Source organism: Sciurus carolinensis, chromosome 12 (genome assembly GCF_902686445.1).
Source record: "Sciurus carolinensis chromosome 12, mSciCar1.2, whole genome shotgun sequence".
In the NCBI taxonomy this organism is placed as follows: Eukaryota; Metazoa; Chordata; class Mammalia; order Rodentia; family Sciuridae; genus Sciurus; species Sciurus carolinensis.
Genome location: NC_062224.1, coordinates 111,107,988 through 111,180,076, shown reverse-complemented (window position 1 = coordinate 111,180,076; position 72,089 = coordinate 111,107,988). Strand labels below are relative to the sequence as shown.

Here is a 72,089-nt window from a genome sequence, read left to right as displayed (position 1 = left end):
GAATCGATTCACGTTTTAGGCAGCACATCCTGGAAGCAGTGTGAAGAATGCGCAGGAGTAAGGCAGGGTCTTTAATGAGCCCAGTTATAAAGCCAGTATAACACCCAGGAGAGCTGAGGCCCGAACTAAGGCAATGGTATTGGGCATGAATAAAAAGTTTTAAGAGACAACTGATAAGAAGTATGAGGGGCAGTAGGATTGAGGGAGAATTCTTCCATAGATTTTTTTTTTTAGGTTAAGTGTTTTTTTTTTTTAATTTTTAAATTTTACTTGTTTGAATTAATTGTACATGACAATAGACTGCATTTATACATTTTGGTAGATCATACATAAATGGAGTATAACCTCTCATTTTTCTGATTATACATATTGCAGGATCACATTGGTCATGCAGTCATACATGTACACGAGGTAATAATGTCTATTTCACTCCGCTATCATTCCTTCCCCGCCTTCACTCCCCTCTACCTAATATAAAGTAACTCTATTCTTCCCTATCCCCTGCCTCTTTATTGCAAATGCCAGAAGTGTGAGAGTGTGTGTGTGTGTGTGTGTGTGTGTGTGTGTGTGTGTGTTTTGAATTAGCCAAAAGCGGGAATCAAAGAGAGAACTATTGGGGTGGGAGGTAAGTTCCTTCAGGGAACTTAAAGATTTTTGTGGACCGCATCCATGCTGAGAAGTCCAGGTAGCTGTTAGATTTTTAGTTCTGATGCTTAGGCTGAGATCTGAGAGGATGACACCAGACGCTTTCAGCATGGAAAAGATTACACAGGGAGTGAGAAGACCAGAGCTGAATCTGGGGAATGACAGCCTTTGAGGGGTGGCCTGTGATGGGAAAGGAGACGTGAGAGAGGAGTGAGAGGGATGCTGAAAGACGGTGTCCCAGAAGTCGAGCTAGTGAGCGACTGAAGTGCTCAGTGACATAGCTACTACAGGAGGTCGAGCAGTGTGAAGACTATGAATGCACTTTGTCTGACTATGTCAAAGACTTGGGGACCTGGAACCTGAGCACATTGAAGAGAGTCCTGGAGCCAAGAGGGAAATTTTTAAAACAGTGTAAATAAGAGGAAGTGTGTCCATCCAACTGTACCTTTTAGAACTTTCAGGTACAATGTTGAGACTGAACACTGCAGGTTATATGGCATGGAGGCCATAACAGCATTTCACGATGTTCCGTTCTTTTATTATGAGCTCTGTATTCTAACATGGGAAGTACCTTGTATATGTAGATCTAAGCCATGGGTAATCTCAGAAACTCAGAAGACACATGCTCCAGAATTTTCCAGTTGCCTTATTTGTGTATAACTAGATTGCTCTTCCTGCCTTTCATTCAGGGTCAGTGCTTGAATTCTGGACAGATAACAATTTGCAATCCAGGGAGGTTTGTAAATGCTGATTTTCTAGGCGTGGCTCCACCTGAGTTCATTTGGGCTAGGAGTTAGGATGGGATTTGTTGGGGTGTGACTTGACTTCCCCCTGGAGATCTTGTGTTTGTGGATCACACAGCCCCTGAATTAGACTGCTGGCTAAAAAGATATCGTCCTGAAAGCATTTTCAGCACACTCTAAATAACTCTGGCTATTACAAAATGCATGGAAAGTGAAGAGAAGAGAAAGGATAAGAGAAAAGAATAGAAGAAGTAGAAAAGGAGAGAAGAAAAGGACAAAAAAGTAAAACTCAAAAGTGTGTCCTCACTTCAGAGTGCCTTCTTGGGATCACATATGGAAAAGCCTCTGAAACCAAGGCCTTTACAAGAGAAAATTTGCTTTAATTTGGCCTGATTACATAGCTCCCTGCCCCTCTCGACTTAGCAAAGGAAATAGAGAAGGAAGTAAAGGCCTTACTGTGCTTTGAAGTCACCTAGTGGCCTCATGTCATGGGATCCTAAACTTCCGACCATCCTAAGTACACTGACCACTGTACCATTTGCTTACTGGTTCAACCAACCAGCCATGAGACTTGTATTTATTAAACTGCTTTAGGCCAAGTACTGTACAAGACACTATGGATAAAGGCTTCGATTTCATCCTATAGAAGTTCAGGACCTATCTTTACATTTTACTTACTCGAGCAGACTTTGGAGGTTATAGCTTCCCTGTTTTGCTGAACAAGCTATGTGACTTTAGACAAGTTCCTTACCCACTCTGTGCTTCCATTTACTTGTCTGTAGAATGGGGGATGATCTGCTGGCTTTCTTGAAGAGCCGTTGTGAAGACTAAATGAACTAGATGTGTGAAGCACAAAGGCCAGCACCTAGCACATACTAACCTCTTAACTGCTTGCTATCATTTTTACCATTCTAAGGGACTTTTTCTTGGAATTTTTGCCTGAGACTAGGATTTTATCTAGTCTGACTGAATGAAACTGCTTTCAGCTGCTGTAACAGAAAGCCCCACACCAGGTCACAGGTTCTCGAGAAATCCTCACCCTGACCATGCCTGGGCAAGTATCACCTCTTGTATCTCAACCTTTGCACTCCCTGTGGCTGGTTAGGAAATAAGAACTTTGTAGAGTGTCCCTCCTGCCGTTGCCAGTGATGAGTTTCTTTCTTGTTTCAACAATGTTTTCCCACATGTCACATCCTCAACTTTGATGTGTTTCTCAAGATAGATCACAACAGCAGCTCATATTCTCCAGATGTGAGCTCCTGCTTGGGTGGCATGTTTCTGATCATTGAGGCAAAAGAGTCTCATGATCAAAAACAATATTGTGGGACACTAATGACCCTAAAACCCTCATTTCCTGCCTCAGATGGGTCCAGGGAATTCCAGTAAATTCACAAGTATATTATAAACTTTTAAGCTAGAAAAATGTTCCATTCCTTTGTGAAGGTTACCAGTCTCCATGCAAGTGAAGCACACTGACCTCGTGCTTTCATACAGACTATGATAGATACTAGAACTGGTAAAGGAAAGGATGGAACAGGCCAGCCGAGGACTGGGCAGGGTGGTCCCCGCAGCATGCTTTGATGTCCAGCCGGCCTCTTATTAGGAACCTTGAAGATCATCCTTGTTCATTCATCTGACTCTCCGAGCAGGACTTCTTTCCCTTAGCAATCGCATAAAAATGAGAATTTCAACAGGACATACGTGAGCAAGCTGTGACATGCACTCGTAGTTAGCAAGTGACTCTCTGGGCTTGTACCCCTCATCCTCCCGACCCTGGATAGCTCTGCATCTTTCCGCAGACCTGTGGCTCTACCTCTCCACCGATTCTAGGTGTCTGATGGTGCAGCCGCTACAGAGTCAATCAAGGAAGCAGTTGCAGCCCTAGTATTATGCACCTTATATAATGGACATAAAAGAATTCTGGGACTTAGTCCTTTCTGTGCAGTTTGAAAAACAAAGTAAATATACCCAAAAGAATTTAAGAACTATGAGGATTCTAAAAAAAGTAATGCAAACGTTCCTGGTGGGAGTCTGAAATAAAGGAGTTCAAGGTGAACCTCAGTGATGTGGTGGAGAGGATACAGAGAAGAACTGCAGCTGAGCTTTGGAAGAGGAACGGTTTTAGAGAAGGGAGGGAGAAGAGGGTGTTCCAAATAGTGGAACTCAAAAGTCAAAGGTGCAGAGTGGCCTGTGGGGCTGGGGGAGGGGACAAAGAAAGGAGGGAGGCCTCGTGCTGAGAGTGGAAAGTTTTAGGAAATTAGATTGCCTTCCCTCAGATTCTAGCCATCCTTCACTGTGCATTGGAATCTGTGAACTCCAAGGACCTCTTTTGGAAGAGGCAACTGAGAGTCCTGTTCAGGGGGGTGCATAAAGCCAGACACTATGTCTTCCTCCTTTTTGGGGGGTAGGGAACGCCTCACCTTCTTACGCTCTTCCTCTCACTGCCCCCACCCACCCCCACTACTCATTATCAAGATAGTTGCCCACACCAAGGAGGACAAGGGTAGACTGAGGGTGTGTGGAGCCAGGAACTAGGATCGCGGCTCTCAACTCCCGTGTGTCAGGGCAAGGTCTCTGTCACACACATCCTGCGGGATGAGGTCATTCTGCCAGAGAGAATGGAGGTTGCATGTTGGTTCTAGAGGGAGCCCTTACCCTGCAGGATGTTTCTTAGGAATGTGGACATGAGAGGCTCTATGTGCCGGTGGGACAGGGACAAGCTCAGATTGGGGGCACCAGGCCGAGGAAGGAGATGAAAGAATTCAAAAGGCTAGAGTTCACCACCTGCAGAATTTTGCCACAGTCAAGGAAGAGATGCTGTTTTTATCTTAAGAAAAGCAGTCCTGCTGGGCATGGTGGCGCACACCTGTAATCCCAGCAGCTCGGGAGGCTGAGGCAGGAGGATCACGAGTTCAAAGCCAGCCTCAGCAACAGTGAGGCACTAAGCAACTCAGTGAGACCCTGTCTCTAAATAAAATACAAAATAGGGCTGGGGATGTGGCTCAGTGATTGAGTGCCCCTGAGTTCAATCCCCACCTCCCCCCAAAAAAGAAAAGCACTCCCTCCGTCTGAATATAGAATGTGATGATCTTCCCAGGAGATGAACACAGTGGGGTAAATTCTCTCCCCTGTCCAACAAAATACTTGCTGTGGAAAAGAGAGGAGTGAGCATTCTCAAACCAGATGGGGAACTAGAGGGGAAAAACCGGAGATACTACACAGGTTCATTAAGAAAATACGTGTCCTCAAACAAGTTGTCAAGAAATTGTATAGTCTTAAAGGAAAATTCCAGAACAAATTTGACAAGCCAGTGGCCTTTCCTTCAAGGCTCTGGTAAAAACATCAAGAAAATACCCCAAGGAACTTGGACATCTCTCTGTAACAGGGCCGTAACCGTATTTTTCTTTCTTTTTTACTTTGGACTTTAGTATTTGTATAACCAACTCAGGAGCTTACTCAAATGATTCTACCTTATCCAAACTACTCCAGCGTTTAAGGAGGACACACCACCCTGCAACAATATACTTGGACCAACTGACAATTCTGTCAAGGAAAGAAGAGAGGTGGACTGGTGTAGCCCAGCCGGTGGTAAAGGAGATTCCCGAAGCTGAAGTCCACAGAGGTCTCCTTGACACCACAGGAGAACCCTGAGCCCATTTGCTTCCTAGTGCCCACTCTCCCACCATTCACCCCCAACACACACACGCACACACACACAGAGCACACTTACGCACCCTCTTCTTTGCCCCCTCCCAGAGCTTGTTCTGGCTACCAGCTCTCTCTCTCCTCTCCTCTCCTCTCTGTAAACATCTGTGGATGGAAAAGCCCACTTTGCCTTTTATAAACAGGGGGCTCTAGATGATTCATACAAGTACTTTCTGTCCCTTTAACCAGACTTCAAGTTCTGGACCCTTCTCTTGGAACAGTCACATGGAAGTTGTGTTGTGTTGAGCTTGTCCTAAGCACTTAGCAAGTAATGGTTGAGAAATTGTTCTAGCTGGAGACCCTCATCCTGCAGTTCTATTTTGCATTTCTGTCTTGAGATCTTTTCTAACACAATGGCTTCTGAAATTCCCAAAACAAAAGACAGAGTAGATTTTACCATCAATTTCCCTAATGCAGCCAAGGAAAAAGTGGCAAAACAAATTATTTTCCCTAGTTGTCATCTGGTTTTATTTTCCTTCACGGGAATACATCTCCTGTCTCCTGGAAAGAGTGTGTCATTAAGACTCAAAAGGCCAACAAGACACCCAGAGGCTTCAGAAAGAAAACAGCTATTTCTCACATACTCTAGTGTTGACCCTGGGGGGAGTCTTGGTTCTGCACTGAATGGGGATTCCATTCCTTGGTGGTCACAGACCCTGCCACTGGCAGACCCCCTGAGAATCTTCCTGCCTCCTCGCCATTCCCTCCTAGTGCTTTTGCTGCTTCAGGCCAAATCCCAATTCCCATCCCCTCAATCTCGTGGGTTTTTTGTTTGTTTGTTTGTTTGTTTGTTTTGTTTTTGCTTTTGGTTATAAGGTCAATTTTATCAATGAAAAAATAATTAAATCAATTTAAAAATTGCAAGACCCTTTCATTTTTCCTGTCATTCAACACATATTTATTGTCACTATAAAACACTGATGTTTTTCTGTGTGCTTGGGATATACCTTAAGGGCAGAGTCCCCATGACTCAATCACTTTCATTTAACATCAGAAAAATTTGCAAACAATATGTATTCAGTATATGCTTTTTAAAATATCACATAGTTATCATTTGTTTATGGTGAGAACATTTAAAATCTGTTTTATCCATTTTTGAGTATATATTAAGTGGTAACTAGTTGTCACGTTGTACAGTGGATGTCTTGAACTTACTCCTCATAGCTGGTGTTCTGTATCCTCTGACCCTCGTCTTCCTAACCCTGCCCCATAAGCCCCTCGTAGCCATCATTTAGTCACTACTTCTAGAAGTTCAGCCTTTTGGATTCCACATATAAGTGAAAGCATGCAGTATTTGTTCACACACACATATTTTCTTCTTCCATTCATCTGTTGAAGGACATTTAGGTTAATTCCATATTTTCTCTACTGTGAATAGTGCTGCAATGAATGCGAAGTTCAGATATCTCATAAACACACTGATTTCATTTTCTTTGGCTACACCCCCCATTATTAGGATTGCTTCATCATATGGTAGTCAGATTTTCAGTATTTTGACTAACCTCCATACTGCTTTCCATAATGGCTGTACAAACATATCCCTACCCAGAGCGCGAGAGTTGCCTTTCCTCCACATCCTTGCCCATACTGTTATCACCAATCTTTTAAATAATACCCCTTCTAACAGGAGGCGTGATCAGATGTATGGTTTGCAGATATTTTCTCCAGTGTCAGAGATTCTCTCTTTGTTCTATTGTTTCATTTGCTGTCAGAAATGTCTTAGTTTGATACAGTCCCATTTGCCTCTTTTTGCTGTCATTGCTCATACTTTTGTTGCCAGGATGGTGGTAATAATAATAGTAATAATAATAATTTTTCCTCCCATATTTTCTTGTAGTGGTTTTAGAGCTTCAAGCATTATACTTAAGTCTAATACATTTTGCATTAATTTTCTAATACATTGTAAGATAAGGGTCTACATTCATTCTTCTGAACATAGATGTTCAGTTTCTCCAATGTCATTTATTAAAGAGTCTGATATTTTCCTAATGTGTGTTCTTGGCATCTTTGTTGAAAATCACACAACCATGGATGCATGGATTTATTTCTGGGATGTCTATATTTGTTTCCCTGGTCTATGTGTCTACAGCATGATTATTAGAGCTTTGTAGTGTAATTTGAGATCAGGTAGTTTGGTGCCTCCTTCTTTGTTCTTTTTGCTCAAGATTACTTTGACTATGCTGGGTCTTTTATGCTTACATATAAAATTTAGGATTGTTTTTTCTATTTTTGTGAAAAATGTCATTGGGATTTTCATAGGGAGTGCACTGAATTTATTGAATTTTATATTGGGTAGAATGGACATTTTAACAATATTAATTCTTCCAATCCAAGAATGGAGTATGTCTTTCTATTTAATTGTGTCTCTTTAAATTTCTTTCATCAGTGTTTTATAGTGTTCAGTGTGCGATTTTCATCTCCTTGCTTAAATTTATTACTAAGCATTTATTCTGTTATAAATGGGATTGTTTTTTTGATTTCTGTTTTAGATAGCTCATTGTTCATGTACAGAAAAGTTATTGATTTTTATATCTGGAAATTTTACTGAATTCACCTATTAGTTCTAACAGTTTTAAGTTAGTCTTTAAGGTTTTATACATATACAATCATGTTATGGAAAACAGAGTCAATTTAAGTTCTCCCTTTCTTATTTGAATGTCTTGTGCTGTTTTCTCTTACTAAAGTACTCTGACTACAATTTCTAATACTACGTTGAATAGAAGTGGCAAGAGTGGGTATTCTTTTCTTATTTCTGATCTTAGAGAAAAAGTTTCAACTTTTCACCATTGAGTATGGTGTTAGCCATGGGTTTGCCATATACAGTATTTTTTTATGTTGGGATGCGTTTCTTCTTTAATCTGCTAGGAATATAGTTGATCACATTAATTCTGCAAAGAAATAAAAAAAATAAGAGAACTGAGAATAGGCCACTTGAGATGTCATAGATAAACTTGACATTTTCAGTTTAGTGGTAGAGATTCAACATGAGCTCCATGTGAAATTAAAAGGTAAGTGGAAGCAAAGGGTATATAGAACATGATCGAAAAAGTCCAGCTGCCTATTGTTAGAGTTGGTAGCAGGATTAAATAAAGATTTTTCAAGATAGAAAAATCTAAACATGTTTGAAGGCCCAGGGAAAAGGCTGGGTATAGAGGGAAGTTAAAATGTCACAAAGGTGGAAGGATGGTAGAGTGAAACAGACATGATGACCTCATGTACATGTATGACTGCATGACTGATGTGATCCTGCAATATGTACGTCAGAAAAATGAGAAATTACACTCCATTTATGCATGATCTATTAAAATGTATAAATGCATTCTACTGTCATGTACAGCTAATTAGAACAAACTTTTTTTAATTAAAAAAGATGTCACAAAATTATTGAAGATTAAGGAAATGAGACATCTGGGAAGAGTCAGCACGAATGCTCAGGTAAGCAAGAAGAAGCAGTCCTACTCAGTGTCACCCCCCACCACCAACTATTTAATCTACAAAAACTCTAGGGAAGCTTTGTATTTATATTATGTGGTCTGTCTCTAGTAAGACAGTTTCATGATGGATCAATATTTAGACTTTTAGTCCCTAAGTTTATAAATCAAAGGGCAATATCTAGAGCTATATTTGTTTCCATAACATAACACCTTTTAGGGAAAAACTAATCTAGGCAATTTATCAACCTATCAAACTTCCAAGCATTGAAACCCTCTGTTTTGGGACAAAGAAAATGAAATCATGAAGTGATAGTCTCTTCTTGCCATTGAAATTTTTAGTCTACACACAAAGTTAGATATTAGTCTCCAAGTTGGAGAGATGTGGTTAGTCACTGTTTCATAAGGCAGGATGGGAATAAGTGAAGTGCTGTCTTCTATTATTGGATGTGGAAAGATAACTACTTCAGTCTGGAAGTATCCTCCAATGCAGGTGTTGGGAGGTGGGGCTTTTGGGGATGTTCAGGTCATGAAGACTCTGCTCAAAAGAACCTGTTAGGGTGGGTTCACTCCCATGCCCTTCTGCCTTCTGCCATGAGGATCCAGCAAGGCCCACCACAGGTACCAGCACTTTAATCTTGGTCTTCCCAAACCCAAGACTGTGAGAAAATTCTGGTTTTTTTTAATTACCCACTCTGTGGTATTTAATTATGGCAGTGCAAACAGACCAAGGCAACAATCTAGGAAATAAATTCTGGCAAGTGTAAATGCTCTTCATTCCTGTGAAAAGAGGAAGTGCTCACATGCAATAAATGGGTATGGAAAGGTCTTCAGATTCTGAATTTAAATCAGTTTTTTCCTTTCATCATTTGCAGCAAACAAAATGGAAAGTTCTTAGGCCATCATCTTTCACTAAGTCATTATCAATTTTCCTTCAAGATCTCTCATAAGCATTGGCAAGGAAAGTAAGCCACTTAGTTTGTACTACCTACTGAACATCAACAAAGCCTGCAATAGGACTTTTTCTTTTTAGGCCCTTAAAGAGATTATGGAGAACTAAATACCCTAGAAGATCCCATCCCAAACTTTTTCAGGACCTTCTATAAGTACAGATTCTTCCAGTCATGCAATGGAAAAGTAGAGAACAAACCTATGCCCTATGTAGGTCTTGTAGGTCATAGGCAAAGGAAATTAGAAAGGAAACATATTCGGAGATGCTGGAAAGTAAAACTCACCTTGAAGATTCACTCAATATCCTCAACATACTCACAAATTGAATTAAGACCAACAGTGTGAAATTTAGCATAAAGATACATCCCTTTATCTATAGTAAATATCATGGTTTCATATGAATAAAATAGGGATGGCCTGAGAAAAAGATCTGAATGTTTTAGTTGACCACAAGTTTAAGATGAACTATCACAACTACTAACAACATCAACAGTCACTTTAGGCATACTGAGGAAGAATAGTGTTTTCATCAAAGAATAATTTACCTCCCTGAATGCTTTTTAGATCAACCACATTCTGAAGTGTTTTATTCCAGTTTGAGTATAACCGGACTGTGAACAGGAGCAGGGCAGCCATGATCGCATTTACATACCAAATTTATAGTATGCAATTCTCTTACATTTGATATTGATTCTGATCCCTATAAGCATCTATGATATAAATACTCTTATGCTCTTTTTTATGAATGACAATGTGAAATTGAGAGGCATAAAGTACTTGGAGCAAGTGGCATGATTAATAAGGGCAAAACCAGATCAATGACCCTCCACCTCTGCTCTTTCATTGGTACGTATTGTAACACCTGTTGTGTTCCAGCCGTGAAGAGAACACTTGGTGATTCATGCTAGCACTCGTCAAACACGGAAGGATTGTTACATAAGAAAGGACTTAGACTTACCCTGATTGTGTAGATCACTGTTAAGAGAAGCAAATATCTCAAAGACTGATTGACTATCTTTGAATTAGTAGGAAGATAAAGGAAAGTAAGACAAAATCAAAAGCTTAGAAGTGTTAGTAGACCAAAATGTATTTCCTGATAAATCTTGGATTCTTCTTAAAGCTCCAGAAAAAATTCTTTTTTAAAATTTATTTTTTTAAAGTTTTGATTCATTGTACATAAATGGGGTACAACTTAAATTTCTCTGGTTGTACAAGAAGTAGTCACACCATTTGCATAATTATACATGTACATAGGGCAATGACATCTGTCTCATTCTATTATTTTCCCTCCCCCCAACCCCTCCCACCCATCATTTTTCTCTATACTATCCATCCACTCTTACTTCTCCCCAACCCCCCGTTATATATTATCATTCACTTATCAGAGAAATCATTCGGCCTTTGGTTTTTGGGAATTGGCTTATTTCACTTAGCATGATATTCTCCAACTCCATCCATTTACCTGCAAATGCCATAATTTTATTCTTCTTTATGGCTGAATAATATTCCATTGTGTATATATACCAGAGTTTCTTTATCCATTCATCTGTTGAAGGGCATCTAGGTTGGTTCCACATCTAGCTATTGTGAATTGAGCTACTATGAACATTGATGTGACTGCATCACTGTAGTATGCTGATTTTAAGTCCTTTGGGTATAGACCAAGGAGTGGGATAGCTGGGTCAAATCATGCGTCCATTTCAAGTTTTCTGAGGAATCTCCATACTGCTTTCCAGAGTGGCTGCAACAATTTGTAATCCCACCAGCAATGTATGAGTGTACCTTTTTCCCCACATCCTCGCCAACACGTATTATTGCTTGTATTCTTGATAATAGACATTCTAATGGGGTGAGATGAAATCTTAGGGTAGTTTTGATTTGCATTTCACTTATTACAAGAGATGTTGAACATTTTTTCATATATCTGTTGATTGCTTGTAGATCTTCTATGAAATGCCTGCTCATTTCCTTAGCCCATTTGATTGGGTTCTTTGTATTTTGGTGTAAAGTTTTTTGAGTTCTTTATAGGTTCTGAAGATTAGTGTTCTATCTGAAGTCTGTGTGGCAAAGATTTTCTCCCACTCTGTAGGCTCTCTCTTTACATTGTTGATTGTTTCCTTTGCTGAGAAAATGCTTTTTACTTTGAATCTATCCCAATTATTGATCCCTGCTTTTGTTTCTGGTGCTTTGGGAGTCACGTTAAGGAAGTCTGGTCTTAAGCCGACATGATGAAGATTCGAACTTACTTTTTATTCTATTAGGTGCAGCGTCTCTTGTCTAATTCCGAGGTCCTTGATCCATTTTGAGTTGAGTTTTGTGCAGGTTGAGAGATAGGGGTTCAGTTTCATGTTGCTGCATATGGATTTCCAGTTTTCCCAGCACTATTTGTTGAAGAGCTATCTTTTCTCCACTGTATGTTTTTGGCAACTTTGTCTAGTATGAGAAAACTGTATTTATGTGGGTTTGTCTCTGTGTCCTCTACTCTGTACCATTGGTCTAGTTGTCTCTTTTGGTGCGAACACCATGCCATTTTTTTTACTATTGCTCCTTGAAACTCTAGCCAGAGCAACTAGACAGACCAAAGAAATTAAAGGGATATTAATAGGAAAAGAAGAATTCAAACTATCATTATTTGCCGATGACATTATTTTATATTTAGAAGATCCAAAATATTCCACCAGAAAACTTCTAAAACTCATAAACTCATCAACACCGGTAAATCTAATGCATTTTTATTCATAAGTGATAGTCCTCTGAAAGAGAAATTAGGAAAACTACCCCATTCACAATAGCCTCAAAAAAAAAAATACTTGGGAATCAATCTAACAAAAGAGTTGAAAGACCTCTACAATGAAAACTACAGAACACTAAAGAAAGAAATTAAAGAAACCCTTAGAAGATGGAAAGATCTCCCATGTTCTTGGATAGGCAGAATCAATATTGTCCAATGGCCATACTACCAAAAGTGCTATACAAATTCAATGCAATTCCAATTAAAATCCTAATGACATACCTCATAGAAATGGAGAAATCAATCATGAAATTCATTTGGAAGAATAAGAGACCCAGAATAGTTAAAGCAATCCTGAGCAGGAAGAGTGAAGCAGGTAGTATCAACTACACTACAGAGAAAATTCTTAATAATAATTTGCACAAAGATTTTCCTTTACTCAGTTTTTCTGTAACCCTCTCTATTTTCATTGTGAAAGCAGAAGTGGAAAAATGAGAGGGAGGATGCATGAACTACTGTGGAAGGGAACCGCTGAGAATGCCATCTGCCCAAAAGCTTTAGGACGACCTCATCAAAACCTTTCACAGGACTTACCATTATTCTCACTCCATGCGAAGGAAGGCAGGAAATAAGAGATGAGAGACCAATGTTTTTCTAAGACAATGTTTGGATATGGTGATGCTATATCCCTCCACACTTCTAAAGCTCATTCTGATCCTTCAAAATGTCATATAAAATATGGGGCCAAAGTTTGCTTTCTCAACCCAATCCCAATAGTGGAGAATGTCAAGACACAGAGAAATCACAAACTAGCAATCAGAAACTTTTCTTCTAATTTCAGCTCTACTAAGTACCATGTTGGGCAAACTGGTACTAAGGTTTACCTTGGTCACTGGGGCTCTGGAAGCCTGCTACACCATACATAGAAGTTATAAGCCAGCACTGTAACCCATACTGAATACACGTGTTTTAGCACCAGAGAGATATAGTTTTGCGCAATTCCCTGCCACTTGGAAGATATCTTACCTCGAGTACTTTTTAAATTCCTCTAACTTCAGTTTCTTCATGTGCTAGCTAAAGTTGTGGATTTGAAGATGCACATAAGATTATTACATAAATTACTAATAAAACAAGTCACTGGTCACAATACCTGTATTTTGGAGAAGGCAGATTTCAGAAACTTCGGAGTCGGATGGAGTTCAATATATTACAATTGGAAGAGTGAGAGGGAGTGGGCCAGAGGTGAGCAACTATCAAGAAGAAATCCTGACGCTGCAAGTGGCCAGGTAGGTGAACACAGCAGGCGTGAGAAGGATGCCTGTGGCTGGACAAGTAGCTTTCCCGATGGGCCCCGACCCAGAGCACATAAAGAGAGAAACTGTGCACATAACCACGCCAACCTTAAAACAGGGCACAAACCTCCTAAAACAGAGCCAGAAAAGCTGGAGGCCAGAGTGAATCAAAGTTTCTAAGAGAAGAAACTATCTGAAGCAAAAGAAGGAACTGCTTATTTGTGTTTGTGTCTTTTGTTACTGGTTCTCTTTAGTTATACATGACAGTACAATCTGTTTTGATATGATTATATAAGCATGCAATATATCTTACTCTAATTTAGACCTCCATTCTTATGGATACACACGATGGTGGGATTCACTGTGGTGTCTATATATATATATATATATATATATATATATATATATATATATATATATGTAGGAAAGTTACATCAGATTCATTCCGCTGTCTTTCCTTTCCCCTATCCTTCCCTCCATTCCCCTTTGTCTGATCTACTGAACTTCTGTTCTTGCCCCCACAACCCTTTATTGTGGGTTATCTTCCACATATCATTGTAAACATTTGAACTTTGGTATTCTTGGGATTGTTCTATTTCACTTAGCATAATAGTCTCCAGATTCATCCATTTTTTTTTTACTGGCAAAAGTCATAATGTCGCTCATCCTAACGGCCGAGAAATACTCTATTGTATATATATATATATATATATATATGCATCACATTTTCTTTATCCATTCATCTGTTGAAGGGCACCTAGGTTGCCTCTGTAGATTAGCTACTGTGAATTGAGCTGCTATAAACATTGATGTAGCTGCATCTCTGTAGTATGCTGATTTAAAATCCTTTGGATATATACCAACTAGTGGGATAGCTGGGTCAAATGGTGGTTCCATTCCTAGTTTTTTGAGGAATCTCCATACTACTTTCCAGAGTGGTTATATCAGTTTGCAGTCCCACCAACAAAGTATAAATGTACCATTTCCCCACATCCTCACCAAAAATTTATTGTAACTTGTCTTCTTTTTAAAAATAACTTTATTTTATTTATTTATTTTTTAATGTAGTGCTGAGGATCAAACCCAGTGCCTCACACATGCTAGGCAAGTGCTCTACCACTGAGCCATAACACCAACCGGTTACTTGTATTCTTTGTACTGTTTATAGCAACTTTATTTGAAATAACTCCAAATTAGAACACCAGATTTCTCAAAAGCTAAGTGTTTTTGTTTTTTGCTGATTTATTTAAAGAAGACTAAGTTGGAAAGAACAAGAATCTGATTTCTTGGGGATAATAAGTCAAGTCAACTTTTATAATAGAGAAAACCTAAATTCCTCAGTACATTATTGCTTTCCTACAATTTATATCAATAATATTTATTTGACTCCTGTTCTGTGTCAAATGTTGTACAAGAACAGATACTAATAATGAGAAGGAATCATCTCTTCTACTGAGAAATTTATAGTCAAATAAGAATATAGGCATGCAAATAAACAGAGTATATAATAAAACATAAAAATAATTACAGTAATAGAAGTAAGTACAAAACCCAGGGGAAACATAACTACCTAGAGATCTGGAGAAGAATTCATAGAAAGAAAGGTATTTGAATTCAGACATCTGAGTTCATGAAATGCTAAAGACTGGAAAGCGTAGCTTAGATAAGAGATAAGCGTCCACTCGGCTCCCTGCGACGTGTATGGACGTTGCTCTTTTCACCTGGCTGAACTCTTTTTCAGTTTGCTGAAAATTTCACCAAGATTTCATAATGCCTAGCAAATGTTAGAGACAAAAGAGAGTCAGACAAATTCCAGAAGATTCACGGTTGATAAATACCGTTTATATTTTCAATTTTAAGGGAAAGAATTCAATGAAATAAAATTTTCTGCACCAGTCATAATTTAACTTTGCTATTTGTATTCCTTTCTTTCTTTCTCTTACCTAATTGTCTGGCTAAATTTTCAAGTATTATATTAAATAGGAGTGGGGAGAGTGGATATTCCTGATTTTAGATGCAATGCTTTCAGTTTTTAACTATGATGTTGGCTATGGCTGGTCATATAGTCTTTATAGTCTTTAGGATGTTGAGATAAGATCCTTGAATACCTAGTTTTCTCATTGTTTTATCATGAATGGAGCTGAATTCTGTTAGTTTTTCTGCATCTTTTGGGATGTTTATGATTTTTGTCCTTGATTCTATTTATTGATTTGCATGTATTAAATCATCCTTGCATACCTGTAATGAAACTAACTTTATCATGGTATATCATCTTTGTAGTATGTTGTAGAATTTTGTTTTCAATAATTTTATTAAGGATTTTTGCATCTATTGCAAAAGGATATTGGTCTGTAATTTTCTCTTTTTTGTTTGTGTAGCCTTATCTGGTTTTGGTCTCAGAATGATACTGGCTTCAGAGAATGAATTTGAAGGTGTTACTTTCCTTTATACTTCATGGATTACTTTGAGAAGCATTGGTATTGCTTCTTTCAAAGTCTGGTAAATTTAGCAGTGAATCCATGTGGTCCTGGGTTTTTCTTTGTGGAGGGAGGGACCTTTTATTATGTCTTTAATCTCAATGCTTATTATTGATCTGTTTAGGTTTCTTATTCTCTTGGTTCAATTTTGGTAGGTCATCTGTGTCTAGAAGTTAATTCATTTCTTCTAGATTTTCCAACTATTTGGAATATAAATTTTCAAAATAGTTGCTAATGATCCTTTGGAATTCATGGGTATCTGTTGTAATATTCCCTTTTCATGTTAAATTTTATTATTTGGATCTTCTCCTTCTTTTGGTGAGTTTATCTAAGGGATTTTCAATCTTGTTTATCTTTTCAAAGAATCAAATCTTTGTTTCATTAATTCTTTCTATTTTTATATATTCTATTTCATTAATTTCAGTTCTGATTATCATTATTTCTTCGTTTCTACTAGTTTTAGTATTTGTTCTGTTTCTCGAAGACTTTGAGATGCATCATTTGATTATTTGAGATCTATCTCTTTCTTTTTTAATGTTATCACTTACAGCTATTGACTTCCCCCTTAGAACTTCCTTCATTGTATCCCACAGATTCTGATGTGTTGTGTTTTCATTTTAATTTTTTATTGTCTGTTCTATTTAGTTATACATGACAGCAGAATGCATTTTGCTTCATTGCACACAAATGGGGTACGACTTCTCATTTCTATGGTTGTATGCAATGTAGAGACACACCGTTTGTGTAATCATACATGTACATAGGGTAGTGATGTCTGACTCATTCCACTCTCTTTCCTTCTCCCCGCCCCCTCCCCTCACTTCCCTCTACACAATCCAGTGTTCCTCCGTTCTTCCCTTACTCCCTCCCCTTCCCCTGGTTATGTATCATCATCTACTTATCAGAGAAATCATTTGGCCTTTGGTTTTTTGGGATTGACTTATTTCACTTAGCATGATATTCTCCAACTCCATTCATTTACCTGCAAATGCCATAATTTTATTTTTTCTTTATGGCTGAGTAATATTCCATTGCATATATTTACCAGAGTTTCTTTATCCATTCATCTGTTGAAGGGCATCTAGGTTGGTTCCACAATCTAGCTATTGTGGATTGAGCTGCTATGAACATTGATATGGCTGCTTTACTGTAATATGCTGATTTTAGGCCAAGGAGTAAGATAACTGGGTCAAATGGTGGGTCCATTCCAAGTTCTCTGAGGAATCTCCATACTGCTTTCCAGAGTGGCTGCACCAGTTTGCAACTCCACCAGCAATGTATGCAGGCACCTTTTCCCCACATCCTTGCCAACATTTATTGTTGCTTGTATTCTTGATTATAGCCATTCTAATTGGAGTGAGATGAAATCTTAGTTTTGATTTGCATTTCTCTAATTACTAGAATTGTTAAACATTTTTAAACATGTCTGTTGATCACTTGTAGATTTTGTTGTATGATAGCCCCTACCAACATGCTGGCAGTATGTTGATATTTACAGGGTGCCATGAAACACCCACCACCCCTACTTTGACATCCACTGTTACAGTGGACAAGCTGGTGGTTCTTCCATGACCATACTGGTTCCTCTTCCTTGCCAACTCTTCCTGACATTGCCATGTTGAACTGTCCTGGGCCTATAGACTTGATTGCTCCAGTGCTCTCAGCTGCCCCTGCTACTGCCCCTTTAGCAGGCCCGTATATTCTGTGACTACATTAAAAATATGCTTGAGTTGGATTCAGTGAACCATTCACAAAGAGTATGTGTGACAGGTACATTGGATTCTCTCTCCTATAGCATATTCAGAGGAGTTGGCTCAGATAGCTCAGGGAATGCTGAGTTGTCAACTCACCTGAATGCTGACCATATCCTGATGTTCTCCAGAGAGCTCCTATGCTGAGAGAGAGAGAAGTGAGAGATAGAAGGTGAGAACAAAAGGATCTGCTCCTTTCTCTTGCTATAAATGAGCAAACCAGGGGTAATCAATAGACAAACTTTTGGAGGTCATCAGGTTCTCATTTGATGCAGGAATTCCTTCTGCAGAGGCCCCTCCAGATGGTCTGATCAGTTTTGTTTGAACCATTTCATAGCTAGGGAGAGCACTATTGCAATGGCCTAGTGTACATCTTCCCATATCTTTTTTTTTTTATTAAAATCTTTTTTTATTTTTACAGACTGCATTTTGACTCATTGTACACAAATGAGGCACAACTTCTCGTTTCTATGGTTGTACACAGTGTAGAGTCACACCTTTCATGTAATCATAAATATACATAAGGTAATACTGTTTCATTCTACTATCTTTCTGTCCTCCACCCCTTCCCACCCCTATTGAGTTTTAATTTGGTTTATTATTTCTTTCATTTCAAGTATTTCTATTTGTTTTTTTTTTCAGAATCTATTTGGTTTTTTTTCAGAATATATCTTTATTGAAATGTTCTTTTGCTTCCTGCATTTGCTCTTTTAACTGTTTATTGGAGTGATCATGCATTGCCTGCATTTGCTCTCTTATCTTTTGCTTCATGGATCATTTTAATTATGCAGATTCTAAACTCTTTTTCTGTCATTTCTACTGCCATGCTGTCATTGGGTTCTATCAAAGTAGTATCTTGGTTTGTTAGGGATACTTTGTTCCCATTTTTTAATATTGTTTCTATATATCCCCCTCTAGCAGTGAAGATCAGAGATACTGAAGTTCCCCCCTTGCAGGCTTATTATGACCCTGCAGTTTTCCACTACCTCTCCTTTGAAGGGCAGATCAATACCAGTAGCACCCAATACAGAGAAAATGCATCCCTGAATTAGATAGCCCCTATAAAGACTATAACATTTTAAAAATCAACAGGATCAGTTCAATTACTATTTACAATATTCCTAGTTGTGAACAAGAGGATGGGGAAGGGTGTAGGATGTAAGTAAGTAAGTAGAGGTACCTGTCAAAGGGCCTCCAGTCTCCTGTAGGGTCTCAGGAAGGGAGCTACCCTTCTAATGATGGTGGTCACGCCCTCAGGAATAATTCAAAATGTCTGCACCAGCCTCCAAAGAAGCTGGGGAACCCCAGTGGGGGTGCACCAAGTCAGCCCAGGGTGGGGACAAGCAGGTGCTGTGTCCTTAGTCCGTCTGCAGTGGTGAGGCAGGCGGGCTCAGTGTTTGGCATCCTTCTGCGCTGGAGCAGGCGGGTTCAGAGTCTGGCTTCCAGCTCCCTTTAATTTCTTTGGTCTGTCTAATTGTTCTGGCTAGAGTTTCAAGGATGAAGTTGAATAGAAGTGTTGAGAGAGGGCAACCCTGTCTTGTTCCAGTTTTTAGAGGGCATGCTTTCAGTTTTTTCTCCATTTAGAATGATGTTGGCCTGGGGCTTAGCATAGATAGCCTACTATTCCTAGTTTTTCCAGTGTTTTGAACATGAAGAGGTACTGTTTTTTAACAAATGCTTTCTCTGCACCCATTGAGATAATCATATGATCAATATTAGCAGCCCACAATACAAACAATACGTAGCCTTAAACCAAATAGCCCCATTAAGGCATTAACAGTATTGTCATAATCAACAGAGATGATGAGTTCCATTATTATCTACAGCATAAACAATAGGTTTGCAATAAGGTCTACAAGAGAACAGGGAAGGGTGTAGAATGTAATGTTAATGAGAAAAGATGGCAGCACTGGTGTTGGGGATAATCCATGATGGCGGCAGAGGCATCCAAATGCGTTGGTAGATGAGGAGCCACAGGTGGCTCATGGGCACAGCACTGAGTTCACATGGGGCGGGCAGGTACTAGAGATCCACAGAGGGCTGGGCCTGGGCAGGCCGGCCTCATTTTAATTTGATTCTAGGACTTTTTAATTTCCCCTGACTTATTCAATGACCCACTTATCATTCAAAAGCATATTGTCTAATCTCCATATGCTTATATAGTTTCTTTTGCTGTTGATTTCTAGTTTCATTCCATTATGATCTGATAAGGTGCAGGAAATTATTTCTGTGTGTGTGTGTGTGTGTGTGTGTGTGTGTGTGTGTGTGGATTAAGACTTGCCCTAAAATATGATCTATTTTGGAGAAAAGTCCATGGGCTATTGAAATGAATGTGTGTTCTGCTGTTATTAGGTGGAATACTCTGTAGAAATCTGTTAAATCTATTTGATGTATTGTGTAGTTTAACTCTGATGTTTCTTTGATAATATTTTGTCGGAAATACCTATTTATTTGTAAGAGTTAGGTGTTGAAATCACTATTCTTGTATGGGGCCTCTGTCCCTTTATTTTGAGTAGTGTTTGTTTTATGAAATTCAGCAACATTCAGTGCATATATATTTGCAATCATTGTATCTTCTTGATAGATTGTTCCCTTTCCCAATTTATAGTGACCTTTGTCTCTTCTGACAAATTTTATCTTGAAGTCTGCTTTGCTGGATGTGAATACAGTTATTCCTGTTTGCTTTGGATTCCATTTGCATGGAATAGTCATCCTTTCACTTTCAGTGTGTGAATGTCTTTGCTGGTGAGGAGTATTTTTGGCATGCAATAAATATTTGGATCTCATAGCTTAATACAACTTGCCAGTCTATATCTTTTTATTGGAAAAAATGAATATGTACTTGGTTTTTGGAAGTATTCACTGAAGCTAAAAGTGGAGATAGAAATTTCAAATAAATAGAGAAGAAAACTACCTGACATGCCTAGTTATAAACTGATAATAATACAAATAAATAATTGGCACCTATTGGGTTCTATGTGCTAGACATGGAGATGAGCATTTTTAATGCCTATTTTTACTTTAATCTTTATTATATGTGGTAGAAATAATCATCCTCACTTTGTAGGTGGAACCAGAGAATATACAGAAGTTACTCAAAGTCACATAAAGCATAAATAGCAGAATCAAGATTCAAATTCAGACCTACCTAGCTCTAAATCCATCCTCCTAACCACAATAGTTAATTGCCTCCTCAGAGGTGGTATTGCCTAGAAAATAAATTTTAAACATCTGAAAAGACATCTTAGAGAATCAAAAATAGTTGTTTTAGTGGAACAATTTAGTAGAAAATATACGGATCCCAATACTAAGTCAAGAAAAAGCATAGTATGGTAAAAGAATTTACAAGGCCTGGAACAGAAACTGAAATTGTGTCAGAAACTGAAACAACTCTTGGTGCTGATGTCTTCAGTCTTTTTTTCTTTAAAACAAGCTTGATGGACTCTCCCTTCCTCCTGCTCTCATGGCAGCCCTTGCTTTCTCTCCTTGCATCAACTCTCTTTCCCACCTACCAACAACTCCGGAATGTCATCGAACTTTTTATCTAAGGGTGAATGGTATTTTCCAATCCTAGGGAAGATTAGAGTGCTGAGATCAACCCCACAGGTGAAGAATTTCAATGAGGAAACCATTTGGAGCTTGGAAGAAACCCCAGTGATATCTACTTTGGTCATTTAGCTCTGATGATTCTTTGTCATGAATTTCCCTCTCAAATGTCCCTTCCCTCCATCACCAATCACACTATCTTTGTTCAGCTTTTCCATCTTTTCCTGGACTAATTCGTTTCTATTAGAAGAGTATATTAACCGTCCTCTTTTCATTTGTTTACATGCAACAGGTATCTCTGCTAACCTCTAAAATTCTGCGTGACAACATCATACCTTTACATTTTTGTATCTCCTCTGGTACCTACCATATCTAGAATACAATTGGTCCCAGAAAATATTTTAATTAATAAAAGAAGCTTTTGGTATCTTAGATCTTTTTCAGGTCCTCTACCTAACCACCCTGACTTGGACTTTCTGCCTGCCCAAAAACCTTTTGGTTATAATTTGAGTTCTCATATAATGCTCCTTCAGGAAGAATATGCACTAACCCATGAACTTCCACCTTAGTTTATATCTCACTATTCAGTTCCTAGTGATTTATAAACTCTGTGGCTGGCAAAATTCAGTTTCTGGACCTATAAAACTGAAGACTGCCTCTCAGACATAGCATCCTAAAAAGCCTTACTAAAGAAAAAATCCATCCCTAAGGCAGCATTTCAGCATCAGTGCTCAAAACCACAGTGTGCTTCCAAAAGGCTCGCTGGGAGTGAGTTTGTCAAGACTTACAATGCCTTTGCAGAGGGAAAATGCAACCAAATCCCACATCTTATTGACCTCATGAGTACAGCGTACAACTGTGTGACAAAAAATTCCCAAAGAGATATGGTTTCAAGTTCACGAGACTCCAGGTTTTCCGAATGTGTTTTCCTTAAAGAATGAAAAGTAACATTGAAAACCATGCTCCAAGAGCCATTTTCCCAAAGATACACATGACTTTTCCTCATGTAAATATTTAAGAAAAGTCAAAGGCAAAGTTTAACTTAAAATCTGGTGAAAGCATTTCTGTGACAGAGCAAGGAGACGTGTGCCAGGACACCCCCTCCTGGGGAAGCAGAGATAATGACATGCTGACCACCTTGATGACGAGGGGGTGTCCGTGCACCATGAGAGCGGCCAGCGGTTAGGGGAGCCTGTGATGCCTGAGCTTAGGGTTTTCAGTGCAGTGTCTTCCTTAGGGTTTAAAATCTCTGTGGGAAGGGCAGTAAGCACACCATTTTGAGAAGCTGTTTGCGACCCGGATGTCTTATGGCTTACTCTTCATTCTAACCAACAACCAGGCGCCATCATTTTCTTCCTTTATTCCCATATTCTTTGAGCTCCTCCAATATTCCAGGCTCTGCTCCAGGTGTTGGTGATACAGCATTGAATAAATAAAATGCTTTTATTTTGAGATTTATTTTTTCCTGGGAAAGGCAGGGAATGAGAGGTAGATGTTACATAAATATTTCTTAAGTTAAAATGACAAAGCTCAAAAACTTGAAAATGAACCCAAGTCTTTAGTAAACTTAAAAAGAATGGCAGTCATCTACTTAGTGTCTACCATGTTTCAGGAACTTTACACATATTAGCCGGTATTTTTAGCACATTTTAAACATACTCTTCAATTCAATGTAGATTTATTTAACCCCAACTTATCCAGTGTCAGACACTGGGTAAACAACAGTCAACAAAACAAACCTGAGAATGAATATCAGAAAGGGAAAAATGTTTGTCCAAGATCCAACACCCAACGTCCACGATCCATCGCAAAACTGGGATTCAAAAGTAAGTTTGCTGAGCTACAAAGATAGAGGCAGAATAACCAGTTATGATGCTATTGAAATAATTTTTGGGACAAGAGCTGTAGCAGAAAGGAGGTCAGATTCTCTTTAAAGGTCAAAACAGTATGATTTCCTAACAGATTAGATAGACATAAGGGGAAACCCAAGAATGAATCCATGATCCAGAGATCTGGGGTGCAAGCAATACAACAGAAATGAGGAGGGCTTCATTTGAGTCACATTAAGAGATCCATTTTGGACATATTAAGCTTGAGGTTAAGTAGTCAGTTGGATTTACCACTCTGAAGCAAAGACAAGCAACTTGGGTTAGAGATCCATATTGGGGAGTTAACAGCATATAGGCAGCTAATGTGGTGTTGATTGTGGTGAGGCTCACATGCTGTAGATTGTCAGTGTTCAAGTGGCCAATTTGCCATTAGGTTATGAAAATCGAAGCACCTGATTTTTACTCAGACTTACAGAGAAGCTAGAAGTCCATTTGCTTCTGTGATAGAAATGGGTAATTGAAGTGTTAGGGCCAGCACCAACTGGGCTTTTCGTTACACTTTGCTTAATTCTTTAGAAGCTCTGACTCTTTAAATACTTGGGAAAATGTTTAGCTAGGGTTCAGTTGAATCCATAAAGCTATGTCTCTTAAATTGTGGTGTTCATAAAAATAATCTATGGGCCAGAGTTGTTAAAAATTTGGTCTCTATGCCTCCCTACTAGAAATACTTATGAAGTAGACTGTGGATGAATCCTAGGAATTGCCTCTGTTTTTTTTTTTTTTTTCCCTCATATATCCTGGGTGAATCTGATGCAGAATCCATGGACTTCACTTTGAAAAAATCTGCCATTGATCATTGAATAAATTGTTTGCCTTAGGATATCATAAAGACAGTTGCTTCTTTTTACACCTGTCCAACAAGCTTAAAACAGATAGGATTTGTCATGTTTTAGTAAGGTAAGACAGGGTAGCCTCTTTCCACTAGTGTAAGGAGCTTACAAGTTTTCTTTAATTAATTACATTAAAAATGTCCTTGGGAACAGGTTTTTGATGAAGAAAGAGGAGATCAATTGAGAATAGTAGGTGATGGGATAGGAAATAGTGAGGAAAGAGTAGCTCAGGGCTTTGCACATTGGATTCTGTTAACCCAAGTGCACAAGATAACACCATTTTAGCACCAACACTCAAATTTATGATTCTTTATTTTTTCACTCAACAAACCATAGGACTCTGGGCCAGGCACTGTTAGACCCTGGATTCTACAATATCAGATTCCTTTTATGATATCTTCATACCAAAGTGAGATTAAGACAATACCCCAGAATATGCAGAATTTATAAGGGGAATCAAAGTAATCTCCCTCCAATTGTCCACTTTCAGACATTCCTTCCACCAGCGTGGAGAAGCAGAGCTTGATGACACATTTGTAGATAACTGTGGTCATGCTGTGAATCATCACAGGAAGGACGGGAGCAAGGAAACTTCCTCAGTTTACACTTCCTAAGAACACCAGGGAGCCTCTAGAGAGCTTTGAAATGTTTCTTAGTTAGGATGTCCAAAGAACTGGTGCCCGACTCCTACCTGAGAAAGCAAAACCTGACAGTGGGCTAGAATCGGACCTTTCCCCAGAAATCTGTTTCTCTGGAGGAGAAAGGCCAGCTGTCAGTAGTGGAGACAGGAGGCTCTTTCTACATGGAGTTGGGCTTCTGCTCTTTGAGTTTGTGTGGGCAGAGCCTGTTTGCCAGCCTCCCATGAGGAGACATGTGACGCACAGGAGACTCCCAGAGTTACAGAACGTGCATCCTTTCAGAGCAGGGAACGGATGTACCAGCCATCATTTACAGCTTCTGCATGAAGAGGGATTCTCAAACTGCTGGCCTATCAGTCATGTTTGCTTCTTTTCTCTAATAAAAACAGAATGTGCTCCCTTTGATTTCCCAAAGGAAATTGCCTTAGTGGGACAGAGCAAGGCAGCAATTTCATTTCCAAGATGCAGATAGACTTCCTTTGTTAGTTTGCTATAACAAATGCACAAGATTATCAGGTTTTAGTCCACCGCCATTCCCAGAAGCAGAGGCTTAGTCCACAGTACTATAACACACCCTGGGCCAGCTTTGATGAGGCAAGGTAGAAAGTGAAAAAGCAATTAGTGTGAGATGGGTCGGCACTGGCTCCCGTGGTAAGGAGGGTGGAGTGGCTGAGGTGGGAGGAAGTCAGAGGATGGAGATACCTGACTAACTCATCAGGAATGGGAGCAAGCTATAACCAAGATCTAATTACACCCAGCTTTCACTTCCTGTCACTTGCCAAGAAGTCTTACATAGGCAAGGATTTCCCTGATGTAACCTTGTGTTCTTTAGATTACTAACTCTAATCTAATTATCCAAGTATCAATCAGCTACAGTACAGCTACTATTATGTATTTCATTATAGTTTTAAAGTGCAGATGAGGAAACAGAGGATATTGAAAACCAAGGCTGAAATTATAACACCAAGAAAATCAAGAAATCATCTGTTAGTAGCCATGCCTCTGCCTGCAGTGAAGAAACCTGTTTTCTGGGAGAAATCACTTTTGTGTTGGGTTTCTGCTGAAGGTGCAACAATTCCACTCTCTCCTTGCCTTCCTGGATTGCTCCAGGGATGAGGCATAGGCAGAGAAGAGTTTTAGGGAAGGGAAATGTTATGAACAGTGGGGTGCTGGTGAACCAGCTGTCCAAATGGAAAGCTCTGATTTTCAATGGTTGCCAATTCCTGCATTGTAAATACTCCCACCATAACCAATTTCAGTAATGGTCATGCTTAGTAACCAGAGTGCAGAATTCCTGAAAATTTAAAAATCAACTCTGATGAGCTGGTGTCAGCCCACTCCAGTACATTACAGGTTATAACACAACAAAAATTGATAATTGACACCAAGTTTATACAAATATATGTGATAAAACTTTAATTTCCTGAGAAAACATGCAAATACAAAGGTCTTTATATCCAAGTCTTTGGTCTCACAGCAACTCAGCAGATATTAATTTAAAATAAGAAGAAATAGCTTAGCCTGCCCCAAGCAAATTTTGTGGCACACAATAACAAATATACTTAAATTAGCTTTACATGTAATAACATTAATTAACATAATTTAGCATTTCACAAATATCCATAAATATCTAAATTGTTTTAAAATGCAATGTTACATATCTTTCAACAAGAAACTATAAGCAGCAAACTTATAATAGAGTCTAAATTTTTAAGTCAAGTGCTATTTATTATTTTTAGAAGTTAGCACATTTGACCAACACAGGCTCTTTGAAGGAAGGAAGTGGACTTGGTGGGAGTGAACCCTGAGCAGTACCATGGAATTCCCTGCTCCAGGCAAGGAAAGAGGAATCAGTTTGCTGGTAAAGGAGAGATCTGTTGCAAACTTCACTATATCCTGTGCTGAAGGGGAAAACATCTTTCAAAAATTGAATTTACTAATTTTTATAGATGTATAATGTGATAGCAGAATTTAGCTTTTCACAAATATCCATAAGTATCTAAATTGTTTTAAAATAGTGTTACATATCTTTCAACAAGCACCTATAAGCAGCAAACTTTATATAGAGTCTAAAAAATTTTTTTAGAAAGTTTTTTTCAGCTTTATAAGTGAAACAGTGTGATACAGTAGAAATCCCAAATAATTCATAACTAGTTGAGTTGAGGCAAGATACCTACACTGCATCTGCTTCCATATTCTCACTGTTAAAATTTTCCCCAAAATATCTGCTCTATTAACTTCACAGAGTTACCATATGATACATGAAAGCTTTTTGCAGGCTGAGGAAAACCAGCTCAAAATATGAAATCATCAGAGGAAGGAGAAGTTGTACTCCATTTGTGTACAATGTATCAAAATGCATTCTACTGTCAGGTGTGACCAATTAGAACAAATTTAAAAATTGATAAAAAATGTGAAATCACTACATAACATAATACAGCAACACTAATACCAATTTCTGGTATTAAGTCTACTGATTATTAGTGGTGAGTCTTAATTTACAATTGACATTGTTTAGACGCACACACAAACAATGAAGCTTTAGCTGAAGGTTCATAAAGACTCCCTTGACCGGTTGGTTTTGTAAAACACCCTGTATGCTGAGTATGATGAAACCAAGGGAAATTCCCACATAGAGTACTTTCCGTTTTATGCCTCCTGCAGTCCCAGGAGTCTCAGTGAGCTCTCTCTTCTTGAACACTGTATCTAAAGTAGACTGTTTGGGGCATCCCTGTTGCCATCCCACCCGCCTGCCTACTTTTTATTGGGAGACTCTCAGAGATAGAATTAGGGAAAGAATGATAAAGCAACTCAAGAAAATGAGAACAGGCCGTGGCCCTAAGCCCTTTCAGCAAGCCAGCTAAGACTCCCATGGAAACAGGACCTCATTTTTCTACCCAGGGATTCATGGATTGAAAAAAAAAGTCTCTTTCAGGGTTTCTGTCCTATACCACCTGCATTCATTGTGTCATGGATTATTGAAGTATCTTTGAAGACCCAAACATCAGGCATAACCAAAAACCTATGGCCCTGTCTTTGAGTCACTTTCAGATGAGCATGAGAGAGAAAATCTCACATGCAGAGGAATTCATATTGATTTGTATACCCTGACAAACCACAGGCACTGAAGATCTGTCCCCTCTACCCACTCAGCATCTCTGCATATGGCGGACCGGATGAGGAAACCAAATCAGATTTCTAGGAGGTGAACTGAAGATTGGCCACTAAAACTATCCCCCAATAGGTGTTATTTTTTAGAATCTGGTCTTCACTGTTAAATATCAAACCCATTGTGTCTCCAGCGTGCAGTTCATAAGTCCCTCCTATAGTCTGGATTTTAAAGTTGTTTTTTAGAGTCTGTATGGCATCCTTGTTTTTACGTAGCTGCACCTCCAAAGGAGCAACTCCGTTGTAAGTTGTATCAAAAACCACTTGGCCATAAATTAAATACAAGCCATTCTGAAGAACTGTCAGCTTCCAGTCAGATGTCTTATTCATGCAAGAAGGTTCAGGAGGTACCGTTTGCCATTTTGAGGGTAATGGTCCTGTAAGAAGGGAGAAAAAAAAATGGAAGTATATTTATTTTATTATGTTTTCCTTGTCTTGATTAAATTATTTAACACCCACAGTTGTTTCTTTATCCTCTATCTTCCAACACTATTTTAATATTTTAAATTTCCAACTACTCCTTGTTTTAAATAAGTTGCAATCCTAGATGTATCTCTTGCTCAGAGAGCTCTAAGGAAATATATTTGGCATAGGAAAAAAGTTAAGAAACTCTGCCTCTCTTGTCAATTAATATTCATGGAAAGAAAGGTGGAAGGAGGGAGGAAGAGAGAACTACACACCAGGACCGGGGCAACTTGAGTTAGCAATTCATGCTTTCCCATGATTTTTCCATATAAATACTGTTTACTGTGCATCTCTCTACCAGTGACACCTTCCTTAAGTAATTCATATAAAATAATGCTCTCCTGCCACTCTCTACCTTTACCCTACTTTGACTTCTTCATAGAAGCTGTTGGCATGTTGCATATTGAAAATTAAGTTAATTGGTGTATTTTCTGTCTCATATACTTGAATATACCATCTTTGAGAACAAGTACTTCTCTATTTTGCTCATTGCTGTATTCTTAACACCCAATTTTTTTTTTTTTTTTTTTTTTTTTTTTTTTTTAGTCAGGGTCTTACCATCTTGCCTAGGTTGGGCTCAGACTCTTGAACTCAAGTGATTAATATTATGGCTTTTCTCATCAGTGTGTAGGGATATGGCATTCAAGACCTACTTGGGCTATCATTGTCTAAGCGCCCACACCCCCAGCTACTGGTAAATCCATGAGTTTGTAGAAATTACTTAACTGTTTAAATAAAGGTATTCCTGTTTGATACTATCACCAAGGGACAAAAAGGGGATCCAGACCTGTCATTCATTTTCATAGGTACATATGAAATTTAAACATTCCCTGTATTAATTGGTTTTGAACAGTCATGTGATTTCAGGGTCCTAAGAGGCTCCTTTTCAACCCCAAATGCTTACCTGACCTGTCCTCTCAGTCTCTATGATTTTGGTTGTAGAGGACAAAGCCCTGGAAGAGGTAACATTCTACTTACACTCTCATACATAAATGACTAACAAGACATGGAGGCAGGCTCTGGAGGAGAGGAAGGAGAGGCGATTGGAGCAAGAACAGCCTCCCTGAGGCTCCAACAAGCTCTTGCTCCTTGACCTCTAACGGCGGAAGTGGTGTCGCTGTTTCTCCTGTTCATTCAGTGATGCAGTCACTGAAGAACACCCTTAGCATCGCTAGAGTCCTCAACCTTTACCACACGGAGGAGGAATTCCATACCTTTAAGTGGCAAAACAAAACAAGACAGGCAGGGACAAAGAAAAAGAAGTTTTCTCCAGGCCAAAGAAACCTGGAGATTTGAGTGGTTTGGGAATAAGGGGGTTACAGAGTTAGTAGTTAATTCTCACGTTCTGCTCGCAGAGGAAATGGTGTTTGTTTGATCTGAAACCTGTAAACAACCAAAAATGTATTTACTTGAAGTTTTGTATGTATTCTAAGAAATATTCTAATGATCTATGTAATCGTTAATTTTAATGTGTTTTCTAACAAAAATCAGGTGACTGTAAGGGAGAGTGACTGAGAAACTAAATGAAGAAGGGAAAAGATCAGAGAAAGTGGCCACTGCCTTAACTCGCTCCTCTTCCACACACTGGACATGGGCGACAGCAACATGTGAAACGTGAGCAGTGCTTTGGGGGACGGTTATAAAAATCCAAAACTTATTGTCCTTAGTAAACAATTAAAAGTTGATCCCCATATCTGAGAGAACACAGGCCTTCTTGAGAGCATCTGTGTTCTTGTATCAAAAACTAAGGCCAGTCCAAGGGAGGATGCAAGGAAGGCTACTCACCGAACTTGGCCTGACAGGAATCTGCAGCAGCCTGCTGTGGAAGGAAAAGAAGAATCGGTCAGGATGACAACATATCACTATTTCTTGACTGGCTGATTTAAAGCTTCAGAATTCTTAAGCAAATCACTTTACTATAGCCATTAAAAAAAAATAAATAAATAAATAAGAAAGCCTCCCTCCTCCACTGCGTCCTGGCTCTCGGCTGCCCTATGCAGGTGACAGCTCCATCCTTGACCTCTCATTACCTAGCTCTCCTCTGGGTCCTGCACACAAGGCCGAGGTCCCTTTCCACCCACATGATGTCTACCCACAGGACCACTACTGGATCTCAGCCCTTTCCCTCTGGCTCTAAGAGTTTCTTACAAACACAATCAGGACACCCCAGAGACTGTGCATGGAGGAAAATAATGGAGTTTCTATTTATATTCATCTTGATTTAAAATTTAAGACAGTTAAGCTCCAGAAATATTTAAAACTGACTGATAAAGTCATGCAGCTCGCTATTCAGATAACCACACCTCGTACCAGCAACTGCCATAACCTCAGAAAGGGCCCCACAGTGTCCAACTGCTGCCATGTGCTGAAGTTTACATTCTAGAAGAGATCATCAGTGGTGGTGAATTTACGAATACAAACATTTAAATTCTAAATGCTCTAAAACACTTTGTACTAAGATGATGTTACCACAGCTAAACCAGGCACCTCCCTGTTCAGACTTGGCCACCCGCTGACAGAAGAAATAAGCAAAAAATGTAAAAAGTTAAAATGATTTTTATGCAGTTTGATCAAACTGGGGAGAAACAACTAAATTGTTTCTCCACTGGTCTCACAGAAGCAGCTCCCACTTACAGAAACAAAAACTAGTGAATACATGTGCTTAGCCAGAGAATATGTCATCTTAGCTCCCTTGGCCTGGTCCTCAGCGTGAGGAGTTTTTATTCTCAGCATGAGGAAGTTTGGGAGCTCTCTGTTTCAATTAGGCATAAACACATTTTTTTTTTTTAATACTCAAAGTTCTTTGGTTTCCTTATGATAAAAAAAAAAAAAAAAAAAAACTTGTGACTTTTTTGAGCTTAAAGATCCATACATGTTCCCTCTTTAGGATTTCTCTGGCTACTGTGCTAGGAGTGAATTAAAGGGAGGCAGGGGCGAGAGCGGCGAGAGCAGACAGGAAATGGTTGCATTCCTCTCAGCAAGGAGCAAGGTGCCACTGACCAAGGAGCCAGGGCAAGAGAGGAGAGTGAGCAGAGGCAAGTGGGATGCCGAGGTGACGCCAAGGTTCTGGGCAGAAGTGACTGGAAAGCTAGTCGCTGATTTAAAGCTTCAGAATTCTTAAGCAAATCACTTTACTATAGCCATTAAAAAAAAATAAATAAATAAATAAGAAAGCCTCCCTCCTCCACTGCGTCCTGGCTCTCGGCTGCCCTATGCAGGTGACAGCTCCATCCTTGACCTCTCATTACCTAGCTCTCCTCTGGGTCCTGCACACAAGGCCGAGGTCCCTTTCCACCCACATGATGTCTACCCACAGGACCACTACTGGATCTCAGCCCTTTCCCTCTGGCTCTAAGAGTTTCTTACAAACACAATCAGGACACCCCAGAGACTGTGCATGGAGGAAAATAATGGAGTTTCTATTTATATTCATCTTGATTTAAAATTTAAGACAGTTAAGCTCCAGAAATATTTAAAACTGACTGATAAAGTCATGCAGCTCGCTATTCAGATAACCACACCTCGTACCAGCAACTGCCATAACCTCAGAAAGGGCCCCACAGTGTCCAACTGGAAAGCTGTAAGGTGTAAGAGGTACAGCTTTAGAGGAGGCACAGTCAAGGGCTGGTTGGGGGCTGGGGTTGTAGCTCGGAGGTAGAGTGTTTGCCCGGCATGTTTGAGGCACTGGGTTCCATCCTCAGCACCATATTAAAAAAATAAATAAATAAAATAAAAAAATAAAAAAAATAAAAATAAAATGGAGGTATTGTGTCCATCTACAATTAAAAAGTTTATTTTAAAAAAAGTTGGTGTGGGAGATAGTGCGTTTGTGATGATTAGTAGGTATCCAGGTAAAGGTATTGAGTAGTCAGCAGGACATATGAGGCTGAAATTGAAGGAGTTCTGGTGATATAAATGTAGGTGTCTTCAGCTTACTGCTTTGAGATGTGAAGCTGTAGAGACCATCAAGCCAGGGAGTGGAGATGGAGATGAATAACAGGGCACTGCAATGTGTAAAGGTCAGCTGAGGAACTAGCAAAGCAAGCTTTGAAGGGAGGCCAGTGGGCCTGGAGAGAAGCCAGCAGAGCATAAGTTGGAAAACAACCCAAGGGAGTGTTTAGGGAGAGGAATGATCAACTCCTATCACACTCTGTTGATGGATAAGAAAGGAAAGGGCAGAGAATTAATTGGTGGCTTTAGTAACCTGGCAGCCATTAGAGTTCTAGACAAAAGTGGTTTCTGTGATGTGATTAGGGAAGAAGCTTAATTCAAATGGATTAAATGAGAAAAGAGAAACTAGAAAAGTATTGCTATACAGGAAAGTAGAAAAATTGAGTGGAACCTGGATGGGGTCAGAAGTCAGAGGTAGGTTTCTGTTTGTTTTTGTTTGGGGTTTGGTTTTGTTTGCTTTAATATGAGAGAAATGACAGCATGTTTGCCTGTGGCCATCTGAAGGGAACATTCCAGGAAAGCAAAGGAGGAGTAATACACGAGAGCTGGAAGAGAACTGTAGATGAGTGTCTCCGAGGAGGTGCGAGAGGACGGAACCTGCTTCACAGGCGTCCTCAGTAAGTGCATGGCAGTTCATGCATAGCGGCAACACAGAAGCAGGATACAAGGACACAAAGTTGTAGATGTGGTGGCTTTGAACCTTCTTTCCTCCATATTCCTATTTTCTCCTGAAACCTCAAGGCAGAGTTATCAGCTCAGTGTGAGAATGGGGAAGAGATATTCGAGGTTTGAAGAGAACCAAGGGTATGGAATAGTCCAGCAGGGGACAGTGGATGGACTGGGAAATGCAGGCTGCTCCCAGAGCAAGACTGAAGTCCCCGTTAGCATACGAATGTCGGAAATTATAGTGACGACATTTTATTGATAAGGAAGTGTAATCAGAAAGTCTGGAAGCCACAGTTCTAAGAAATAAATCACAGGATTCCCTGCAACTGGTTTTGTTCTTGCAATTTTTTCTCCTCCTTTTGGAGGTCCTTAGGAGAGAAGACGAAATTCAGTTTATTCAACCCCTAACAGGCATGTAACAGAGCTTCCCTGAACCCCAATTTACTCATCTTTAAAATGAGGGAGATAATAGCACAAAGCTTGTTGAAGTCATCGTTAGTCATACTAAATGAGGTAATTCTTATGAAGGGCTCCCATACATCCCACCTGAACCGCTTTGGAAATGATGCTAATTATAAGAATTGGCAAATATTTAAGTACTAGATTCCCAATATCATCATAGCTTACAATAAAGTGACAAATTTATTGTTCTTAAGAAGTTTATAGTCTTTTCAGCTGAGCGTGGTGGCACATGCCCATAATCCCAGTGGCTCAGGAGGCTGAGGCAGGAGGATCACAAGTTCAAAGCTAACCTCAGCAACTTAGAGAGGCCCTGAGCAACTCAATGAGATCCTGTCTTTAAATAAAATATTCAAAAGGACTAGGGATGTGGCTCAGTGGTTAAGTGCTCCTGGGTTCAATTCCTAGTACCAAAAGAAAAAAAAAAAAGTTTATAGTCTTTCTAGAAAGATATGATTATACATACAAAGCAATTAGGTAACAATGTAAGTATAAATTAGTGCCAAGATACACTCCATAGATCTCATGCCAGGTACCACAGTATATAAAAAGTATACAGAGAAATATAAGACCATAGACACATGAATTGCCAGAGCCAGAAACGACACATTCTGTATTGCAAGCTGCTTTAATATCTATTTACAGTTATAGACATTGCTACTGTTGTTTTCTGTAATTATTGCCATAAGTGAAAGCCTAATTGAAAAATGATCAATTTGACTGAAAGATATGGCCTTTGAAGGAGGAATAAATTGGTAAAGAATATCCATATTGTTAAACAGACTGTGACGTTGATGTGTACAGTAATGTCACTAATCATGGTGGTGCCCACACCAGCTGTCACCATCTGTTGAGAGCCTGGCACTTGTCAAGCTCCTCAGGCACTCTCCCACCTCATTAACCCTCACTCTGTAAGGATTACATGATCCTTTACAAATGAGGTAATGAGGAGAAGCCTAATTAAGTAACTAGCCCAAGGTCAGGCGACTGGTAAGAGGCAAGGCTGAGATCCAAACCCAGCTTGTCTTGCTCCAAACTCACCCCTACTACCAGTGGGGCAGTTTCTATTTATCATTTTGATGATGTTTGAAAGGAGTAAGTACCCACTTATAAATAAGTGAATGGGACTTCCAGTTTCATTTATTTCTGCTTAGAAGGATCAGTTGCTTTCATAACCTTACTTTAGTTTAAGCCTAGACTTAAATAGTGGAGCTCAAAGTGGCAAAAACCTAATAATTCTTTTTTTGAAGCAACCCTAGGTAGATCATCACTTGGAAATACAATCTACTGTGCTTTTGAGTGCAAGTACAGCTACCCCTTCTGGAGTATCCTTTATGTCACTGGAGCAGGGGACTTTACTGAACATTTAGTTTCTTAGAGACAACTTACTTATGTGAGGTCATTTTCACTGAAGATTGACCAAATTCCTTGAGCCCACAGCCTGTTCTGTTAGTTAACCATTTAGTTCACTATGAATTTGCAATAGGGGGAAAGGATTTTTTTCTCCCAAGGAAAAATCTGTGGGTGTAAAAGGAGCCAAGCTTCCCATCTAACATTTGTTACATTATTGGTTAAAGAATTTGGAAGAGTGGGACTTTGTATGTAACAACGGAGTGGAGAACAAAATGAAATGAAACTTCCGGGTCCATGAGACGGTGGCAGTGGCTCTCATGATGACTCACCATCTGCCAGCCACTCAGATCTCCCCAAGGATACTTATCAGTGGCCAGAGGGAAAGCGAAGTGCAGGCCAGTGGACGTGGAGGGCCTGAGCTGGCATCATCGTGCTGCCACCTGGGTCACTGGCTCCCCAGAAGCTAGCCTTCTAAGCATCCTGTCATATGTCCCTAGATTTGGAACAAACTCTGGACTGTCTTTTCATTGAGAAGCTCCATGTTCTTCAGGAGAGAGACTCCAGAATCACAGCTCAAAAACATGGATTAGCCAAGTTGGATTCTGGCACGAGGTGTCCTCTGAGAAAGGTATTTCTTCCCCTCCTCGTCATGCTGACACCTACGGTCAATGTTCCTCAGAGCCATCTGCCCAATGAAACTGGAAGTTTCAGAAGGAAAAAGTACTTCCAAATGGAAATCAGTGCTATTCTCATCATTCCTCTTCCTCAGAAACCTAAGCGCTCAAAGATTCTGGCAATTCTTTTCTTTCTGCTCAAACCTCACTGCTCTAGAATGTTCACGCTTCTGTTTGATAAATTCCTTGAGAGAGTAGGTCTGTGATTAGAAGTGCCTCTGATGTAGTGGAACCACATCTTTGAGATCTTCTTGGTTGGTACCCTTAGAAAACTGATTCTGCAGTCACACCCACTCTTCCTTAAGAGGGGCATATACCACCCTAGTCTCCCCACGGTGCGGTCTTCAAATGTACCCCAAAAGGGGTTCACTCCTGAATTATGTAATATGTTTCCTATTTTATTTTTGGTAGCAGTCAACAGAGAAAATCTTCTAGTTAGGTTCTAAGAACCTAATTTATCTCCATTCCCACAAACAATCCCATTCTCTGGTCCCACCTCCTGCACTGCAGCTCAGTGGGAAATTCCTGATAGGCATCAGGGGCTTCCCAAATAGACACTTCCTTCCTTCTTCTTCCATGAAGACCTACCCCAGCCCAAAGTCGGCACCCATTTTTGAATTCCTAAAGCATTGTGTTCATACAAATCTTAGATAAATTATTGATCATTCTATTTTATAGCAAGCAGAAACATTATAATAAACAAATCCATTCCCATACCCATCCAGAAACATTATAATAAACAAATCCATTCCCATTCCTATCCATTCCCATACCACCATTTCTCAGATGAAAAAGCAGAGAACCAGAGAGATTAAATGACTTTCTCAAATTTGAACAGCTGATAATTGAGAGACCTGGAACCAGAATCCAGATTTTCTTACTCCTGGTTCAGTGCCATTTCCTCTCTGAAAGACACGCTAACCACCTGTCTTCTATTTTCTTCTGGACTCTGTTCCCTCCACAAAACTGTAACTTACCTGCAATTCCCTGAGGACAAGCACCATGTTTTATGCTTTTGTTTGTCCTATCAAGAAGGTATAGCAGAGTTCCAGAAAGTCAAAATATATTCCACAGGCATTTGCCAATCAGTTGATTTAATCAAGTATCTTTTCCATCCAGCTCAGTTCTGAAGCTATCATTTAGCATTCCCTGATATTTTTTGTCTCAAAACATTCAGATAAGATTCAAAAGCCATGCCATTATAAGAGTGAGATTATATTTACTCTATTTGTAAAAAAAAAAAAAAAGGACAGGATCTTAAAAGTCATGTCAGGTTCTGTGCCCTCCTTACCTTGAGAGGGAGAAAAGACAGGACTAGTGCACTGACGGAGCAGACCACCAGGACTATGGCTGTGACGAGCCACCACTTATAGGACCATCTCTGTGCTCCCTGGGAACCTGGGTGGCTTAGAGGCATGTTCTCCATGTGGCTCAAAACCCTTTTCTGGAGAAATGAGAGCTGTGGAAAGCAGACATTCACAGTGAAGGGCGAAGGATGGTTTTGTAGCATTATGATAATCAGCAGTGGGTGTGGGAGGCGGAGTTTTCCTCTGGCAGCGTTGGAAAATGATACTTCCAGGCTAAGTGCTGACTCTCATTGGGCACCAGGCCAGACGCACGCAGGGAAGAGAGACCAACACAAACAACCGAGGCAAGATGAGAAAGGGAACAAGCAGGGAGTGCAGAGGGGAAACGACTTTCCCCAAGCACGAGGAAGTGGCGCTAGCTCCGGCCAGCCGGGGAGAACAGGAAGGCTGTGCCCATCTGGGGAAGCCTCCCAAATCACTTCCACAGAAGAAAATCACTTTTATAAGAAGAAATAAAGCTGGGAATAAAGGCTTATAATACGACAGACACCACGGACATTGAGGCAGGGCATTGGGGGACCGGAGAGGTGGGGATGCACCATTTAGAAAAACAATCTTATTGACGTCACCACGTTGCATACCTTTTATACGTACAATTTTTATTGTCAGTTGGACCTCAATAAAGTTGGAAAAACACCAAATGTATTACTAGAATTTAAAAAAAGAATCTATGAATACAACAAACTCAATTTTCTCATATTTCATAAAATCTCTGAAGTGCCAATGCTGGAATCCAATAGAAATAAAGTTACCATATAAAAGGCTGTTTTTCTGCACCTTGCCCCCAGCCTGAACTTACACTCTATTCTACAAACAAGTGGAACTTTCCGGTCATCAAAATGCTGATTTACTAAAAAATTGAGGAAGTTTCCTGTCTTCGGTACCTCAATCTCTCCATCTGCTAAAGTGGGGTACCTGCCTTCTGCACCTTAGAAGGTACACCTGGCATGGACCCCAGGGAGAACCTGAGCTCTTCATTCAGGTGGGCCTCAGAGCCATGCCTGGTACCACCCAGCCCCTACCTGCTCTGTGACTTTAGGCTTATTACTAGACTTCTCTAAGTCACAACTTCCTTAACTATAAGGTGGAGAACATTTCTACTTCCTAAGACTTTACAAGAATGAAATGAATGTGAAAAGTTTAGCTTCTAAGGAATGTTTCTTTCGTAAATATTAGTTTATCTTTTCTCCACCCTCTTTAGAAATGTGTTGAAGGTTAATTCCATTATGAAATCTCAGAAAAGAATGAGAATTCGTTATATTTCCCATGGGAAACAATTCAACTGACATTCACTTAGATGAAAGGAGATAAGATGAAAGTATTTTAAAGAAAAAAGAGGGAAACAAATATTTTTAAAATTAGAAAAAAGAGATTTAACATCCTCATTTCTGAGAGAGGAGGCTGAGGGCAATGGAGCCGTGGGGTGGTGCCTCAAACCACTAATCCTGGTTACTGACGGGGCACAGGTCCAAGCCCAGGATGCTATGTGGTAACTTAACCATCCTGCTTTAACTCGGCCCTATTTTAGCTTGATCAGTAAACCACCCCTGAAGAGGGTGATCACACAAGAGGAGTTTCCAGAGCAGCAGATGTTCTGAGGCTCTGTGCTGGATGCAGAGCAGGACTGAGTAACAGGCTGGCTTCCAACGAGGGTGGCGCCTGACCCTGGCTCCAGTGCCACGCCTGCAGCTGGAGTGCAGACTCTCAGCCTTGGACTTAAAACTGACCCCTGAAAAGGAGAGCCATTTCCTCCTGCTTTTCTGCTCCGTCTCTTCTCCTGTCCCTTCTCCAAGTTTTAGGTGGACTGTCCTGCTTACTCACTTCAGTAAACATTTATTCACATGAGGAACCGTCCCAGACAAAATCCAGTTCCAACTTCTGTCCTTGGTCAAGGTCAGGCTTGGTATAGCCTGATGAATTATTTTAACTGTACGACAGCTTCCTAGGAAAAATGACACCCAGATCTCAGGAAGGCCATTCCAGACCTCTCTCCATGAAACAGTGTTTGGAAGTGAAGACTCTTCAAGTTAGGACAGGTGACAGGAGGCAAGACTTTTTGAAATTCTACAGTAATGAGTCAGAGTTGGTACCTTTTTTTATAACCTATGAGGTTTGTATGTGATGTCTAAGGCTTTGACAAGAGGTAAATGACCAACAGACTCAAACTTTGTATCAGTGGCCTGTCCTGGCTCAGCTCTCCAAGGATGAGATTTTTAAAAGTTAAGTCCAACTAGCAAATTAGTTTGAACATTTACTATCTGCCCACTATTGCGCTAAAAGCTTTGGGGGATATGAATTTAAAAATCACAACTGCTGAGGAATTTGCCAAACAACTATGTTAAAACCTTACAAACAGAGAGACAAATGCTCAAATTAATACTACAAATAGGAAGGACAGTGCCTCAGAAAATAGAAAGATCTAAAAAATCTAAAATCATTGAGAAAAGTGGACACTCTTTCTTGAAAGAGTGATAAAACTTGAGGAATAAATATTCAGAGGTATAAGCTTCTGCAAATGTTAGAGTTTAAAATTAGAATTTATAAAGTAACTAATCTCGCAATCTGTGTGTGTGTGTGTGTGTGTGTGTGTGTGCAATGCTGTATATAATGCCTGTCAGGCAAACACTCTATCACTGAGCTATACCCCTAAACCTAGTAATTTTCACTCAAGAGCTGCAAAATGAGGAATTTCAGAACAAAACAGTAAAAGAAATTCTTTCTATATTTTTCAGAGTGAAAAAAAAAAAAAAAAGAATCCCAAACTGTGCTTAAGAAATTTGGGGCTGGAGATATAGCTCCATTGATAGAGTGCTTGCCTTGCAAGCACAAAGCCCTGGGTTCAACCCCCAGCAAAAAAAAAAAAAAAAAGGGCAAGAAATGACTGCTTTGAAATCTGAATGAATCAATTATATAGTAACTTGACTGTAGTTCAGGTATTGACTAAATCACACTAAAGTGTATTAGGCACTACTACTACTATATGGCAGCCCTGTACTGAAATCTCCTTCTATAAAAATGATGGAACTGATACGCAGGAGGATGAGGAGGATGAATCATTTGCCCATGGAGGTAGAAGAGGGACGGAATCCTCATCTGATGGCCTCACTTAACATTTCTTCTGCCTCTTCAGCTGAAGGGTGTCAATAGATCCCGTCTGGGGTACATGGAGTGCGGAGTGTAATAGGGTCTGTGGAAAACTGATAGACGCACTTTCCTCCCAGATCCTGCCTTGCTCTCCTCTCTCCCCTTGCCACATTTTCCTTATGCAACTGTTAATCATGATTTTGTTCTTGTGTTTGGTATCGCATGTTCAGTCATATCCAGTACGTCAGAATTCTGCGAAAAACAGTACCTGTGTGACTTTGTCTGTTCTGAGTATTGAAGTATTCATGACAAATAGGCTCATCTGGCTTGAGGAGACATGGATGGATATAGATAAACAGATGAGAGAGGGATGGAGAAAATAGACACAATAGCGTAAAGAGGGTTTAAACTTGGAACTTTATGAAGGCAACCGCAGTGTCTGTTAAAATTAGTAAATGCCTATTCTGTAAGAACAGCTCGGTATGCATAAGTATATATGAGCACATCTGCATATAGACATGCATGTGCAAATGTGCATATGACATGTATGATAAATACATATCTACAGAGAGGTTCTCATAGCAATCTCCAGGTCATCCTCTCTAAAGAACTAGTAATGACCCTGATCAAGATGGCCTAGGGAATATTTTTAAGTTTATGTTTTGATCTCACATCCTGGGGACTCACTTTTCTGCCCCACATTGTTTTGCTTTGTGCTTTTTTGCAAGTCTACGTTGTGGAATCTTACCAAATTCTTCATTGTCTGTTTTACTAGTTCAAGTACAGTGGAAAACTCTCAAGTCTACTGACCAGTTTTCACTTGTGACTTTCTTTGTCAGCCATCTGCCTTCCTGCCAGTCTTTGGCTGCGGGTATTGCAGGTCCCTATCTCTCCACCCTGAGTCCTGTATGTCAGCGGCAAGATATTTTGGAGGTGTGTAGGTGTACATCCTCTCTAGAGTAATCAGCACCGTGTCAGTATCCTGGCCGTAGGAGGAGCATCTTAAACACCTTTTAATGGGAAATGTGGCTTCCTGCTTGGAATCTGTACTGAAAATAGATTTTCCATTATGTAATGTGAAATGACACTCCCTATTTGAAATCATCAAACATCACCTGGGAAGCTGTAATGCATGGACATTGTTGTTAAATCACACCTTGTCCAATATCACCTAGACAGAGAATTATATATTTTACCTATCAACTCTTTGAATAAGAAGGTCTTAAGAGTCCTGAGACAAAGTATTCTCCCCAGATCTGCTGGTTTCCTTAGGCAGGCCTGCAAAAGGGGGTTGGGAAGTATTTTCCCTTGACACTTCTCTTTGGCTTCCCCATTTGGCAAGTCTTAAAATAACTCCTCCAACCTACTACACAATTGCTCCACTGGAGAACACTCAGCACATTGACTAATTTCAACACCCAACTATGACATTTGTTCATATGGAAATCCATGAGACACTTTTTCATCTGCTTTTCAATTTTTAGCATTGATTCTGCACCATTTAAATTTAGGCATTGATGTTCAATGCTAGATTTTTTTTATTTGGGCAATGAACAAAAAAATTAGACTTTTCTATACAAAAATAACCATAAATACAGAGAAAATGTTATCCCCCATTCATTTAGGGAACATTACTGAATACCTTCTCTGTAGTAAGTATAGTTTTAGGAACTTAAATACGATAGACAAGGGCCAGTCTCTGACCTCACATTTGTTGTTGTTTTGATTTTTTTCTTACCAGTAGCTAGGGAAAGGGAAAAATGTACAAGACATATACAGGAAGAAGTGTAGTAATGGGGTGAGCACTAAATCCCTGACCTTGCTAAAAGGCAGGGGAAATTTTATAAAAGAAGTAATGTCCAGGCTGAGGTGTAAGTCTGAAGAGAGGTTAGGCCAGTGAAAAAGTCTCATAGTATTGTGTTCTCCTAGGCCAATCTATTATGACTTATATTAATGAATTTGCTGAATAGTATGACATATAAATATATGGTAAATAGCATGACATAAGTATATATTTAATATCAATGCAAATGTGCACATGTGTGCATGTGTAGTACGACAGTGTTTCAGGCATTATACTTGGAAATGTAGAAATGAAGAGGAATAAGTGAATGTCTCTGATCTTAAGGAATCCATCACCCAGTCACTGTTGGTTCTTATACAGGTGAGCCTTCCAAAATGACATTGAAAATATAAGGTTGCTCTCACAGATCTTTGTATGATCTTATGTAACTTCCTCAGAGTTACAGGGTAATCCTATTCAGCTGAGAATCCACCAAGCATCTAGTGATTCATGCTAAGCTATCTGTCTATCCAGTTTGGTGGCTCAAGCCATGCGTACAGTAGCATGTTCCTCTGTAAAGAAGAAGAAATTTCAGGCTGCGATGCCAGTGGAAAAAACACTGAATCACCATCAACAGTGTGGAATGCTGCTTTGTTGAAATGGGGCCAAGTGAAAGCAGCAGGCTCTTTCCATTTGCTAAATAAAGAACAAACACCCCTGAAGTGTTACAGATAAAGATTAGGCACAAAGAAGGCACAAATTATTTCCATCCTTTCTTTGCCCAACAAGCCTAAGGGAAGTGTCTGGCTGACAGTAAGGACATTCGCCCTCCTCACACGTACACAGCCTCCGACAGCTCCTACCCGTAGGTCTCTTGCCCGCTGAATTCCTAGCATATGTCAGGTGCCAGCCTCTCTGGTTGCAACACCACCAAGTGATGATTTCAAATGTCAACCACAAAAAAAGGGAAGAGAGAAAATGAAAAACTAACAACAGGGCATACATATGTGCTGAGGCCTCATTCTCTTCTAGGCACCCTGTTTAAATTCGTGGACTTATTCATTTAATATTCACAACATTATAAAGCAGACCTGATTAACTCCATTTTACAGATCACAAAATTAAGAGATGTTTTAACAATTTACCAAAATTATGCAACTAGTAAAGTTCAAATCCAGACAAATTTAACTCCAAAATTTATTCTTTCCATTGTGCCTTGATACATAAATGGGTATCTGAACTTGACTTCAGTAGAGGAAGGATTTTTAAATGAGAAATAATTAGTAATATTAAGGATCCCCATGTGCCCCACTTCTTAATATGGCACACCAATAATCTCTTTTGAAAGAAAAATGCATTAGTAAATAAATGCATTTTTTAAGCAGGAATGATTTTTTTGCTCTGGGATCAATTTCATATTATTTCTCTCTTTCCTCCTTAATCACAAAATGATTCAGGTTTCCAGATGGAGCCATATTTTAAATAAAGATTTAAATTAGAATAAAGATATTAAATGCAGTGGTAACCACAAAAGTATTCTCAGCTGTGGAAATTTTCCCATGGTACTCAATTTTTCTTAAAAGAAAATGATGCTACCTGAGGAAATACTCCAATACTATTTATATAGCACCATTTATTTTAGCTCTTATCCTTCCTGTTTGTTTAAGGACAACAGTAACAATAGTCAAATTTGTGGGAAAACACTGAGTCTAAGGAAGTGTTAATTAAAAAGGAAATCTAGACCCAAGTGGAAATCAGGTGGAGGGGTTGTGTCAGTTTCATTGTAGAAGAAAATAGGGCTTAAAGAGAGGGGAGCTAGGACAGTAATTTGGTAGGGGACACAGATGATTTCAACAACCATTGAAGTCACTTATAAATTTGCTGAAAAGCACAAAGACTGCTGTGATTAGTCTATAGGTAATAACAATATCAGCAGCAATTACAGCAGCAGAAACATAATATTGACTGAGCTCCTCCTCAGAACAAGCAGGAACCATCAACCCAAAACAAAGACTTGACCGTGATGATCTAAGTCAACCAATGTGCAAGACCCTTTTATGGTCAAAGTGGGAAATTTACATTTACTGTGAGTGGGCAGCATGTGGTGTTCAGGGAATGGAGGGCCAAGAAGATTAAATGGCTCAGGCTTCTAAAGGAGTGAGCTAAGGAAAGGGAAAATGGGCTCTAATCCAGCCTGCCTTTGTCTACCGCAGTCTCACTAGTGACTCAGAGCTAGTGGATGTGGTGAGACCAGGCCTTCTTTGCTTCTGGAGTTCCTCAGCATTGGAGAGAACCTCAGGGCAACAAGTTATTGAGGAGGAAAGAGCCCAGACAAGGGGCCAAAATTTCATATAACAAGGTGTTGTTCTGGAAAATTGTGTATGTGAAGGGGTGATGGTAGAGGATATAAACTATAATCTCAAAAATGTGCAAACCATTAAAGGGAAACAAAAATTGAATTCTTTCATTAAATATACATCTTTAAAATAAGTTTGAGTGTATAACTGCAGAAATTTGGGGGAAAAATGGAAAAAAGCATAGTGAATAATTAAAATCATGCATAATTACGCAATCCAGGTATAACCACTGTTGGCATGCAGATTTTATTTTGTATTTATTTATTACAGGGATTGAACCCAGGGACCCTTAACCACTCAGTCACATCTCCCACCCCTTGTTATATTTTTTTAAAGACAGGGTCTCACTGAGTTGGCTAGGGCCTTACTAAGTTGTTGAGGCTGGTTTTGAACTCACCTTCCTCCTGCCTCAGCCTCCCGAGTTGCTGGGATTACAGGTGTGCAAAAATGTCATGTAAAGTACCAAACTTAGAAATTTGTTTTTCCACTAACTGATGCAGACATTGCCCTTTTTGAATCACCCTGACCCCACCATATACCTGTGAGCTTGTAACAGTTGAGGAGGAGGTAATATGGATATGACCCACTTTCTCTCCCTCTCATATTACCTATACCTTGGGTGACTTGTTCAACATAAGCAGCTGGTAAGGTATATGTGGATTTGGAGGTAGAAAAGGGAGACTGCTCAGGCCAGTGAAGACCATTAGTTGAGTTTTGAATTTATTTTACTGAGCCATGATCCCTTTGGATGGCTCATTAAGTGGCCCTAGGATGTGCTCCAATTGGTCAGGGGTGTGTATTCATTTCTTATTGCTGCCATAACAAATTACCACACATTCAGTTGTTTGTAGGACAGAAGTCTGGCAAGTTCAACTGGGTACTCTGTTTAGGGTCTCATGATGCTGAAATCAACATGATGACAGCTCGCCTCTTATCTGAAGGCTCTTGAGAAGAATCTGCTTCTAGACTCCTTCCGGCAGTTGACGGGATTTAGTTCCCCACCTCCAAGCCAGCAGTAGTAGATCAAGTCCTTCTTATGCTTTGAATCTCTCTGACTCCAGTCAGAAAGTTCTCTGCTTTTGAGGACCCTTGTGATTACATCAGGCCCACTAGATAATTCCTGATTATCTCTTATTTTAAGGTGCATAATCTCATTAAATCTGCAAAGTCCCTTTGGCTATATAAGGTAATATAGTCATAGGTTCACAAAGTTAGGGTATGGGCATCTTTGGGTGGTCTTTCTGCCTACCGCAGGAAGCTGGCCGTCCCTTTGCTGCCTTCTGACAGGGAGTTCTCAGAACACTGCTGCATTTTCTCTCCATTCTCCATTTCCAGAGCTCCAGTGCAGCTTCGCCTTTCCTCCAGGGGGTCTTGTGGGGTAGGCAGCTCCCTGCACACTACTCCCCCAGTGATGGGCCCACACTCACGTTAGATCCGTGTCACACCTGCCTTGTTCTGGAGATGGGAAGCAGGGGTGGGACGTGGAGAGGAGCCGTGCCCTGGCTCACACACCACAGGCAGCTCATGAGAAGGCTTCTTCTCACAGATGTTCTTCTAGTACTCTCTCTTGTTGCCATGACCCCTTCTTCATACATAGGAAAAGGAAAGTTTCCAGAATATTTGTTAGAATGCCCTTCTTTCTAAAATATGGAACAGGATATTTTCTGACTTGTACATTGAGTCTTAAAACATAACATCCCTTTGTGCACTCTTGCCTATGAGGTCTCTTTGTAGTAATCTCTCTACTGTCCACCAAGGTGTAAGGTATTAAAGAGGAAGAGAATGAATACAAATTTTTAAATAAAAAACTGTATTTTTCATACAGTTCGATAGCCTGGTTTCAGTTAGTGTAGCATAACTGTTGTTGTGTTTAAATAATTCACAAATTGATAAATTAATAAATGCATAGATCCGTATTAAGTGTATACAGTGACATACAATTGTTAGAATTTCTTTAAAGAATTTAAAAAATATTAAGGAACATAAAGAATAACATATCATCAAGGGGTTTCATATGTATTTATCTCCCTCTTATTTGATGCTAACAACATTTTTAAAATCCACAGGCTATAACCCCTAGAAAAGTTATTGAAATTGTTGTCTATGTCCTCAACCTTATTATCTGAGCTCAAAAATGGACAAAACAGTGATCAAAGTGTGAGATGAGAGTTTGGATAGAGTAGAGGCCTAAGTTCTACCTAGAATTCCATAAATCCCTTCAGTTAAAGGGTCGAGATTGCCTACATTCATGGTGAGGAGACACAGTATTGTTTTAACCTGAAGGAGTCTAGCCATTACAAATTGAAGTTTTTGTTTGTATTTGAAGAGGATTCTCAGTATGCTTCTTTCCTGACTTCCTGCTCAAGGAAAATGCTTATTCCAAATTAGGATAATAAGGGTCCTGCCTCATGGCAAGAATCTACTTTCTAGAAATACCAATATCAGAGAGACTAGTACTAAACACAACAACCTTCAGTCTTTCCCTTTCTTAACCTTATGCTGGCTATCTGTTGGCACACTCTAAAATTCAGTCAGGCACTGCCTCCTAGAGAAACCACCTCCTGATCTGGGTGCTTCTTCCACTCTACCCATAGCATATAGCACTTAGCACAACACAATATAATCATACGCTCACTTATCTATCTTCTCTATTGCAAATAAATACAAATGTATAAATCCCTTAACTCTCAGAACCCTTGGCTCACAGAGGATATTCATGAATGGACAGGTGATTTTACTAACATTAAGCCCTCACAGAGCAGCAACCAGACCAGATGCAGCATCCAAGGCTTGCATCTCTAAGTACTGTGCTCACTGGCATGAGCACTACCTGCACTGATCGGCTATGATCAAGGCTAAGTCTGTGTTGAGTCTTTTGCTTCATGTTCGTTGAACACCAGGGTTGTTTATCCCATGGGCATCGTGACATAGATAACAACATTTTATATTGTGCAGCCAAGGTCTGGTAGTCTTCTCTGACTGTAACCCTCCACTTTTTCTCTCCTGTGATATTCTGGCTGCTGAGGTCATACTGAGGAAAGGAGGCGAAGTCATGTGTGTACTCATCGTGTTGCCTAAGCCTGCTTATAAACAGCATGACTCACACTGGTCTTGTCCATACTAGAAGCCCAGTAGCACCCTGCTCGTGGTTTATAGTTAGCAGGATCTTACGAGACACCCTGTAGGCTTTGAGTTACTCAAGATTGCTCTGTGTATCTGTTTCCTGATGTATATCAAACCATGCTGTAATGTAAACCTTGCCACAAAACCACATCCTTGTCAAAGAAGTAAATATAGTCATGCATTCTTACTAAGAGGATGACAGGGATCAGCCCATCTCAGATGGACTGAATAGCTGACATGCCTTCGAGCTGCTCTGGAGTCTGTCAGCAGGGAATTGTTGCATTGCTCACTCCTTTCACCTACAAGTGCATTGCACACGTCCTCCAACAGTATCTCTGTCTCTGTGTTGACCTGAAAACCTCTGAGGGTGGAACTGTGCCTTAACTCTATATACCCAGTATCACAATGCCGGCACCACGTGGGAGCCCAGCAAATGTTTGTGGGAGGAGTGAGTGAAAGACTGAGTAAAGGAATACATTGACTGTCTAGGTCCATTTTCTGCTGCTAGAACAGAATAAATACCACAGACTGGGTAATTTATAAATAGTACAAGTTTATTTGACTCATAGTTCTTAAGTCTAGAAGTCCAAGACTGAAGGGTCACATCTGGAGGACGTCTTTCTGCATCATAACATAACCAAAGTGCAAGCAAACACATACAAAACAAGAGATAAAAGTGGGTGGGCCAAATTCCCACTGTCTGCCATAATGACATTAATCCACCCATGGGGGCAGAGTCCCAATGGCCTATCACCTCCTAAAGATGCTGCCTCTCCATCCTGTTATAATGGCAATTAAATTTCACCATGAATTTTGGAGGGGACTTCTAATCCATAGCATCAATCTTCTTTAGGTCAAATATTACATATAATTTGAATTATTTTTCCAAGTAGAAATGGGCTCATTCAAGACCTTCTACACATTGTGTTTCATATTCCTTTATGACACACACTGATAGGGCTACATCTAGGTTATTCATTCTGATTTGGATCAAAACAAAATTGCCTGATTCCTACTATAATCAGACCTAAAATGTTGGCTTCTTGAGGCCACTTCTTTGTTTCTCTTAACTCTGACAGATTAGATGTGTAAAGATAAAGTTAATTCACTTGAATTTAGAGAAGAAATATGAAAATATGATACTAACAAGGGAGAAATCTCTATCAGCCCTGGGGGGCAGGATGAGATGCAAAAGAGAGTTTATTCAAGAAAGGTAGTTAAATGGGATTCATAAGGAGAAAGGGGAACCCTGGCCTTCATTTTCTTTGCCACAAAAACATCATTTGAAATAGCAGCAAAGGAGAGGTGACACGATCGGAAGACACCCATGTCCCAGATGGGGAAGATCAAATAGGAAGACGACATTTGGGGGAATTGTTTGGGTTAGCCATTTCTGATCAGCTGTGCAAACCTGAGTTCACGAGACCCAGGCATCTGGTCACTTTGCTGAACACCCTTTGGTGATGTAGCTTTCAAGTTACAGTGTTTTAAGAACCTTGATGTTTATGCTGTGCAGCTTCAAATTCAGGGGGCTGCCCTCCACAGCCATGCACAATACTGCTTCCGTCCCCACTTCTGAGGACCCATGTCCCATTGCCTTAGTCATCATATCATTTGACATCTTTGTAGGTTTTAGCACTATTAACCAAACATTTTTGAGAATGCTTTTCATCTTGGTTTCTCATCCTTAAGTATCCTTGTTAATTTCTTCCTTAGTTCCCTTTAATTCTAGGATTCATCAGTTTCTGTCCCTTATTATCTTTTCGGATTACTAAATGTCTCTGGAGAGGGTGAGGTCAGCAGATGACAGACTTGAAAGCATCAGACCCTTGTTTCACTACAGAAAAGAAAAAAAAAAAAAAAACACAAAATAACTGGAAAAGTTTTAGAAATCAGTCAAGAATCTTCTGCAGTCAAAAAAAAAAAAAAAAAAAATGCCCATTCAAGAAAAAGCCACACTCAAAGCAGCAGGAAATTTCATGGAATTTTTTTAATGTCTATGGTTTGGATATGGTTTGAGTGTGTCCCCCTGGGGTTCATGCATTGGAGATTTGGGCCCCAGGGCAGTGATGGAAGAAGTGAAAGGACCTTTAAGAAGTGGGACCTAGTTAGGGGTCCTGATATCATTGGGGGAGCTGTGCTCAGAAGGAAGTAAGACATGCTAGGGAGTTCCTAGTTATTTCAAATGACAGCATCACTATAAACGAGCGGGCCGGGCCCACCCAGCTCTCTGGCTTCTAGCTTGTGATGTGACTGATCCCTTGCCTCCCACACCTGCTCCTACCACGACACCACCCACCTGTAGACCCCACCAGAGGGTGAACCCATAGGGCTGCCTAATCTTAGTCTCCGAAACTGTAGCCCAACACACCTCTCTTCTTTATTTTACCTAGAAGTCGGCTTCCTCTTATGTGTACTGGACTAGGGAGGTGGGGCAAGCTACTTTCTCACATACACTCCAGCACCGTTGTTCCTTGGGAAGCCGCTCAGACGAGCACAGTAAGCAAGCTCATGATGTTGCTGTTTCTGCAACCTGACATATAAAACCCCTCAGTGACTAAGGGCACCATGGAGTAGATACACGTCACTCGTCCCGCTGGCTGCCACTGAGGGGCAAGGGAGTCACTGATCTCTTGTAAGCTCTTCCCAGTAGATAATCTGTCTTTCATGCCACCTCCAAACACTTTCTTTGGTCTTTCAACAACCTACCTCACTGTCCTGACACAAATGGGTTTTAGACATGATATCCTCTCTACAATAAAATAAGAGGACGCAGCTCAGTGGTAGACCACTTGCCCAGCATACATGAGGTCCTGGGTTCAATCCCCAGTACTGAAAAAAAAAGTCTGTTTTAAAGAACAGTCCACACTTCCCCTTATGGTAATAGACCTTAAGATCTATTGCCAGGAAAACCTCGCTGGCTGATCCACATCCCTCCTGCTGTGCATGTGATTCTTCTACCTTTTTATTTTTTAAGGACAGTGCTGTACACTTACATTTCTAATACATTCTCCTGCCATGTTCTAGTCACTGTATGGGGTCATTTAAGTGAGTTAGCACTGTCCCTCACAACAATTCCATGAAGCATTGAATTTATTCTTCAGACAGCAAAAAATGACCGATTCAAACCTCCACAACCAGCAAGTGATAGTCAAAATTCAGCCTCTCTGCCAACACTCTTGCCTGGACACTCCTCACCATAAACTGACCTATGTTTCTATTTAGTTCACAAATACTTATAAGAACCCATTTGCTGGGTGTGGTGGTGCATGCCTGTAATCCCAGTAATCACAAGTTCAAAGCCAGCCTCAGCAATTTATCAAGGCCCTAAGCAATTGAGCGAGACCCTTTCTCTAAATAAAATATAAAAAAGGGCTGGGGATGTGGCTCAGAGATTAAGAGCCCCTGGGTTCAATCCCTGGTACCAAAACCAAAAAACACATTGCACACGAGGCCCTGTTCAAAGTGCTTTGCAAGTATTAAATTACTATATGCTTACAACAATCTTGTAAGTATCATTGCTTGCACTTCTTGTAGATGAAGAAAGTGAGGCATAGAGAACCTAAGTCCTCACTTCACAGGTAAGTAAACTGAGGCACAGAGAAATTAAGTAGTGGTCCTAAGTGAGACCACTAATTAGCAACAAAGCAGAATTCAGAGCCCAATAGTCTGAATTCAGGGTCTGTGATTTTAACCTCTACACTAAACCACCTCTATTTGTAATTTTATCTATTTAAAAAACAGTTAATTTCACTGGTGAACTAGACTATACTTTGTACTTATGCACCAAGAGATTGATAACAAAATTTGTCCCATGGCCACAGACCATTTTGATTTCTCCAGCAGCCACTTTGAAAATGACTTTTATAATTATAGTGTAAGTCAGGTGAGAGAGTGTAGAAGGAATCATATGAATTTCTGACTTGGTCTAGAAGGGAAATTCATAAAGACATGACAAAATTTTAAATGGCAAAACAAGAATGCCGAATGAATTAGCTTTCTCACGTTAGCGTCAAACAGTTGGCAGTGACTCCCTGGAGCTCTGCATGAAGCAGGTTACTGAAGCCACGTTATAATTCTAATGATGCAGGAAACTGTAAACACCTTTTGGGCTTCTCACAGACTTTTTTCTTCCTCTGTATGAAAGGATTTTCATACTACTAAAGAGATGTACGGTATTTGCTCTTTCTAGTCAGTTCCATCATTGACAGATTTAAACGCAATAAGGCATTAAAGAATAAAACTCAAGGTGGTTCATCTTAAAGTAATTTAGCTTTCTGTAATTAAATAAGCTAAACCTGAGCACCTACTGGGGGCCATAGAACAGGTTTGCATTTAATGCTCACGTATATTGAGCCCCTGGGTTCAATCCCTGGTACCAAAACCAAAAAACACATTGCACACGAGGCCCTGTTCAAAGTGCTTTGCAAGTATTAAATTACTATATGCTTACAACAATCTTGTAAGTATCATTGCTTGCACTTCTTGCACTTATGAGACAAGTTCATCCATGTTACCCTTAGGACGCGTGGCAGTCAGTGGGTGGCCAAACTCACATGAGTGGCTGGAGGCAGAGCTAGGATCTGAACCCTGGCTGACTGCGGACACGTGCCATGCTGTTGCTACTACAAGAGCACCGTGACAACATGCAGAAAGTCGGCGTGGCCAGACAAGGGGCCAACTAGCATTGGGTGTTTGACTGAGTCCTCCAGTGGCCTGGCAGAGGGGAGCACATACTCTAAGTTACAAAGGTTTCATAAAAAGGAAGCATTCCTACAACTATGAACTCCTGTGAGTGACAGGTAGAGAATGCCCAATAACATCTAACTTCTACTATGACTGTTCTTAAGACTCACAATGCTGTCCACAGACTGGGCACAGTGCTGCATGCCTCTAATCTCAGTGGCTTGGGAGGCTGAGGCAGGAGGATCAAGTTCAAAGCAAGTCTCAGCAACTTAGTGAGACCCTAAGCAACTTAGCTAGATGCTGACTCAAAATAAAAAATGGAAAGTGTGGTGATGTGCCTCAATGGTTAAGTGCCTCTGGGTCCAATCCCCAGTACAAAAAAAAAAAAAAAAATGCTGTCTACATTTACCAAATAGTTATGTAAGAAGAAGAAGAATGTCTAAAATGTCAAATGAAAACCATTTCTGTAAAAGCTGATGATTACGGGGCCCAGACACTTTAATTCTTGGGAAGAAATGAAGACAGAAAATTGGAAGACATCCTCTATGTTAAAAAATTATTTCAGGTGTTTTTGTAGTCAATGCTGTGGTTGGATAAATGTCCCCCAAAGACTCAAGGGTTAATGGCTTAGTTCCCAGAGTGGTACTATTTGTAGTTAGTGGAACATTTGAGAGGTGGAGCCTAGCAGGAGGTCTTCATCTTTGAGGCATGCCCTTGAAGGGGATATTGGAAATCCAGCCCTTTCCTTTCCCTCTCTTCCTACCTCCTCCCTTCCTCTCCCCGCTCTCTTTTTGCAATCAGACCATGAGGTTAATTTTTTTTGCCATAGCCTCCCATAGTGCCTTGCCTCAGGCCCAAAAGCAAAGGGACCAACTGGCCATGGACTGAAACCTCCAAAACTGTGAGCCAAAATAAACCTCTCTTTTTAAATTGATTATCTCAAGTATTTTGTTATAGTAACATAAAACTGACACAAAAGATATAACCTTATGGTGAGTGAGAAATATGGTGAGGAAGAATTAGTTAGGCTTTATCCATTTTCTAGACATGGAAAACAATGAATTGAGCAAAAAAAATATATATTTGTAATATAATCTAGTAATCATTTCTAACTCTTATTCAAGGTTGAATTTCTCAGCACATCTTGAAGGTGAATGCACTGTATCCTTTGGAGGCTAGCCTTGTACTAATTCATTCTGTGTAACAGCTGCCACCCTCTGGAGAACCCAACTAGCTGGGCTCTCTTTCCTCTTTGGTGGGGTGTAAGTATGGCTGCCAAAGCTGCAGACTGTCTAATGAGCTTCTAATTTTCTGTGATCAAAATCAGTTCAAATGGGAAAAAAGAAGCAGACAATTTCCAGGCACTCACAATCCTGAGAATGTAAAATTCATACCGATTAAAGGAAGTGAAATCTTGTTTATTCCTCTTTGTAACTATAAGAAATATTTTTTCCAAACTTGCTTTTCTTTTCTCTGAGTGGTTGATGTGATACCTAGTTTCCAGAACTGTGACCAGTTTTGTTTAAGTCAGCTGATTTGAAGTCTATGGAGTCCAAGTGGAGACTGCTCCAAAAACCATAAAATCAAGCTGTCAAGAAGCCTTAGTATCAGGCCAGCACTAGTACACTAGCCACTCTGTAATGTATAATCTAAGATGTCTGCATCTTACAATCTAAGTCATCAACATCTTACCACACACAGAGTCCCATTTCCTATACTTACTAACAAAAAATAAATTATTCAAATGTTTAGTTGCCTTAGGGAATAAAATGTTCACCTAGAAAACCTCTGTAGGGAGTAGCCAGCAAAACAGAAAGTTAGGGGGAAAGTCCTCTTTTCTAAAGCACATGGTGTTTGCCATATAATGCCAAGAGGCTAATTGCTGCCATATTTGTCTGTACAGAGAACACTCAGCCTTAGACTTTCTGATGCTTTTATTAAGAGAGTGCCGAGTTTCTCCTCATAAAGGAAAACAATGTCTGAGCTCCCAGAAGAGCATAGACCCAGACATCTGAGAGTGGGAAAGGAATGTGTGCTGTCCATCAAGACACCACCAATTCATACTCAACAAAGTCACAAGAAGTTCATCAAACCGGGGAAACAAAACCCACAGGAGTAACATTTCCAGAATGTATTTCTGAACTTTGATATGAATGACTACTCTTTCCTTCTTGAAGTGCTCTTGAGCTTGGTTTCTCAGTACTTTCTGCCTCTCTGTTCCACCATTTTTAGTCTTTATGATGGAACCCTCTTTCCTTGTTCATCCCTAAAATGTTGATATTAATGGACATTTGGTCCATGATCTCCTTCTCTTCACATGTGGCTACTCAGGGTAGGTAATGTTATCCCCTCCAGTGTCATCAATTACCACGTTTGATGAAAATGTGAATTCTGTATCTCAAGACAGAAATCATTTGGGCTCCAGATGCTCATATCTACCTTCCCACCAATCACCTCCACTTGGAAATCCCATTACTCAGCATGTTCAAAACTGAATTCATTAGATGCTCCTTCAAATAATTCCTTCCTCTGGATTCCCTATGCAAGTGAATCCATTGCTGTACCCCCAGACCATCCAGTAGTCCATTCTTCATGCCTCCTTCCTTCTCACTATCTCTCCCTCTCTCCATCAAAATCTTGAGTAACTCTTGAATCCATCTACTTTTCTCTGCTCAACTGACAATACCCAAATTGCTACAGCAAAAACTTCCACTTTTGCTTTCTCCAACTTATTTTCCATATTCTGTAGCCACCATGATCTTTTGAGAGAAAGAGAAGGAGGAAAAGAGAGAGCAATAGATAGAGGAAGAGAGGAATGAAAGGAGGAAAGGAAGAAGGAAGGAAGGAAACTTGGATTAAAATAGTCCCTCCATAACCATTTTATATGAATTTTCACTGTTCTCAGATAAACTCTGATTTCTTAGTCTGTCTACCAATATTCTGCCCACTTTTCCTCCTCCCTTGCCACTCGCTTTATTAGTCTTTCATTTCTAACACAGTGAGCATGGTTTCGTCCCTGGGCTATGGATCAGATTGTGGGCTTGAACTCTTCCAGCATCCCCTCCATCCCTTCACTGCTCCTTGTCTGTACTTCTGTGTGGAGCCGTCACCTCTGCAGGCCTCCCCTCCACTATCCCTGCAGTCTAGGTTGGAGGCCATCCTGTGAGCTCCCACTTCACTTCACAGTGTAGAGAAACACTGCCCATTACAAGGGGCACCGACTGTGTCCCCCTCAATGCACTAGGACGATGGCAGGATGCATATGTGAGGGGCCTCTGTCCAGGAAATGTCTTGAAACCTCTTGTCCATGGCACCTGTCCTCTTCTCATGTCTACTACCCCAGATCACTAGGATAAACAGGGGAGAAGAGAGTTAACCCTGGGAACCAAGTTGCTCTTCGTAGGAAATCCAACAGGAATTTAGCGTTTGGAGACATGCCACTGTTCAGAAAGAATATTTGGAAAGAGCAGAAGACCACAACACACAACATCTGGCAGCAAGCTGGAACTCACTCTTCGTGGGGACTTTTGAAGCCACAATGTCAAACGTTCAGTTTAGTTTGTACCTACACTGGGCTGCTCTGCAGACTTCTCCTCCCATGAACTCCCCATACCTTTTGTGAAGGTTGAGAGGGGGAGTGAAGGAGATGACAGGAACAATAGGGGTGATATTTCATGCAAACATTGATATGAACAGAGAGAAGAAAAACAAACACATGACCAGGGCTGGGTTCAGAGAGGGGACACTGGCAGCACTTGACCGGGAGAATGCAGATTTGTGTACCCCCCTCACCCCTAAGACTTACTAATCATGGGAAGTACGTCAGATTCCCTACAGTTTTGGGGAATGGAGATTGAACCAGTCCATTGAGGGTGAATGGCCAGAACTGGAGAACTTGGAGATCTGAACTAGAGGATCACTCAGCTGGTATGCCACGGTTACAAATGTGGGCAAGTGTGCTCCAGAGTGACACTGCAGGTATTCAAGTCCTGCCTCTGCCACCAGTGCTTGTGTGGCCTGTGCCTTCACTTCTATGTCATTGACTTTGTCATTATCTAAGATGGGGATGGTATTACCACCTGTCTCTTTCTCAGGGTTGAGGGCCACAGTACACATGTCCTGTGCTTGCCTGACAGGTTCAAAGTTGACATCTGCCTTGTTTATTGTCATGCCTTAATGACTGAGCACTGTGCTGGACACACAGTAGATGATCTGTGGATATAAGCTGAGTTCATTCATAAGTGAATAAATATATGGATCATTCCTTTGTGTTTTCTCCCCTCTTAAGAAAGGGTTTCTCATCTTTTGTCATGTTTTAGGTCACAGGTTATCATCATTGATCCCAGAAAACTCTCTCTCTTTTTATTGACCTCCATTTCCCATTCTTATCTCCTTTATCCCCACAAAGATTCACTGTAATATGTCCAATATGTCTGTGTTTATGTTTCAAAGACATATATCTAAATTTTATGTTTATATTATATATAAATAAAATATATACATATATGAAAAATATGGCATTGCTTTCAGTATTTGTGTGTTTTTAATGTACTTACATAAATCTCCATCTGAGTTTGTCAATACCCAGAGAAAAATACACAGCACCTCCCCAGATGGACAAATTTGTAAGACTATGACACAACATCAAATTTTCAAATAGGAAGGCAAGAAGAAGTGTAAGTTGTTCGGAGGACATAGATGGTGTGGCCACTGTCCTATCCTGGTGGGAGCACAAGGCGCGGAGGGATGCTAATCAATGGGCCTGAAGTGCTAGTTAAAATGTGTGCTAGGGGCAGGGGCTGGGAAGCTGGAGATAAAGCTCAGTGGAAAATGTTTGCCCTGTGTGTGCATGGCCATGGGTTAGATCCATAGCACTACAGGAAAACAAGTATATGGATTTATACTTTGACCCTGTTCAATGAAACTATCCAACATTGCTCTCAGATATTTGGTGCTTTCAAAGGGGGACCAAATATGAGGGGCAGGGTTGCTGAGAAAACAAATGTCATGACCCTGAACATTGCACTGAGACTCAGCAAGCCTCAGACTAAGACCTGAGCAGGACTACCACTCCACGTAAGTGGTATGTTCTTGGCAGAGTAATAACTGTGAAGTCCCCATTATTATTGCCTGGGGTTCTATGTTCTTATAACCCAGAATTACTTCAATTATATAGAATCTTCTTGGAGTAGGATCAGCCCAGGAACATTGCTTCCATGTTCTCCTACTCCCACAAAAGACTTTCAGACCCCACTCCGCTGCTTGCTATTTTATTTATCAAGAACTCATAAGTCATGGCACCATTCATTCCTGAAGTTGAACTTGCCTCTTTGGAATGTTCACTCCTGCTCATAAAGGTGCCGTATTTACTCAGAGCCCAAGAGTGAGCCCCACACCATGCAGAGAGACAAGTGTCACATGTGCGGCACCTTTCCCCACCTTCTCTTCCTGCCCGAACATCAAAACTTCTGCCAATGCTTTCCATCCAAATGGGTTTTGAAGTTTGAAGCTAGCGGTTTTGCTCCATCCAAGCAGATGATGGCAGGCTCTAAGCCCAGAAGGACCATTTGGAAGTCCCAATGTCCAGGGTTGGAATATCATCACCTCCAAATCTGGCTTTATTAATTTTACTAGTCCCTCTTTAGAGAAGTATCAGCCACTAGTTTAGGATTTAAAATGTATTGCCTTTGGATTCCTTATTTAACATTTGGGTGAAAATGAATTAATGATATTGTGGGGCTCTATCCTTTCATAAAAGAAAACCAACTTCCCAAGAGATTCATTGAAGGAAATCCCAGACAAGGGATAGACACTCGTGTATCAAAATTGAAATGAGTTATTTGCCTTTTTGGTGTTAAGTTTTTTGAGTTCTTTCTATATCCTGGAGATTAGTGTTCTGTCTCAGGTGCATGTGGTAAGGATTTTCTCCCATTCTGTAGGCTCTCTCTTCGCAATATTGATTGTTTTCTTTGCTGAGCAGAAGCTCTTCAGTTTGAAACCATCCTGTTTATTTATTCTTGCCTTTACTTCTTGCACTTTAGGAATCTGGTTAAGGAAGTCAGGTCTTAAGCCAACATGATGAACATTTGGGCCTACTTTTTCTTCTATTAGGCACAGGTTCTCTGTTCTAGTGCCTGAGTCTTTGATCCGCTTTGAGTTGAGTTTTGTGCAGGGTGAGAGAGAGAGGTTTAATTCCATTTTGTTACATATGGATTTCCAGTTTTCCCAGAACCATTTGTTGAAGAGGTTATCTTTTCTCCAATGTATGTTTTTGGCACCTTTGTCTAGTATGAGATAACCATATTTATGTGGGTTTGTTTCTGTGTCTTCTATTCTGTACCATTGACCTACATGTCTATTTTGGTGCCAATACTATGCTGGTTTTGTTACTATTGCTCTGGTATTGTGATGCCTCCTGCTTCACTGTTCTTGCTAAGAATAACTTTGGCTATTCTGGGTCTTTTATTTTTCCAAATGAATTTCATGATTGCTTTTTCTAGTTCTATGAAGAATATCATTGGAATTTTAATAGGAGTTGCATTAAATCTGCATAACACTTTTGGATGTATGGCCATTTTGACAATATTAATTCCGTCTATTCAAGAGTGTGGGAGATCTTTTCTTCAGTTTGTTTCTTTAGTGTTCTGTAATTTTCATTGTAGAGGTCTTTCATCTCTCTTTTTATTTATTTATTTTTTTTCTGATTGATTCCCAAGTATTTTTTTTTTTTTTAGTATATTGTGAATGGGGTAGTTTTCCTAATTTCTCTTTCAGTATATTCATCACTAATGTGTATGAAAAAGTGCTCAGCATCTCTAGTAATTAGAGAAATGCAAAACAAAACACTCTAAGATTTCATCTTACTCCAGTCAGAATGGCAATTATCAAGAATACAAGCAAGTGTTGGCAAGGATGTGAGGGAAAAGGTGCACTCATACATTGCTGGTGGGATTACAAATTAGTGCAACCACTATGGAAAGCAGTACGGAGATTCCTCAGAAAACTTGGAATGGAATCACCATTTGACCCAGCTATGCCACTCCTTGGTTTATACACAAAGGACTGAAAATCGGCATACTACAGTGATGCAGGCCCCATCAATGTTTATAGCAGCTCAATCCAGAAAAGCAAAACTATGGAACCAACCTAAATGCCCTTCAACAGATGAATGGATAAAGAAACTGTGGTACATATACACAATGGAATATTACTCAGCTTTAAAGAAGATTGAAATTATGACATTTGCCAGTAAATGGATGGAGTTGGAGAATATCATGCTAAGTGAAATAAGTCAATCCCAAAAAAACAAATGCCAAATGTTTTCTCTGATAAGCGGATGCTGATCCATAATGGGGTGGGGGGAGTAGGGAAGAATGGAGGAAATCTGGATTGGGCGTAGGGGAGTGAGGGGAGGGAGTGTAGGGGTGGGCAGGATGGTGGAATGAGATGGACATTATTACCCTATATATGTATGATTACACGGCCAGTGTGACTCAGCACCACATACAGCCAGAGGGATGAGAAGTTCTGCTCTGTTTCTATACAATATGTCAAAATGCATTCTGTCATGCATAACTAATTAGAACATATTTTTAAAAATTTTTAAAAACCAAAATGGGGGATAGTTAGTATTATAAAATAAGTTAATATAACTGTGAATCTCTGAAATGAAATCTGACTAACAGATGAACCAGGCAAGAGCAGCTCCAGGGCAGTGCTGTGCCTAGGTGAGGGGGCGTTTCAGAACGAGGCTTCGTGCTTAAGGGAAGCATGATAGAGGAACAGGAGCTAACTGAGAGCAGAGAGGCAGAGGGACGAGGCTGCTAGCAGGTCCAGGACACTCAGGGAAGGAGGGAAAACACAAGGTGCCAATGACAGGGCCCAGTCAGCTGAGTCCTACGAGCCTGGGCTGAGACTTGGCATCTTGGGCCACAACTTGGCCTGTAGATCTGTTATGCGGCTGAGAATCTGCAGACTGTGTTTCTTAGAAGATGGAGGGAGGAAAATGAGGTTGTTGAGGAAGAATGGAAAATAGTCATGGTCCCTTTTTACTTACAGCTCAGGTGGTACCTGTGAACAGTGATCAAAAGCTGAGGCAAGAAAAGAGGTTTAATCAAAGCAACTGTCGTGCCTCTAGAGCAGGAGGCTGCGTGGGGCGAGGCCGCATGCCCTGTCTGAGGGAAGGAAAGAAGGCAGCAGAAGGAAAGAAAGGCTCCTGCTCCGTCTTTCCTTCCCAGGACATTCTCCAGAAGATGAAGGAACGGGAGAGGAAGAGAAATTCTCCTATCGATTATCAAGTAGTTTTGCTCTGATCCGGAATTTCACTTTCCGTTTGGTGCTCTCTTAGACAGGGCTCCTTCTCTGAATGACGTGTCCACGGGACACGTGTGCATTGTCACCCTTCTGCTGGCTAGGTTCCGAGTGCAGGGCAGAGACTGCTGGGGCCACGTCCCCTCTAAGTCTGCAGTCTAGGGAGGAGCTCCTTGAAGAAGGTCGGTGAGGAGAACAGTCTGGTTTTGTCTTCTTGGGTGCTGACCGTGTGGGAGCTCCCTGCCTAGCCCTCTCCAGGAACCCTGATCTGACTGATGGACCCAGGGAAATTACTTAGTTACCCATAATAGAGTGTCAGTCACAGGTATTTTTATTTTTGGCAGTGCTACAGGTCATTGCAATGTTGTTAGCTAATATTCCCAAGATCTCGGGCCTAGAAGCAAGTTATAAATCCACTCAAACAGGCTTTTGATATGACTGTGAAAATAATCCTCCCTCTACCCCTGGGCTTTTGGCCACTTTGATGTTATGATTATTATTGTTACAATTTTTTAATGAGTAGAAAGGAGTCACCTCACACAGCAGGTGTGGCTTTGTCTTATTAAGGGGTCAACTAGAGAGGGATGTAAACTCACACAAAGATTTTCTTAAAAAAAGGATTTTCAAGATTACAAAGAAACTCGTGGGCATAAAAGTGAGTCTGATAAGTTCACGCTCCCTGTGGTTTCCTTGGTGTTTGCACTGGAGTCCCCAAAGGCAAACGCAGGCAAGGAGCACTATCGCCGACTTCAGGACTTGAATGAGTTTGTGCTTCTGTCCCCAGAGAATGTAACAAAAGTTTAATTTTGTGTGTGTGAGATGAATGGATGAATGGCAGTATTTTACTTAGGAACAATATTTTGCATCTTTATTTACAATAACAGACATCTGGATGGTATTTTTATTTCTAGTTATACATGACAGTAGAATGTATTTTAGCAGAATATATATACACTGGGTCTAACTTATTCTATTTAGGTTCCCACTCTTGTCACACATGATGTGGCGTCACCCTGGTGGTGTATACAAATACAAGGCTAGGACAGTTATGACCAATGAATTCTGCTGTCTTTCCTAGTCCCCTCCTCACTCCCTTCCCTTCATTCCCCTTTGTCTAATCCAGTGGATTTCTATCATTCCCCTCTAGGAATGGGGGAATTCCTCCCTTGTTGTGGGTTAGCATCCACAAATCAGAGAGGACATTCAGCCCTTGGTGTTTGGGATTGGCTTATTTCACTTAGCGTGATATTCTCCACGTCCGGGACGGTAATGCAGGAGGATACTTTCCAGAGCCCACCTTCTTTCAGTTCTCATCACGTATAAGGGAGGGCAGGTGCTACCGCCACCCCTGTTTTCAGATGAAAGTTCTGGAAGCAGATGGTGGTGACAGAGTGGCTGCACAGCACTGTGAGCGACTCCGTGCCATGCCACCCAACGTCAGCTTCATGTCGTGCCCATCTCACATGGTGGAAAAGACACAGAAAGCCCGTCCTCGTCTTTAAGGAGTGGCATGTGATGGCCTGATGATACGTGAGGAGGGAAAGGGGACAGCAAGAGAAAGCGGTCTCGAGGCAGGGCACTGACCGGGCTCCTCAGACAGGAGACGCCCGTTCACCTGTGGCAGAGGGCGGGGGTGAGAAGGGAGCCACCGTCCAGTTCACTGGACGTTATTAGAGAAGCAAGTGGGTATAAACAGGAGTTCTTTGTTTGAGTTTAATGGAAAACTCATGACCTTTGATACTGCCTTTGAGAATACTTGGTTTATTTTAACATTTGCTCTGGCCATTATTTGATGCAGCCCAACCCACATGTGTGCCTGAATTCCAGTAGTTTATTATCACTTAAAACATTTTTTTTAAAGTAAGAACTTATAATTCTATAATTTACTATGTTAAAAGAGGAATTTACAATTCTTTACACTTAGATTTCCCAAATGGCATTTTACTTTGGGAAACGTGTCCTCGCTCCATTAAAGGACCCTAATTAATTGCATTTGGCTTTTGTCAACTACTTTTTGATTGCAAAGATCAGGAAGACTGGGGCACCTCCCCAGGGCTCACCTGTGTTTGACTGCTCATCCCCGTGTTTCCTCCTCATCCTCACTTTCTAGCAGGCCGTTGCTGCTCCTTAAAGACAAAGGTTCAATTTCCATTGCTCTGTGATCAACACGAATGAATAAAAGTGCAGTGTTGGGGGGGATTCAGGGCAGCCACACACTGCTTTGTTGCCTGGTGTATCTTGTAGCATTTGCATTAGAAGGTTGGTATAAATACATGCAGACGTATTCCACAAAGCATATTCTGCAGAGTGGAAGTGGGTGTCTCTTGAAAACGTTCTGTGATCAAATAAGGTTTTTTTCTGAAAGGACTTCTAAGTGAATTATTTGAACCTCTTGCTATAACTCTTGTAAAATACTACGAGGAAGAAGAAATTTAAAATATACTGGGCCATTAATAATATTTGTCTTTCTGGCCAAATGCCCAGTGTAAAAGTATTTTGGCATGTATGAAATATTACTAATAGCTTGTGTGATTTAGCTTAAAACTTAAAAGTAGTGCTTAGAAATATAAAGGTCTTATGAAATCTGTATTTTAAATTAGATGTTAGAGGGAAACACACTGTTTTCTAGCATATTAAAACACTAGTTAACAGAACCATGCTCTCTGAGATGAGGGGCACTGTTTAGGAAATTATAGATCTCATGCCTTCCACCTCCAAACTTTTCTCTCCTCTTTTTATCAACTTCATTGATATATAAATCATGTACCATAAAATTCATTCATTTAAGTATACAATTTAACAGTTTTTACCTTTTATTCACAGAATTGTACAACCATTTACTATTTCAGAACACTTTTATTCCACTAAGCAGAAACTCCACAGCCACTGGCCCTCATGCCCCCACCCACAGTCCCTGACAACCACTATTGGACTTCTGTCACTGTGGATTTGCCCATTCTGGACATTTCACATAATTGCCATAATACAATATGTGGCATTCTGTGATTGGCTTCTTTCACTTATGTATCCAAAGTTCATCCACCTTGTAACATGTATTCATATTTTCATTCCTTTTAATGACCAAATAATATTACATTGTATGAATACATGACATGTTTATCCCTTCATCAGTTGATGGACATTGGGTTGTTTCTGCTCTTTGGCTATTAAGAACAAAGCCACTATGAACATTCCTACACAAGTTTTGCATGGACAGGTGGTTTTGATTCTCTTGGGTATGTGAGGTGAGTTGATGATTACCATACATGTGAGTGGGTATGTGAGGTGAGCTGATTACCATACATGTGAGTGGGTATGTGAGGTGAGCTGATGATTACCATACATGTGAGTGGGTATGTGAGGTGAGCTGATGATTGCCATACATGTGAGTGGGTATGTGAGGTGAGCTGATGATTACCATACATGTGAGTAGGTATGTGAGGTGAGCTGATGATTGCCATACATGTCAGTGGGTATGTGAGGTGAGCTGATGATTGCCATACATGTGAGTGGGTATGTGAGGTGAGCTGATGATTGCCATACATGTGAGTGGGTATGTGAGGTGAGCTGATGATTACCATACATGTGAGGAACCGCCCCGCTGTTTTCCAAGGTGCCTGCACTTTTCACGTTCCCATTAGTGATGCACGTGTCCTGATTTCTCTTCACCCTTGCCAGTACTTGCCATTGTCTGTTTTTTTTTTAAATTATATGATCCCAGTGGGTGTGAAGGGATTATTGATTTGATTTATACTTCCCTAATGACTAATTATTTTGAGCACATTTCTTCTGTGCTTACTGGTTATTTGTGTATATTTATTGAAGAAATGTCTATCCAAATCCTTTGCCTGTATTCAACTGGCCTATTTAAACTTTTATTGTTGAGTTTTAAGAGCTTTTATTTATACTCTGGATACAGGTCTTTCATCAAGTATATGATTACCAAATATTTTCTTCTAGTCTGTGAATTGTCTTCATTTTATTGATAGTGTCCTTCAAAATACAAACGTGTTTAATTTTGATAACATTCAGATTTTTTCTTAATTAAAAAAAGTCACGTTCCTGCAGTAGTCAATCCATTTTGGCTGAGACGGCCACTGGGCTGTGAGGGAGGAGACACCGAGATCAGTTGGAACCACAGACACTGCCTTCTTAGAGAGATTAAGTAGCTCCTCTTCTATGGGAAACTTTCCATTTGTTTTGCAGCTTTACTTTCCATACTTGTAAAATGGTCAATTTTAGTTGTTTCACCAGTAATTTGTCTTTTTAAGAAAATGGGTTTGCTAAAGGCCTTGCTTTACCATTCCAGAATACTTCTCTCTTCTAAATGTTGCTTTACCATGGCTGGACTCTTGCAATTGAATGTGTGGGGAATAGTAAACTAGCTTATCCTTGTCCTTTATTGAGAGCAGAGCTGGCGACTCTTCCCTTAGCATTTCTTCTCAGATCATAGTTTATCCCATAATAGTGAAACAGTAGTGCTTCCCATAAGTAAGAGAGGACGTGAATGTGAAAAGAGGAAGGTGTGTGCCAGAGGGATGAAGTGGAACAGCTGCTCCTTTTGTCCTAATGGACTTTGGGAAAGAAAAGGGAGCTAAGTCCTTTAGAGAGACCTTTCATGTCTTTGTTTCCCCTACTCAAGATGAACCCCAAAAGGAGGTGAACCAGTGTAAACATCCAGACATATATGCCTGTGTATCCTGGGGGAGGATGCTAAGAACGAGGGTCCTACAGTATCTTGCCCTCTTCCCCAAGTCTGTACCATGTGACCAGAAACTGAGGTGTTGACAAGTGCATCAGACCTGCTGAGACCCTGAGTATAAATGAATTGGTGGCCACTAGGTCATATGCATGCACTAGACATTCCAGCACATGTCTTCAAAAAGACCAAGAGAAACCACCTGGAAGGCCACCTGTCCAGTTAGCACATCTAACTGGTTGCCCCATGGAAGAGCCCAGAGGAAACCAGTAAAGTTTCAGAGAACACTACAGAGTCCTGTCATTTGTCTTCCATATCCATGAGGCTACCCTTAGAAGAAAGCAATGGTAGGGCACAAGAGGAAGGGTGAGGAGAAGAAATCTGAAACTCAGAACACTTTCCCAACAGAAACTGAGTCACTCAGAGTACAATACTCAACCTGAAAGAGCCTGTGATGTAAGAAATGGGAAGTAGAAAGTCTCCGACTCCTCTCTCAAAGAGGCGTGGGGGTATGGTAAGGAAGATCAGACATATAATAGAAAATAAGGAAAAGGATTCTCTTTGTGCATTTAAGTGCAGTGTGAGTCAATTGGTGATCCAACTGCTTTCTCTTCTTTTCTTCCTAGTCAGATGGAAATGTGCTAATCTCCTTTCTGATTGAGCGTGAATTTATGCCCTCTCCAGCTATTGTCTCTTGTTCTCTCCTTTCTCTTTTTCTATCTGGCACAATCTGTAAAAGTGATCAGGCCACTGCTCTCTTTGTACTTGTTCTTACCACAGATCTCTGCATCAGCCTTTATGACCATACTCATCAAGACAGACCCTCTGTGGACGTCAAAGCTTCTTTTCCCTCTGGTTTGAATACCCTCCACCTCCTTCCCTTCTCCACCTGGCCAACTCTTCCTTGTCCTTAAGGAATCCCTTTGAACACATGTCCCATATCCACAGCCTAGGGAGAGACCATCCCTCTGGGCTCCCAAGGCCCTCCACCCAGGTCCTTTCCCCCTTCCAACAATATCTCCTATGTTTACCCACTTCCTTGTCTCCCCTGCTGGACTGTGAGCTCCTACATGCCTGTTTTGTGTTTCATTTGACTTTTTCTCAGCATCTAATCTAATGCCTGGTAAGCAGAAGAAGTTCACTGTGGCACATGGGGTTTATAATTTCACTACTTTGTATTTTTCATTCATTTTTTATAAATATATATATAATACCTACCATGGGTCTGGTACTAAAGTAAACCCAGTTTTAAAGTTGAGGAGTTTAGAATTCTGTGGGGCAGATACACCTAGCTGAGGCACGGTGGGTTGAGTAAGGAAAACTGTTGTGGGAGCACAACCAACCACACTCCAGCTTTCCTGACGGATCAGCATCCATTTTATTTGAATCTCAAAGAGTGAGTCCAATTCTGCAACGATGCAAGGGTGAGGTGGGAGATCATCATGCAGTATATGAAAAGCAAGGAAAGATAATTCAAGTGGACATGGTCAACACGTATTATTCCATCTGAGTTGAAAGGATGGACATAGGTTGACTAAAAGTTCTACAGTACTTCCTAGCTAAAATCCATAGGATGCTTGAGTTGCAACTCCATGTTGTAGACCTGAGTAAACTTGATTTCTAAGTAGAACTACAAAATTATTTTTAGATTTCCAGTGGCTTTCATTTACCAGTGTCTACATGGAGTCAGAAAGGATTTTCAGTGTCATCTCTTCCAATTTTCCTGGCAATGTCAAATCCTTCCTAGGGCATACATGTCAGAAGATCATTCCACAGTCTGTCCCATATTCTGACTATGGCTGTTTTCAATTGAATGCTGAGGAAGAACATCTACTGCTTGTTCCCAACTGCTTTCTTCCATCCTAACCAGTGATAATGAACCATAAGAAGGTTATGTCAGAAACCTATCTAGGTTTCCTAATACCTCTCTGGTTTGAGGAAGTGAATACTAGGGGAGAGGAAAATAGTGATTGTCAGAGTGTGAAACTCTTGAATGTTCATGTGCATTACATCAGAACAATACCTTGCTTCTCTCTGTCTCTCTCTTGACCTCCGTGTGTGTAGACCTAACTCTGTTGTTTATTCTTCCTGATTGAGTGGATTCCTGCATCTTTCATGCTTTAATATAACTATCATTCATTCATTCATTCATCCAATAAGTATTCATTCAGTATCTCTAATGAGATCTTAAATATAAAAGCAAAACATAGACTATAACAATATAGAGAATAAACATTTAAAAACCTACTGAAATGGGATGTCTACAGTAAAGGCAAAAGGATATAAGCAATATGAAAAGAATATCATAAATGTAAATTTATAAATTTAATTTTTTGAGATGTTAAATGAAAGCAAAGGGACATAAGTGCTTTAAAGATCAAAGACAGAGAGACTTCTGAGGCCTCCTTGGGGTCCTGGGAAAGATCTCAGAGGTAAGGAGAGGGGGGCTGAGAACAGACTAGTAGTTGGGGAGACTGGTGACATTGAACAGAAGGGAAGGGCATCTGAATAGGAAGGAGCACAGAGGGCTTCTGGGGACCAACAGTGTCCTACTTTTTCAATTAGGTGGTAATTACATGAGAATTCTTTTTATGGAATCTCGTTAAACTGTTCCTTGTCTTATTAAATTTTTATATGAGTAAAATTTCACAATAAAATGTTTTTGAGAAAAGACTGGTGGGTGGAAAAAGTTCTATTCATTAAAAATGTACTGATCTTTATGCCTCCACTATGATACTGGAAATCAAAGATGAGTAAGACAGTTGTGGCTGTCAGGAAGCTCCCCATCTGCACCCAGAAGGAGGGGCCATGGCTGGAGTTGAGCAGGACTCAGTCAAAAGAAGACCACAGGGCCAAGGTGCTTCAGCTTTCCCAGTCACTAACAGAGGGCAGCAGAGGGTCTAAAGCAAATCTGTGTGATGAGCTTCTCAGCTTAGAAAGATGACTCTGGTCAGAACATAAATATGTATTAAGGAAATGAAGTAAGAAAACCTGAAGTACAACACCTGGTAAATCTAGTGTTCTAACTTTCTCATAACATAAATTCCTTCCCCAATGGGTTTTGATCGTCTGAATAACTGTTACAACCAAGTAGTATACAAAATCCTTATCATATAAAACAAACCCAGTAAATTAAATTTAGTTGCTTTAGTACTTTCCTTTACAGTAAGAAGAGCAAAACAGAAGTATCCATTGAATGGATAAAAGGACTAATGTGCTATCTTAATGTCTTGAGCCTTCTAAAATTTGGTGAGTTGAGCCCAGCTTTATCAACATCATAAAGTCAGCTACTAAATTTTGATTTTATTCTGATTGCACTGGTCTCAATCCCTTTCACCATACCAAGAAAATTTAAAGTGCTATTTATGGCAATTAACCCCCCAACTCTGTATATCACTATAAAAATAAAACTGCAAGTTTAAAAGCTGTCATAGCTCTAGGATTCTCTTGTAGGTGTCTGTTCCCTTTCTGCAAGGTTACATTCAAGAGTCACTGCTCAGAACCTGGGTTTGAGAAAGCACTGATGGGAAAGAGGGGGAGGAGCAAAGGACCAGCAGCCATGCTGTGGGTGTCAGCAGTTCCTGAACTTGACAGTGCGTCTGAAGGGGATGTGAAGAGACGAACTATTTTTAGAACGTTGTTTTCCGTGTTCTAACAAGAACCCTTCCCTTTTTTTATTTTTTTAAGGATTTTTTTTTTTTTTTTCCTTTTAAGTCATTGATTTTGAGCAGAAAATGCCCTATAGCAACAGACAGGGAAAATAACTCCAGAAAACCTCAGTGGTGAGAAGATGAGTTCCAGGTTTTATAGGAATCTTGTAAAATCTTGTGTTCATATGTGTGCATGTGTTTTTGAGGCTAGAGCATAGAGAGGGGGAGGGAATGCAGAGAACTTTAGCTTTTCTAATTTTGAATAAATCCAGGACAGAGGAGGACTCCGGGGAGCACCTAGGGGAACCTGAGAGGATCAGGTGCAAATTAAGGTCAAATTTGTGCCTCCGGCCAAGAAGAAAACAAGAGGAATCCACCAGTGGCCGGCTCTTCTTCTATCTCAGCTGAGTTCATGATGGGAGCCTCACTAAGAAAGAATTCCTTCTAGGCAGTTCTACTCCCAGTACTCTCAGGTCTAGATGTGAAAATAATAAATGGAGACCCATATTCTAAATATTTTAAAGTTATAAATGAACTAAGAGGCTGTTAAATCAAATAGGTTTTATTCTCTTATATTGATCCTAATAGTTTGGAAGACCTGGTTCCACATTTGCAGACCCCACTCAGAGTTCTGTGCTTAAATGTGTTAGCATGAGAGAGCTAGTCCTCAGACCCACGGTCCACAGCCTGGCACCCCTTTCCACCTCTGGCTATCTTCAGAAATGAGACAGGCCATGAACACCTCTGTGGGACCCTCCATCCTGCCCATCAAAGCTCCGTCTGTATCCATGTAAACAGCAGCCCTGCAGTTACCCTGTAGACCTGCAGGCAAGTCTTCCTTCAGGAAGATAAACATGGAAAGAAGACCCTGCGGGCTCTAGAAAAGGACTAGGGACCATTTGGGCAAGGAATCCTGTATCTTTAGGGGGAGTGAGGAGCCCAGGCTCTGGATAGCATGAGTACATTGTCTCTTGTACTCTCACCTCATGAGTATCTATCTGTCTGCCTACTTTTCTACCTATCTGTCTACTTAGCTATCCATTTCTTTAGAAGAACTTAAGTAAATCATGTTCTGAGTCTGGACCTAGATTCACCTAGTGTTTGTAATGATGTAATGTTTTCAGTTCCTAAATGGTAGCATATCCAGGAGCTGCCCTACCAATTTGAAAGGCCCTGTTTTGGTGTGGATCTGGAGTGTCCCCCAAAGCTCATGTCTGAAATCATGGTCCCCAGTGCAGCAAGGTTCAGAGGTGGGGCTTTAAGGCAATAGTCAGATCAATCCAATGGATTAATTCTAGGAGTGAAACCTAGTTGGAGGAAGTAGGTCACTTAGGGTGTGCCACGAAAGGTTTAGGGTTTATCTTCTCTCCCTCCCTCCCTCTCTCTCCTTCCTGGCTGCCATAAAGTGAGCAGTTTTCCTCTGCCACACCTTTTCATCATGATGTGCTGCCTCACCTTAGACCTAGAGCAATGGAGCTGGTCAACCATGGACTGAGTCCCCCAAAGCCATGAACCAAAATAAGTCTTTACCTCTCCAAGTAGTTCTCGTAAGGTATTTTGGTTACAGCAATAAAAATCTGACTAACATAGGCACTTACCTTCATTTGAATCTCCAAAGCTTCTTTGAGACCTAGATTGGTGAATAGTGTATGATCCATTGGATTTTCCTACTCTCACCCTTTGCGAAGAGTAGTATATTAGTCAGGATATAATACCTTATTCCTCACTAACAAACAAAATCCCAATAACTTAACATTAGAGAAACTTAGTGCTCACTCATGCCAACCCCACTGCAAGTGTAAACAGCTCCATTCTGCCATTCGATAATCCAGGTCACATCCTTCTCATTCTGCCATCTCAGTAGGAAGCCTCTATCTTTGTCGTGGCAAAGGAAGACCAGGAGGAGGAATCAGACTGTTAACTAAATGTTTTAGCCTGGAAGTCCTATCTGTCATTTCTGTTGCTACTCTAACAGATTTTCACAAATTTGGTGGCTCAGAAATAAGAATTTATTCTCTCACAGTTTGGGAGATTAAAAGTAATAAACCAAGGTGTCAGCAGGACCGTGCTTTTTCTGCAGGCTCTTGGAAAGGTTTTTTCCTTGCCACTTCCTACTTTATGGTGGCTTCTGCAATCCTTGGCCTTCCTTGGTCCAAATGTCCCTCTCCAGTCTCCCCATCTTCACGTTGCCCTTTCCTGTGTCCTCCACTCCTCCTACAAGGACACTAGTCATTGGATGTAGGGTGCACCTCAACCTTAAGACCTCATCCTGACTAATGGCATCTGCAAAGACCTTATTTCCAAGTATTGTTACAAATTTCTGGGTGGCATGAATTTTAGGGTGATGATATTCAACTCGCTGCAAACACCAGTGATCAGAGCAAATCATATAGCCCTCTCTAATGCACGGTGACTTGGAAATAAAGAGAAGCACATTATACTGAGTGTTGTGGAGTATTTGTGTCCCCCCCAAATTTTATGTATTAAAGTCCTACCCCTTAATGTGATGGTATTTTGAGGTAGGACCCTTGGGAGGTAATTAAGTTTATATGAGGTCATGAGAGTAGGGGTCCCTTGAAGGGATTAGTGTTCTTATAAGAAGAGGGAGAGAAAAAGTTCTGTCTTATTCAAGTGAGAGGGTAAGGAAGAAAGTCCTCACTAGAAACCAAATCTAATGGCACATTGATCTTCTCAGCCTTCCTAAATGTGAGAAATAAATGTTCCATGTGTAAGTCACCATAGTCTATGGTTTTCTGTGGTAGCAGCCCAAGCAAAGGTAGGGAGTGATGCTATTTCTTCCATAAATACATATTTCAGTATTTACCGAAAAAGGGGGGAAAACATCTTAATCTTTACCTCCTTTTATTTATTTATTTATTTATTTATTTATTTATTTATTTATTTATTTTATGTAATCTGAGCTGTAAATAATTTACCTGATTTCCTAACTCCTGAAGTGAGCATGAACTTCTCATCATTCCTGAACATGCAGTCCCTGGATGAATGTCTCTCCAGGGACTGCATCAACTCCACTCGGGACACCATCCCAATTTTAACAGCCTTGGAGAGTGTTCCTGATGGTAAGTGAAGTCTGCCTTCCTAGGATTTCCACATATTGATGCTGCCTTCCAGAGCCAAATAAGGCCCTCCCTCTGCCACAGGATATCCCTACCCATGCTCAAGTGTGGTACCGTGTGCCTTTCCCCAAAACTTGTCTCTTCTCTGGGTAAGCATTCCTAATTCCCCAAGCATATCTCTTGTGGCTGGGTGTCATCTCTTCACTTTTACAGTCATCTTCTAGAAGAACCACAACCTGCTGATGTCCTTCTCAAGTCTTCTCAGGAATGAAGACAATACCACAGAGAGTATGGGCAGCATTGAGCAGAGTGATTTTCTCCCTTTATTAGGATATTATACTGAGCTCAATTATTGATTTCAACTCACTTATTAATATTGTTTCTATGTGCCCCTACTAAGCCACCGTGTCTCCATTCAGTGAATTAATTTTATTTTTGTTTTCTGTCTAAATCTTTCAATGTGCATTGATCGCTGTCATCCAACTTGCTTGTGCTGTCTGTGACTTTAGCAATTAGAGACCTTTTCAGATCCTGCTTCAGTCATCCAGTTTACCCTGAACTTTGAGTCAGGTTCATATTTGATCAGCT

At 40.3% G+C, this 72,089-nt stretch overlaps 1 protein-coding gene across 2 annotated transcripts; it reads right to left on the bottom strand.

Moving 5' to 3' along the window:
• Window positions 1–25,647: 25,647 nt before the first annotated feature.
• Tnfsf18 (TNF superfamily member 18) lies at window positions 25,648–36,877 on the bottom strand. Of its 2 annotated transcripts, none has more exons than XM_047521293.1 (3): window positions 36,657–36,877; window positions 30,048–30,081; window positions 25,648–28,174 (listed from the first exon to the last, which is right to left on the bottom strand). In XM_047521293.1, exons 1-3 carry the CDS (start codon window positions 36,873–36,875, stop codon window positions 27,828–27,830), a joined length of 600 nt encoding a protein of 199 aa, XP_047377249.1. In that variant the 5' UTR covers window positions 36,876–36,877; the 3' UTR covers window positions 25,648–27,827. The 2 variants fall into 2 exon arrangements, with proteins under 2 accessions (XP_047377249.1, XP_047377250.1); XM_047521294.1 differs by having other exon boundaries at window positions 30,048–30,078.
• Window positions 36,878–72,089: the final 35,212 nt, after the last annotated feature.

Coding starts and splice junctions, on each gene's coding strand:
- Tnfsf18 (XM_047521293.1), bottom strand. CDS start 36,875: ATGCTACAAAACCATCCTTCGCCCTTCACTGTGAATGTCTGCTTTCCA. Junction 30,082..36,656: donor TGTCTTTTCTCCCTCTCAAG/GTAAGGAGGGCA, acceptor TTCCTTCCACAG/CAGGCTGCTGCAGATTCCTG. Junction 28,175..30,047: donor TTCCTGTCAGGCCAAGTTCG/GTGAGTAGCCTT, acceptor CCCTTCTTACAG/GACCATTACCCTCAAAATGG.